A 72089-nucleotide genomic window follows, 5' to 3' on the forward strand; every position below is an offset into this window, starting at 1 on the left:
TTTGCAATAGCACCAATAAAATAAAAATAGACAACTAAGGACGTGAAAAATGTATACACCGAAAATTACATTGACTAAAGATATTAATGAAGACACAAAAGAAAGGGAGGAAATACCATGTTCTGGATTGAAAGACTTAATATTAGTAAAATGTCCCCACCACCCTAATCAATCTACAGAGCCAATGCAAAATTCTTTATTTAATTTTTTTTAATGTTTTTATTTATTTTTGAAGGAGAGAGAGAGAGAGACAGAACCTGAGTGGGGGAGGAGCAGAGATAGAGGGAGACACAGAATTTGAAGCAGCCTCCAGGCTCTAAGCTGTCAGCACAGAGCCTGATGCAGGGCTCAAACCCACAAACTGTGAGATCATGACCTGAGCCGAAGCCGGACGCTCAACCGACTGAGCCACCCAGGTGCCCCGCCAATGCAAAATTCTAAAGGCCATTTCCACAAAAATGGAAGAGAAATAATTCTACAACTCCTATGGAGACATGAAGACTATTAATAGTCAACTCAATAGTGAAAATAACAGTTATATGCATTGCATGCCCTGATTTCAAAATATCACAAACCTACACTAATCAAAGCAGTATAGTCCTGGCACAGAGACAGACTTATAGACCAATGGAACAGAATGCAGAATCTAGAACTAAATCCACATATTTATCATCTACTGACTGTTGATAAGGGTGCCAAGAATGCACAATCAGAAAAGGACAGTCTCTTTAACATCTGATGTTTGAAAAAGTAGATATCCATGTAAAAAAGAATGAAATTGGGCCTTTACCTTACTCCATACACAAAAACCAACTCAAACTGAACTAAAGATGTAGATATAAGACCCAAAACTGTAAAAGTCCTAGAATAAAACATAGGGGAAAATATCTTTGATTGGTCTTGGCAACAATTTCATGATTATGTCACCAAAAGCAGAGCCAAGATGTAGAAAAACCGAAATATCCATGGACACATAAGTGGATAAAGAAAATACGGTATATATGTGCAATGGAATACTAGTCAGCCATAAAAAAGAATGGAATTATGAAATATATCACAACATGGATGCAATTTGAGGAAATAATGTTAAGTGAAATAAGTTAATCACAGAGGGACAAACACTGCATAATTCTACTTACATGAGGTATCTAAAATAATCAAATTAATAGAAGTAAAGAGGGCAATGGTGGCTTCCAAAGGCTGAGCAGAGGAAGAGTTACTAATCAACATGCATCCAGTTTCAGTTAAGTAAAATGAATAAGGTCTAGATATCTGTTGTTCTACATGGTACTTAAACTTAATAATGATATATTATACTAAAAAGTTGTTTAGAGGGTATATTTCATGCTAACTGTTCTTACAACAATAAAATACAGTAAGAAAAGAAAGAAAAGAAAAGAAAGAAAAGAAAAGAAAAGAAAAGAAAAGAAAAGAAAAGAAAAGAAAAGAAAAGAAAAGAAAAGAAAACCCTAATGGATAATGCTGTCAAACTCTGACCACCTGACATATATAGTTTTCTGGAGTAGCAGATGCTACAACCAAATGAAGCTGCCAATTCCATTTGAATAATGTTGAAGACAAGTTGAAGAAACTAAAGGTTTCCATTTGTCTTCTCCTATTGATATTTTGATCACATAACTATTGATTAGATTATAACTTTATTCAGGTAAATGCCATTCTACACAGGAATACATGAACCAGGCATGTCATAGGGTTACTTTGGAAAATTAAGTTTTTGAGTCTTACAATGAGAAAATGGCTTTTGCCTTACAAATCACCAAATATACTGATTTATTATTGCAGCTGTGTATAAAATGCCAGTTGGAGACAGGAATTTGAGTTAAGTATCTAGCAATATTAATGTAGTATCCATAATAATATCAATGGGATTCATCAATAGGGCTTGCTTAGGGACTTTATTTATCTCTCTTGGACCTCAGTAAAATACAGAGGAATTTTGTTGAGAGACTCTGGTACATTTCATTTTATTGGATTCCTCATGATATGTAGCATAAATTCTTTAAAAACAGAAAAAGTTTACATCCCATTATTTTCCCCTCTCCTGATGCTCTAGATTTTAATTTTTCTTTTATTTCTTGAAAATCATCTTTGTTTTAATTAAGAATTCTGCAATTCCTTAAGATTTGCAGAAGGCAATTATAATAACTTCTAATTATACACAAAATAAGTTAAGATATGTACTACACAAGTATTCTTAAGACTTTTAATTGCTAAGAGTTGGGGCTCAGGATTATGGTAAATTAAAATCCCTAGAAACAGAAGTATTTGAAATACTGTTATCATGTTATTATTATTATACCTGAATGATTTTAAATCTTCCAGACACAATAATATAATAATTAATTATTATATTATTATAATAATATTCATTAATGAATTTTTGCAGGAAGTTTTGCTTTATCATTTGAAGACTGGTCCTTAATTCTCCCATCACTCTACATGAGACATGAGGGAATTATATTTCAGGAAAAGGGATTTTTTTTTTTAATTTAAAGGTGATTTACATCACTGTATGACAGGTAAACTTTTGGCCCTCAGAGATTATCAGAATTCCAAACATCAGTTCTGTCCCTTTCAATCTGTTGACCTAGAAAAAGTTATATTCTTTCTCTTAAACATCAGCAACTTCATTTTCAGAACAAGGTGGAATATAATACTTCTCAGAAGCATTTCCAGGTTTAGGTAAGTCAATGTATGTAGAAGCACCCACCACAGAGATGTACACATGAAGTAGAATAAGAGAAGGTATTTAAATAAATTGTAGTTTCATACATTTATCCAACACTATTTGTTGAACATCCAAATAGGTCAAAATATTCAATAAATATAAACTGATTTCAGATTAAGGAATGTATCTGATAGCTCCTCACTGTTTTTTCAAGGACTAAGAATAATGTGTTTATAGAAGTGTCTTACTTCAGTATATTCTTCAGAGAAAATGAAGAGTTGAGCTGTCACATTCAGACTTCAAACCCATTCCAAATGCTAGGAGTCTGGATTTTCCATATTAGTTTTTGGAATTATAGAATGGTCATGCAAAGTGGTTAAGAGCATGGGCTCTGAAATCACCCCTTATGGAATCAAGTCCAAAAGTGGACTTGATAAAACTTGTCCCTTTCTGACTCTTTCACCTTGGGCAATTTACCATACTTCGGATTTCTTGTCTGTAGGGTAGAAGTAATCCCAGGGCTATCTCAGTGGGTTGCTATGAGGATTAAATACATCAACTGATGTCAAAACTGTCACATTGTAAGCATCTAATAATTGTTAATTGTTATTTTTTAATTGCATAAACTTACTTAGGTTCCTCTTCACTTAGTTATGCAGACACAGAGTAACACACCAAGAAGCATGATTTTAACTTTTAAAAAGATAACTTTAGCTTGACTCTTGAAATTTTTGCCTTGCAACTCCTTTGTGAAGGCTTTAAACATTATTCCTAGTGTAGGGACACTTTTTTTTTTCCTGTTTGAAAGTGATCATAATTCTCCATCTGTTGTTGTTATTATTGTTGTTGTTACTGGTAATTCATGAAGATTTCCAAAACTCTTGAGGAAATTCCTCCCATCTTTAATCAGAAACAAGGGGAAAAAAGAATAAATCTTGAACAGGTTGAGAGACAACTATGTAAAGAACAGATTCGCTGACAATGGGAACAAAACACCATAATAGACAACCAGAGTGTCTTCTTTCATTTTTTGACCTTTAATTGAAAGATTGAAGATAAGTAGTTCCTGCGAGATAGCAAAAGGCTGATTCACTTGCCCTGTAGCTTAAAGTAAAAAAGCTTCCTGGAAGCCTACTGTATATTATGAATCACTCTCTTGTCACTCTAAGAAGTTCATAGCTAAGTAAAATGCTGGAAATGGATTGATGGTGCTATGACAGGCACCGGGGCTGAAGGAAGAGGTGAAAGGCCTCTAGGTAATACATCTGGGCCTCCCTCAAGGCATTTTCTTATAAAGCTGGTGTTTCTGAACTAAGGCTTTCCTGCCTCACTGTATTAGAAAGAAATTGCTTAAAAAATCCCCACTATTTTAAAACATCCCAATCTATAGAGCAAGGTTATGAAAAGCAAAGTGCATTTTATTGTCCTTTAAATTTACATATTCCCTGCGTCTTCAGAATTATCTCAAGGGAGTATCCGAACATAAATCTTAAAGTACTTGTAGCCTTTATTAAGGAAGCCATTGAAAATCCCATAATAATAGGACCCTGGACAAGAAGCTACTGAAAAAAAGGAACAAGCTGGATTCAAGCCAATATCTGACATGTCATTTTAACAACCATAAAATCACTTATATTTTTATCACTCTTACTCTACGTCAATCAAACTCATTTTTTTCACATTTACCACTAAAATTTAGCCATATTTGTTATTAATTCTTTATAGATTTTAAAGCTTTCACCAACTAGGTAGGCCCACCTATTTATGAAGTGATTGGCAGCCACTTCCTTGTGCAAATTAGGGGATCATTTGTTTCTTCCCCCCAATTTTCATTTAATATATTGGACTCATACACTATGCAAAGCATTATGACAAACATTTTATCATACATAGTAACATAGAGATTAAAGAATGAATCTAGTTGATTAAACACAAAGATTCATTCAAATTCTATAATAAAAAGGAGTTTAAAGTTAGTATATGGAAGCACAAAAGATTCAATGGTGTCTATGTTAGGGACAGTTCAATTATGGTGAAAGGATCTAGAAAGCTTCTTGGATCTTGGATACTAGCAGCGAAAGGTAGGGGAGAGGGAGAGAGGGAGAGAGGGAGAGTGTTAGCTGTGGAAAACTCAAAATGACATTGTATAGAGGGGAGAAAGTAGAATGTAGTTTCTGGAAGAATAAGTGACCCTATATGGTTTGAAGGCAGAATATAAGAACTGAAGAAGTAGGCAATAAAGTTAGAAAAAAGAGTTGAATGGGGGTCAACAAACAAACTAGCTTTTTATTAAAAGAGAAGCCACATGTTATAATAAAAATTGCTTGGTTTTGTTATCAGATAGAGTTACATAATGGATCTGATTCCCACTAATTTCATGATGCTAACGAAGTTACTTAATCTATTTGAACCTCACTTACTTCATTTGCAAAATGCAAATCATTCCTAATTTTCAAAGTTGCCTATAATTTACAGGTAATATATGTGAAATATCTGTCATTATGGTTGGAAATGCTTAGACATATAACCAAAATTATTAATAATAAGAAGGCACTGGAATTTACTATTTTATAAACTATATTATGTTATTTTTAAATTATTAGTTATAGTACTAGTATGTTGAATAGAATCTGGGCTTTCTGAGGGCAGAGACCTATCTATATTATTTACATCTAGATTCCTAGTGATTAGAACATTGCTTGGATTATAACATTTTATCATCACTATTTGTTAAGTAAATGAATAATAATCATACTCAATTTGTTATAAACATTCATCACTGTCAAAATAAAACTTAAAAAGATTAATCTGGAAGTTCTATGTAGGAAGGATTAGAGTGAAGACAAGTAGGAGCCTCCTTTGTGAGGATGCCATCACAATAACCTAGATGAGAAGTCAGGCATGACTATGATAGATGGAACAAAAGGGAAATGTTCAAAAGATATTATAATGGAGTAAAGAAATACCATAATTCAGAAATTGATAATATGGGCTAAAAAGAGATAGGCTGTCTCAATACAAATTAATAAATTGATGATGATTAAGGTTTTGAGTTTTAGTACTTAGAATGATATTGATCTTAAGTCACCAAAATGAGGATATCAGGAGAAATAGCTGATTTGCAAAGAAACTGAACAACTCTAGATATTATATGTGTGTGTGTGTATACACACACACACACACACACACACACACACACATATATATATAGTATATATACATACTGACTGTTCTCTATGTCAGGAACTGTGAAAAGAGCTTCATATTCATGACCACATTAAATCTTTCTCACTAGTTATAGGAGACAGATGTAATAATTTCTCCCTCTGTACACAAACAAGGAAACTGAGGCATACAATCATTGGATAACATGCCCAGGGTAAAACAGATAGAATGTGGCCAAAGAGAGACTATCTGGATTGTCATGACTCCAGAGATTCTAACCATGAGGCTCCAATGCACAGTTCAAGTATGAGATATTATCAGAGCATATGAGAGGGGAAGGAATATAAGTTGTCTAATAATTCAAGTGAAATGTTTGCCATTTCACCATTATAATAGTATCATAATGCATTGTGAATATTTTATTTTTTAAAACATCCCTTTCATATTGTTTCCAGATGTGGTTGCACAATAGAATTCTTTGCCAGATAATCCCATATTTATTTGTTCAATCACAAATATTTAATTCTAAGCAGAGGTAGGCAAAAAATGATTCAGTTAACTTTTGGGGTGGTGTGATAAGGACCCCATTGGAGAAAGGGGCAGCTATGTGACATGGACCTTTCTTCTGGCTAAATCTAACAACACTCACCTGATGTTTTACCTGATGTTTTACCATCAGCTCTGTAGGTTATTTTCCACATGAATTTCCTCAGAAACTATTAGAAATACATTAATTTCAATTCTCAGGTGCCAATTTTCAATTTTAAAATACGAATGGTGACAGCAATCTTTAGGCTGTATATGTACTTAGTTGATCCATGGAATGAGTTTTAACAAATGTCCTTGAGAATTCTTCCAGTCTCCCATTTATCCAAAAAAAGAACACAGTCATTCCAGTGAAGTGTATAACTTTAGCAACATTTCTAATTCATCAAGACCATTCTCTTTGCTTACATTTTAGCCACAATGTTATACCTCAACAAGTGCTTAACTGCAAATCAAAGTTGTTTCTAAGAAATGAAGTTTTAGGCACCTAATTTATCATGCTATTGAGGCCAGTATATCATGTAACAAATTTAAGGAAAGTAGCCTGATGAACCAAGTAGTAGTTTACAGTTGACTTTACTAGATGTGAAGTAGCTCTGAGTGTCATAATGTATAGTGATACCAAAGTGGTCTTCAGTTAACTCAAGGCCTTGTAGTCAGTCCTTTCACGAGTAGACAATGTTAAGTATAACACAGACTACCTGCAAATATAAAGTATTTGCCAAATATTTGCAAATATATAATAAGGAAGGAAGTGCTCATCATTAGATATTTATTAAAGTTTGGTTTTGGGACTAGCTGACAATAGAAAAGTTTGTTCGTAGTGACATGGACTTTTGTACTTCTCTATTGATTGCTCATAATCTGTTGAGTTTGTAGAAGGGAAATCAAAAGCTTGCCTTTTTCAACTTTGTATATTTCAGAATCCTCAGCACAGATCTCTGTTCTTGATGTGTCCTCAATTAATTATTAAGTTGAATAGAAGTTGAGATTCCAAAATAATTTGAATTAGAGAGCAGAGAAGCTCAAAGGGTACAAAGTTTCAGTTGCAAGATGGATAAGTCCTAGAGATCTATGTACAGCATGGTGTCTATAGTTAATAACACTTCATGGTATACTTAAAACTCTGCTAAATGCTCTTATCATAAAAAATAATTAATAAAGAGAGTGGGAAGAGACCTTCAGAGGTGATGCTATGTTTGCAGCACAGATTGTGGTGATGGTTTCATGTATGTATGCTTATTTCCAAGCTGATCAAGTCACAAAATTCAATATGCTTTTTGTGTGTCACTAATGCCTCAATAAAGTGGGTTTTTTTAAGTCCTATATTCTGAACTCACATTAAGTATACCTTGCCACTTAAAAATTCTTGGCTCTGGTGCAAATCAATTTGGAGGTAATTTAGAGGGCATACAGTACTCCCATATTCCCTAACTCAGGAGGACCTGAAAGTTGCCAGCACAGAGACAGGTATCAACATGGCACAGGGTTGTAGAGCCAGAAGCACACTTGTAGTGAGAAGCTGTGGTGAGGGTAAGGCAGGACTCACTTCTCAGAGGTCTTGGTTCCCATTTGTTTACCCACTACTCATCAGATCTTGCACCTCAGCCTCCTGTGGAAACTCTGAAATGTAGCAACAGAGACTGTGAACTAGATCTGCTAAACATATTTTTGTCTAGGAACTTTCAATTACTTTTTTAAGGACAGCAACACTTTCTCTGAGTAGAGTCAAGCAAAGGGGATGCATAGGAAAACCCTTTACAGCAACAGATTTCTTGATTCCAAGAAGTAACAGATAACCGTATTCGTCCGAGGCTCTTTCTCAACTGCTACGCTGAAGAGGTTTCTCCTGACCCTTTGCCAAGCTTATTTCTTCTCTAGGTGTAGAAAGCATATCATACAGCTTGAAAATGGAATCAATACTCAATGGAGACATGTGGGTGCTCAAGGACTAGATTGTTATCACTCCGGTAGCTTCAGTTATTGGAGAGGTACTCTTTTCCTTGGGATTAATTTGGTTTATATCACAAAGGATGCAGTGGATGAGTGAGACTCTTTCAAGCTTTTTCTAGCCTAGTAAAAGCTTGGGTTGTCCTGGAAAATGGAAATGAAAATAAAAACGCTTTCTAGGTCTCATCTTTGAAAAGCATTTTTTTTTTTTTTTTTTTTTGCTATCAAAAAGCAGAACTGCTAAGCAGAACTGACATTCCAAATAGGTGGCGGCAAGAATAGCCCATGAAATAGAATAAGGTAAAAATCCCTATGTGGACTATATTAGCTTGAAATTTATCATAATATCAAGCATACTTAACATAAGTCTACTTTTAAAAGGGGTTTACTACCAAAAACTGCAATAAAACAGGACAAATGTTATCATAGATGGCTCCTATCAATTTAGGTTCTTTCTCAACCAGCTGATACAAGAATATTTGCAAACAATTAGTAAAAACATGAAGTAAATAAAAAATAACTGGCATTCATTTATTCACTAAAATGTCAGGATATTCTCTGGTAAGAGATTGAGTTTTTCATTTTTGTTAATCCATATAGGTATCAATTCTTTTAAAGACAGCATTACAGAGAAGGTATTTGTATCAGTGACTTGGAGACAATGTGCTTGGTACCTAACTATATAAGAATGGCTGACGTTTACTGAGTGTTTAACATGTGCTAGCACTGTACCTGCATTATGAAATTTAATTATAATAACAAATGTAGCAGTTGGGTACTTCCTTATTATGTTTTATAGACTAAAATATTATAGCTTAAGCAGTTAAAAGCCACTTACCCAAGGCCAAATGGCTAATATATGGTCCAGATGAGGCTCAGAGACAGGTCTGTCTGACACTGAGTCAGGTGCTTTTAACTCTTCTGATGTATTGTTTTCTACTCCTGCTTACAACACGATTTTCATGTATAATCTCTAGCAGAACAGCATTAAGAAATTACAAATTCTATTATAGAAAGAAATCCTGTATGACGTACTTACTTATATGTAGCCTGGAAATTACTGGTCAGCCTTTTAAAAAACATGTTGTTTTGTTAATTATCAGGGATTTGTTCCTGTGTGTGGTAGAGTGCAAAGTACTAAAGTCAGGAAGGACACTGGTTTAATAAGTGAAGGGTGACAATATAAAAGTAGGCAGTATGGAGGGAAGGATCACTTACAGAGTTGTTAAAATAAGAAGCAAAAGTTCAATTACAAAACCATTACCCTCCTAAGAACCTATCACCACTTTGGGCCATTCCTTACTCTATGTACTGAAGATACTGATGATTTCATTATTACAGAAGTTACATCAAAATCCTAACAGCTGGCTATTATTTCAAAATCAAAGTAGAAAACCCTATTTTGGTGAAAAGAGAAATAAAAAAAAAGCATATTTCTTTTAAAAAGTATTAATTCAAATATCACTATATAATAAGACTATCATTCTCTCAATAATTGTGACCTACATAAACTTTTATCTTGCTCCTAAGTAAAGTCCAACTCTAAACTTCTTTGGCATAGCAAAGCACTGCTGAACCACACATTTAAAAAACTCACTTACGCTTTTACTAAATAGACTCAGCCTCAAAGGACCCACTACTGGCTCTGCTGTCAATAATTCACGGATTGGAGTCTACCCATAGGCTTTTTTTTTTTTTTTTTAATTTTTTTTCAACGTATTTATTTATTTTTGGGACAGAGAGAGACAGAGCATGAGTGGGGGAGGGGCAGAGAGAGAGGGAGACACAGAATCGGAAACAGGCTCCAGGCTCCGAGCCATCAGCCCAGAGCCTGACGCGGGGCTCGAACTCACGGACCGCGAGATCGTGACCTGGCTGAAGTCGGACGCTTAACCGACTGCGCCACCCAGGCGCCCCAACCATAGGCTTTGATTTGATATACTACAAGAAAAAAATGATCTAAAAGGTGTGTATTAATGTATTAAAAGAAAATTCAAGTTTGGTGTAGGATCAATTTACACTATTTTAAAATTTAAGACCACATTCACAGTTAAGGAGAAACATGGCTCCTTCCTCTTCTTCACAATCTTTTCATACCCCTTTAACAAATAAATACAGACTAAAGTAGGGGAGGGGAGATTTATTATAAAGAATTGGCTCATGCAATTATGGAGGCTGAGAAGTCCCAAGGTCTGCAATCTGAAGGTCTGAGAACAAGAAAAGCTAATGGTCTAAATTCCAGTATGAGCCTCAATGTAGAAGACTGATGTTCCACCTCGAAAACCATCAGACAGAGATAGTGGATTCTCTCTTGCTTAGCATTTTGTTCTATTCAAGCTTTCAATCAACTGGATGAGGCCTGCCCACCCTGAGGAAGGCAATTTGCTTTACTCAGTCTACCAATTCAAAGGCTAATATAACCAGAAATACCCTCACAGACACAGAATAATATTTAACCAAATAGCTGGGCATTCAATAGCCTAGTCAATTTGACACATAAAATTAATTACCACAAGTACCTTAAAGTAAAACATACCCAAATTTAAATCATCTCCTTTCCTATCTCCACTATCCCATTCCTATCTCTGTCTGCCCCTCCCCGACTCATGCACTAGCTCTCTCTCTCTCTCTCTAAAATAAATACACACAAAAATTATATTTCAACAAAATGCAATTCTTTTTTTAAAATTTTTTAATGTTTATTTATTTTTGAGAGACAGACAGAAAGCAAGTGGGGGAGGGGCAGAACAAGAGGGAGACAGAATCTAAAGCAGACTTCAGGCTCTGAACTGTCAGCATGGAGCCGGACCCAAAGCTCTAACCCACGAACCATGAGATCATGACCTGAGCCAAAGTCAGATACTTAACTGACTGAGCCACCCAGGTACCCCAATAAAAAACAATTCTGATCATAATACTGTCCACTTAAAATTAGTCTTTGATTCTAAATTATTTGCAAGTAAGTCCAAACTCCTTAGTATGACATTATTCAAATAGGGTTTTGACTACTTTTACAGTCATATATCTCACCAGCGCCTCTGGTGCATCATCTTACCTTGTAGTTGAATCAACTTATTCTGAATCTATGGATACATATGTTATGAGCTGAATGTGTCGCACCAAAATTCATATGTTTAACATCCTAATCCCCAGTACCTCAGAATGTGACTGTATTTGAAAATAGGAACTTTACAAGAACATTAAGTCAAAATGAGGTAATTAAGATGGGCTCTATGTCAATATTAATGGTGTCCTTATTAGAAGAGGAAATTAGGATACAGGTTAATACCTGGTTAAGACCATGTGAAGACACAGTGAGAAGAATGGAGTATACAAGCCAAGAAGATCATCTTTGAAGGAAACTAACTCTGCCAACATTTGATCTCCAGAATTGTGAGAATATTAATTCTCTAAGTCTAAGTCACCCAGTCTGTGGTACTTTAGCAGGGCAGCTTTAGCAAACTAATACAACAAAATAACATTCATTTAAGTGCTCAACACAATATGTACTAAGTGTTTTCTTCCCCCTAGCTTGAGATGCCTTTCCTTGCTTTGTCTCCCTGGTAAGATTCCACACTTCCTTCATGAGTCAGCTCAAATGCATCTGAGAAATGACCTCTTAGCCCCTTCTAAGTACTTTATACACCCTGTTCTTTGGGAATGCTTCAATTATCTTGTTAGGATGACTTTAATTTAATTAGGAGACTATTCTGGACTCAACAGTTTACTATGGAAGTCTGGAGTCACAGCAATCCCAGGAGTAGGCAAGATACTTGCATGGACTTTTGTTTCTATTAACTAGAACCACCTGTAACACTCTTTGCTCCTTTGCCTCAGATTGCTTTTACCCTTTCTTATAATTGATACTCAAGGTTAATGATTCTGGGTTTTCCTCTGTTGATCTATTAATGCTTGTTAAGAGTTAGAAATCAAACTGCCAAGGTGTTTTTACAAAACTTACATGATGCAATGCTCCTGGCTGAAGTGCAACAAGGAGATGGAAGATAAACATCCAGGACAAGGAAAAGCATTTTATGCTGATTTTGATTCAGTTTCTACTTATAATACATCCTCTACCCAACTTAATTCCATAACATAAAACAATGATGATTGATTTAGGGCAGGCATTGGCAAATATTTTCTATAGCACCAGATAGTATGTATTTTCAGTACTCCAACTACTCAAATCTGCCAATGTAGCAGAAAAGCCACAATGGGCAATATGTAAATAAGTGTTCCAATATAGCTTTATTTATAAAACAAGGTGATGGGCTGGATTTGGTCTGCAAGCCTAGTTTTGCTGACTTCTTATTTAGAAAATGGGGGAAAGGGTGAAAAAATATTCCCTTAACTTGGCAAAAGACTTTGAAAAGCAGCCCAAAGAATTCAGACAACTGTGGCCAAGCTAACTACTTGCAATACATTAAACATTAACCTGTAAGTATTTGAAATGATCAACAGAAGAGTTTTATAGACAACTTCTATGAAGACCAGAAAGAGAAATCCTGAACTTAAATTTTGGAATATTTCTATGATGAAGGACCTAGAAGAATAAATGGAAGGAATAAAATAAAGGTCAAAAAGATAAGAGGAATATATTGATGAAGAAATCTTTTTTTAATGTTTATTTTTGAGAGAGTATGAATGGGAGAGGGGCAAAGGGAGAAGGAGACAGAGGATCCGAAGCTAACTCTGCATTAATAGCAGAGAGCCTAATACAGGGCCCAAACTGATGAACCATGACATCATCACCTGAGCTGAAGTCAGATGCTTAACCAAATGAGCCACTCAGGTGCTCCAAATAAATCTTCTTCTTAATCATAGATCCCTTTCCCAAGTAATTCTCCTCTACATTTTAATTCCCATCACTCATGTCTCCAAATCATGATCTAACTCCTTATACAGTTTGCTCACCATTACTTTTTCACAGTACAGAAATGCCCTTTGGATTCCAGCAGTAGCTCAGCACTTCCTAAAATATGTATCCATGATCTAAGAAACAAACAAACAAAACCAAAACAGGCTCATGGACACAGAAAACAGACTGTTGGTCGCCAGATGGGGAGAGGTGTGGGGAGACAGGCTAACTAGGTTGAAGGAGTTAAGAGGACAAACTTCCAGTTACTGTAATGGGCAGTCTAGGGAATATAGTCAATAATACTGTAATGACTTTGTGCAGTGACAGATGACAACTAGACTTATCATTTTGTAATGTATATAAATATCTAACCACTATGATGTACACCTGAAAGAAATAGGATATTCTATGACAATTACAGTCCAATAAAAATTAATCAATTATTTTTTTAAATTTTTTTATGTTTATTTCTGAGACAGAGAGACAGAGCATGAGAGGGGGAGGGGCAGAGAGAGAGGGAGACCCAGAATCGGAAGCAGGCTCTAGGCTCCGAGCTGTCAGCACAGAGCCCGACACAGGGCTCGAACTCACAAACCTTGAGATCATGACCTGAGCCGAAGTCAGTCACTCAACCGACTGAGCCACCCAGGCGCCCCTAATCAATTATTTTTAATGTGTATCCATGGAAGTAAAAGACAATTATAAGTTCTAACCCACTTCCCCTATTCCTTCCTAACAGAATCCCAAATTCATTCAGGGTAGTAATGGACCTAACTAAGAATTTCAAATTCTAAGTTGCCTTGCTACTAGGGTGGCCGTATGAACTGGTCTAGGCAATGCCATTAAATCTGAAGAGGCTGAGTAGGCCTTCTGGAAAAACTTTGTAAAGATGCCATTTTGCTATCTGCTCACTTATCTTTTTCTCTTCTTCCTATTTGAAATAAGGATGAGATATCTAGAGAAGTAGCAGCCACCTTGCAACAATAAGAATGAAAAACCCCTGCTAAGAATGACAGAAGAGGAGGCTAAAATGAGTCTGAGTCTGGATGACATCCTCAAGCAGCAGTACCTGCCTTGGGCTGACTAACTGTAGATTTCTTATTACAAGCAAAAAAAAAAAAAAAAAATCAACTTTAAGTCAATGATAATTGGACCCAGTGTTTTTTTCTGTCCATACTTCAAACTCATAAGATGATAATGCATGGTTACAGTAAACATGAGAGGATAATTATATTAGTTTTCTTTGGCTGCCATGGCCACCAACTTAGAGGTTCAAAATAATACAAACATTATTTTACAGTTCTTTAGGTCAGAAATATGACACAGGTCTCACTGAGTTAATATAAAGATATTGGCAGTGCTGTGCTCCATTCTGGAAACTCTAGAAGAGAATCACTTCCCTTACCAATTCCAGCTTCTAGAGGCCACACATATTCTTTGGTTCATGCCCCCTTCCAAAATCTTCAAAACTTTTCTTTGATAATTACATGTCTGGCTTCAGCCTAGAAAGGTTCTCTGCTTTTAAGGACTCACATGATGAGATTGGGCCTGGATAATCCCAAATAATCTCTCTATATCCAAGTCCTTAACCTAATCACATATGCTGAGTCCCTTTTGCCATGTAAAGTAAATATTCACAGGTTCTGGGGATTAAGATGTGGACATATTTGGGTAGCTACTATTCTGCCTACTACAACAACATAAAGAAAACCACATTAATTGTGAATTGTATGACCTTGTCTCCTGGAATAACTCAAGTTTCTTGTATAGAGTTAGGCAAGTTAATAGAAGGATAATAAAAAAATAACTATCTTACCAGACATGGGAAATATCATACCATTTTTTAAATACCATACTAAAGTAATACTATCATATTAGCAATAATCTACCTTCCCAGGATGGATAATGAGCCCGAACTTTCCTAAAATTGGAAAAGCTTAAAATTGAATTAGGCAAAAATAATGAAAAATTTCTATTATTCACACATGGGTTGCCGCAATTTTTCAGCAGGACAGATTATAGAGGTAGAAAATTTTACAGAACAAATGACTTCTCAGGAAAAGAAGTAGTTTTAAAAATCATAAAGTGAAAATTTACACAAAAACTTATGTAACAATATTTTTTAAATTTTTATAATTTATAATGTGAGTCTTCACATATATCATCCTACTTAATCCTACATTTTTCCTAGTATTGAGGCATATTAAAAAGGCATTTTTGATTACTCTTTTCTACTTCATCTTCTATATCTGGTAAGCCACCAAATCATTTACTTCTTTTTCAGAGAATCCTTTTGGTTTCCAAATCTTTGCCATACCCACTATCAACAGTCATGTCCAGATTAAGACATAATTTAGTGGCTTTTTTTTTTTTTTTAATTTTTTTTTCAACGTTTTATTTATTTTTGGGACAGAGAGAGACAGAGCATGAACGGGGGAGGGGCAGAGAGAGAGGGAGACACAGAATCGGAAACAGGCTCCAGGCTCTGAGCCATCAGCCCAGAGCCCGACGCGGGGCTCGAACTCACGGACCGCGAGATCGTGACCTGGCTGAAGTCGGACGCTTAACCGACTGCGCCACCCAGGCGCCCCTAGTGGCTTTTTTTTAATGTTTATTTAACTTTGAGAGAGAGTGTGCATGCATGAGGCTGGTGAGGGGGGTGAGAGGTGGTGGTGGGAGTCCCAAAGAAAGAGAATCCCAAGCAGGCTCTGCCCTGTCAGCACATGTCCTTCCCACCAAGAACAACTAGAACAATCAGAAATATAACAGTTAGGCATATCTAGATAGGTAGATACATAGATAGATAGATACAAAAACATAAATACCCTTCAAAACTAATAAGTTGAAGAGTATTTGTTTTACTGATACTGTATCTAACAGAAGATAGAAACCCAAAGAAGTAAACCAGCACATGGGGCAGCCTTTCAGCTGGTAGTAGTTGGCATGCTGAGAATCCAAGAAGCAATTCTGATAATATCTCAGAGCAGGGAAAAAAATAAAGGTCTTTGGAGTCCAAGGTTCTAACAACATGGAAGTGCTGGTATTTCTAATATTATGGATTAGGACCTTACAGGGCTACAAACTAGGAAAACAGTGAACTCAGAATAGAAATAGATTGTCTCACAGAAACTTAAACAAACAAACAAAAACCCTTCAAATATCCTCAAATCCTGGGAATTGGTTAGAGCAATTTCAGATTGCTGGTGTCCTCAGAGACTCAGAAACAGCTATAAATCCTCATGCAGGATTATAACATCACTTTAATTCTCCAATTGTTTCTACAAATAAATTTTCAAATTATAATGTCAGTTATACAATCAAAATGATCAAGGCTACAGGAGAGAAAACTACATGAATGAAAACTAAAAAAAGCAATAGACAAAATAAGCAGAATAACAGGGGCCCTATATATTGGAATTGTAACTCACATATTTTTTTTTATTTTTTTATTAAATTTTTTTTCAACGTTTTTATTTATTTATGGGACAGACAGAGACAGAGCATGAACGGGGGAGGGGCAGAGAGAGAGGGAGACACAGCATCGGAAACAGGCTCCAGGCTCCGAGCCATCAGCCCAGAGCCTGACGCGGGGCTCGAACTCACGGACCGTGAGATCGTGACCTGGCTGAAGTCGGACGCTTAACCGACTGCGCCACCCAGGCGCCCCTATAACTCACATATTTTAATGAGAGAAGTAAATTGAAAATTTTGAAAGAGAATTATTAACAAAATGAAGGGAGTTAGATTTGAAATAAAACAGAACTTCTTGAAATGAAAAAATACCAGATATAAGATTAAGAATCCAATGAATACATTTAAGAAGATAGCCTCTCTCATAACCATAAAAAACAGTCCTTAATATTAGAGTATCAAATCCAATACTATATAAAAGGATAACACATCATGACAAATTGCGCCTTATTCCAAAAGACAAGTTTAAGATTTGAAAATCAATGTAATTCACCTCCTTAGAAAAATAAAGGACGGGGCACCTGGGTGGCTCAGTCGGTTGAGTGACTTCCACTCAGGTCATGATCTCGCACTCTGTGAGTGTGGGGCCCCGCATCAGGCTCTGTGCTGACAGCTCAGAGCCTGGAGCCTGCTTTGAATTCTGGGTCTCCCTCTCTCTCTGCTCCTCCTCCACTCGTGCTCTGTGTCTCTGTGCCAAGAGAAAAACTGCAACACCTCCTATAAAGTTGCCACAGGGTTGAACAGGGAGCTGATGTTCCATCCAACCCCAGCCCTGCCTTGCAGAAGCAGGCAGCTGCTTTCCAATTCTCCTTCCCAGTGGTATGAGTAGGAGCTAATCTTCCATCCCGTACCTGGCCAAAGCTGTCAGCACTTCAATATCCTCATTAAGTGGTGTCAGAAAACTGAGTGGAGACCTAATCTCCTATCCCCCAGATGCCAGAAGCAGATGGTGATGCTCTGATTCCTCAATGTCCCACCTAGTAGAAAGCAGTGCCGCAATTACTCCACCAGGCTAGTGTTAAAGGGGTCCGGCTACAAGTTGAGCCTCACTGCTCCCCAGCAGCAGTAAAACTATACAAGGTGCTATGAGTCAGGACTACTCAATACTCTTAAGTTTCCTCTACTCTCAGTGTTACCAGGACTCCACTGGCAGCTGAACCGGCATACCAATCCAGCAGCAAGGAAACTCAGTGAGACAGTGCAAAGTGAAGCTAACTGACACTAAATATAGATCCCTATCTTACATGCCCATACAATATGCAAAAGTTTACTCAAGATGGATCATAGGCCTACATGTGATAGGTAAACAATAAAGCTTCTAGGGGCGCCTGGGTGGCGCAGTCGGTTAAGCGTCCGACTTCACCCAGGTCACGATCTCGCGGTCCGTGAGTTCGAGCCCCGCGTCGGGCTCTGGGCTGATGGCTCAGAGCCTGGAGCCTGTTTCCGATTCTGTGTCTCCCTCTGTCTCTGCCCCTCCCCCGTTCATGCTCTGTCTCTCTCTGTCCCCAAAATAAATAAACGTTGAAAAAAAAATTAAAAAACAAAACAAAACAAAACAAAAAAAACAATAAAGCTTCTAAAAGAAAACAGGATGATATTATCATAACTTTGGGGTAGGCAAATATTTCTTACACAGTAGCCAAAATAATCATAAAAGAAAGTAAATAATCCTTTGCATGAAAATTAAAGTTTTTTTTATCAATAAAAAGACACCATGAACTAAGAGGACAGTTCACAGAATGGTAGATCCTGCAATTCACATATCTAACAAAAGACTCATAATCAGAATATATAAAGCGTTGTGTAAATGGATTTAGAAAGAAAACATGAAAATGGGAAAGAGTCTTAAAAAGGGACCTCATCATAGGAAATCTAAATGGACAATAAGAATAGGAAAATGTGCTTAACATCTTTACTCACAAAAGGAAAGTAGATTAAGACCATAATCTGATACCATTGCATAATTTCCCTGAAGACTCAGATTCCAAAGAGTGACAATACCAATGTCGCAAGAATGTGGAGTAACTAGATCTCTCAAAACTCATGGTTGGAACTGCAAACATTTACCACCAATTTGGAAAATATCTTGGCAATATTTGCTAAAGGTATCCCATTCCTAATCATATATACAAGACAAATAAGTACGTAAGTTCCTCCAAGTATGTTTAAGAATATTTCTTAATGGTCCCAAACTTGAAACAATCTTAATTTCCATCAATAGTAGATTGGATTAATAAACTATGGAGTATTCATATAATGGGATACTACAAAGCAATAAAAAGAAGCTATACATACGAACAATAATATGGATGAATCTTGTGGTTATTATCTCGAGTAAAAGGAGTTGGGCATTAAACATACAAATGACTCCATGGGGAACCTGACTGGCTCAGCAGTTGAGCATCTGACTTCAGCTTAGGTCATGATCTCAGAGCTCATGAGTTTGATCCCCACGTCTGGCTGCTGACTGCTCAGAGCCTGAAGCCTGCTTTAGATTCTGTGTCTCCCTCTCTCTCTGCCCCTCCCTTGCTATCTATCTCTCAAAAATAATAAACATTTAAAAAATTTTTAAAACATACAAATGACTCCATTTATATTAATTTCACACAAGCAATACTAACTGATGGTGATAAATGTCAAAATTAATAGTAATAGTGTACTTATTCTATGGAGGCATGGCTTCAGGCTTTCTTAGGGCTGTGCTTCAGATTTTCCCTTATTCTCAAAACATAATACTTACAACTTTGGTGGGATCCTTACTCTTAAGATGTGGCTTTTCTAGAGTCCCACCTGAATGTCCAGGGTGTTTATAGAACTCCAGTACCTTTGAAATCCTTCAATTCTAACCTCTGTCTCCTTAGCATAAGTACTATAATATTTGCTCTACTGTTCAACCTCCCAGATGCCGTATTTTATTGGATTTTATGTGACTTGCTGTGAACTACACAGCCTAAGCTACTGGCCAAAGACTCATGGGAGTATGTAGGCACATTCTAGAGCTCCTTCACTAGATTGTCCTGCTCAGGATTTAGCCTATAAAGTACCGGTAGACTGTGTTCTCAGCCAGTTTTTTCTACCAATCTCTGCCTTCCAACAAAACAGTCTGAAAGAGTGGGAATAAATATAAAGCTCACTACTCCACTTCTCTAAGTATCATAGACCATGAATCCCTGCCTGCATTGGTTGCTCTCCATTGCCTTCCAATAGTTTTGTTTGTTTTCTAACCTATTTTTTTCCATTTTTTGTACTCTCTACTACTATTCTATACCTACTACTATACCTCCTATTCCCTCAGTGGGAAAGTTAATTTGATACAAACTTTTCTGTTATAGCTAGGACCTGAAGTCCATTTGTCTTCTTCACATATGAAGTATAATAACTTTAGGGGTGAAGAAACCTATCACATACTTCTACAATTCTTAGGCTACCTAATTCATTTCTCATGTCACAGTTTCTGCTCAGAGGTTTCTTGACTGCTTCATTTGAACTTGAATAAAGGAAAGAAAAACTGCAGACAACAATTGTGGGCAAAGCACTGTGTGATAGAGAACCTCAATTAAATCCAGGGTTTCCTTCAGGTAGATGGATCTGTGGGAATCATCTTTCAGTGAATCAAGATTTTCTGATGCCTAGGAGTGCCTGGGTTAAGGCACTCTTGGTTTCAGCTCAGGTCATTATCTCACAGTTCATGAGTTCTAGCTGCACATTGGGATACATGCTGACAATGTGGGGCTGCTTGGGATTCTCTCTCCCTCCCTCTCTGCCCCTACCCACCCCTCTCAAAACAAATAAATAAATATTTTTTAAAAAAAAGATTTTTTAATGCCTCTCTGTATACCTTTCATTAGGCAATATGGGGCAGGAATGACAATTCCATTCAACATTGCATTTGTGATTCATAAACAGAAATGTGATCTACTTTCCTGAGAGGTTTCCAGAAACTTTATTCATAACAGAAGAGGCAACTAGGAATCAGAAAAGATAGAAACGTGGAATATGCAGCTGTCATTGAGTCCACACTGAGAATCATTACCCAGGTTTCTTACACAAAGTGTATTTTTTAATTCTCACAGTAATTTTCAGATAAATTAATTTTTTTATTTCAGTTACTCAGGTAATAATAAAATTGTGCTGGAACTTGAATGTATCTTCTGGTTCATGCTCCAGTGCAGGTTCAGATATAATACTAATAGTACATATTAACCATAGAACAAGGTACTCAAAAACTTCCTGTACATTAAATTTGAAAGTACTAGAAGCAAAATATACAAGAACCACAAAACTGCTGATTGAAAACAAATTTAAGAAGCTCTCTGTGACGCAAGATAATTGAATATCAATGTGTGCTTTGGAACAACTCTCTTCTTTTCTAAAGGTGTAAGCATTTTCAAATGCGTCACCTAAGTACTGCATGTAGAGCTTGAAGATTTGCTGGAAAGTGCTACCATAAAACTAGAAAATATAAATCTAATATCACATGCTACCCAATATTTTTCTCTGAGGTTTTATGCTATTTAAAGGTAAACTGCTCCCATTTGACCTACATCAGCACAGTGAACTGCAGCAGATACTTTAATTAAAACGGATATAAAAATGTATTTAAAAATTATAGGCAGTCTAAAAATACATTCACTGAAGTCAGATGGTCGAATGATTTATTGCATAATATCCTTTAGAATTTGGCCTTAAATAAAATCATAACCAACATGAAAATGGGAAAAATTTTTATAGTGCATAAAAATAGTTTTGCTAATCTCAAGTAATGAAATCAGTAGAGACTGTATCCTTTGATTATGAAATAGCATAAGAACTTCTGAATTTCCCACATGTGCTTCAACTGCACAATTAGATCCTGATTAGGTGTGCATGTGAGGGAACATGGGGAGAGCTAGAAAGAAGGATGGAAAAGTTTGTCACATTCTAGCCTTCAAGGCTGAGCCGCTCCTCCCTGTACTGAGTAAATACTGTCATGGGAGAAACACGTTCTCCAGGAAAACTCCAACACAATCAAGTCTGTAATTTCTTCAGGTCAAGCAAGGAACCTTGATGTTTAGTAGAGAAGGCTTGCCCTCGCAACCATCATTTTCTTCTAAGGTTTTAACTTTTTCCTGCTAAGATATAGTGTTCCAAATCATAAAATCATTGACACTGAACTCCTTCCTGAAGCTGACTAAACTTGTGAAGGTCTAAGGTGATCACAGCTGTTCCAGATGAATGCCACGTAGGCCTCATTTAGCAAACAAAACCTAAGATTTATACAGGGCCTTATTTAGGGAGGTCCAAGTCAACTAACATATTACCTCATTTATCGAAACACATAACCAAAAAAAGTATTCTAAGAAGGCAAACAAATATAAAAACATTCCATTCTTGCAAACACATTAAGTATTTATAGAAGTTCTAACATACCACATTTTCCTTATTTCTCTCTTAAATATCAACAATCATCAGTGAAATATAAAGAAATAACTGGTAACATTATTCTAGCATCATCTTTACTATTTTCAGGTAACTGTTTTCTGGCTGTTCTATTTTATATTTTACCATAACATTTCTTTTAAGGAATTAATTTCATTTTAAAATTCTCATGAGTTCTAGACATATCATACATTTAGCTTCTCTTACTGGTACTTGTTTTGTTAAAGATTAACTCTGAAATTTCAACCTTTGTGTCTCTGGGACACACAAATTTTCCTCGAGATGATCCTCCAAATCCTTGACATTTGAAATGTTCATATGTCGGTGTGTTAGTATATTTTCCTTTTTCCATATGGACCTCTCTTCACTCAAACACCATGCTACCTACCCATTAAATCTATATCCTATTTCTTCTCTTTATTTTCTTCTTTATGACTCATCTTACCGAAAGTGTGGTTTGGGGCACCTGGGTGGCTCAGTCGGCTAAGCCTCTGGCTTTGGCTCAGGTCGTGATCTCATGGTTCCTGAGTTTGAGCCGCATGTCATGCTCTGTACTGACAGCTCAGAGCCCGGAGCCTGCTTGGGATTCTGTGTCTCCCACTCTCTCTGTCCTTCCCGCCCTTGTGTGCTCACTCGCTTGTGCTCTCTCTCAAAAATAAACATTACAAATTTTTAAAAATAAAAAACTGAAGTGGGGTTTATGTTTTTCCAATTATGTTTTTTTTTTTCAATCTGACTCACTCCCAGGATAATTTTGTTTATATTTAGTTTGTTTTATATTGAGATCAGCAATGACCTCTTAATTGCAAAAAACCGTCCTGTTTTAGGCCTGTCCTATTGACCATCCTCTTATCAGGTAAAAGCTCTGTTTCCTTAGCTTTTACTACACTGTCTTCTCCTGGCTCTTCTCCTCATTTTTATAACTATTCTTTCTTCATCTTGTTAAAGGACTCTTTATCCTACTACCTTTTAAGATTTATGTTCTAGTGGGCACTGCCTTTGAAACTCTCTTTACACAAGTGCCTTTTTCAAACTCTTTTTTTGTAGTAGACACCTTGCAAATACCTATTTTCCAAACTAACTTCTCTCTTGAGCTCTAATTATCCACTGAATATCTCCACCAAGATAGTCTTCAGACACCTCCAACGTGCTGATTTCCCCAAAAGGCATCTGATTCCACAGTCTTTGTATGTGTCCTGCACTTTTCAAACATGTCCTATATTACACAAATCAGTACATTCCATTTGAATAATATACATTCCACTTCACCAGTGGAGGAAGTTTTGAGAACTGCACACTCTCCTAATTCCAGGGACTATCCCTGCTGTATCTACCACCAGTGACGTAACATTCAGCTGCGTTGCTAGACATTCAGCTTCAAATCCCACTTCAAAGTCTGCTTTTTCAAACTACCAACTATTACAGATCCAGTTTCCTAAGAACAGACCCTGAGATGAAATCTGTATAAAATAACTTAAATGAAAAAGCTCTCTGAGTCAGCACTTGTCAGAGAGAGTTAAGTAAGCAGAATTGGGCACAGAGAGAAGCTGAACTGTGATGCATTTCCTTTAGGGGCTCCAGCCCATTTTATATGATACTCTAGAGCTGGGAAGCACCTTCAAAATTTTCCCGATATTAAACAAATGGTATGAAGTCTATTACTCTTTCATTGACTGGTCATTAGATATGTGCTGCTCCCAAGAAAGTGGCGTGACCTTTAGCAAGTCCCAGGGAGGGATTCAGCTGAGGTCTGTCACATGGCAATATTCTGAGAAGCTAAGGAATGAGTGCTTCTGTCCCAGGCAGCATTCCCGTATCCCCTACCAGTTTCCTGTTTCTCTCAAATGACTTACACCATATCCTTGTCTCAAGATCTGCTTCTGGAAGAGCTCTACCTAACATAATTCTATTATAAAATAGGAAGCACCCTCAAAATATCTACCATTAATCTAACAAGCATTAAAAGAGTGCAGAGTAATGTAGTGGAAAGTGCAAGTGCCTAGAGTTAAAAGAGCTGGGTTAAAGCTGTCTCCATGGCTTACATAAAGTGCTTGAACTTGAGTAGAGCTCCTAATCTATCTGAGTATCAATTTTCTTCCCTATCCAACTAAGAATAATCATAATTCATTTCAATGTATCTCATAGAAGTACTAAGCAATCAAATGAGATGAAATTTTGCAGAGCTTTTTACATTACAGTTCTTACCCATATAATCTAAACATAAAAAGCCATTATAGAAAATTCTACGAAACAAACTAAGTAGTTTTAAAAATAGTTTTGTTAGATTAGTACCTGCTAGAATTTCTATTGTCAGTCTGCAAAATATGAAGATATAAGGAGAGGCCTGACATCTTTGTAGAAAATTTAGAAATAGAAGGTTCTGTAGGAACTAAAATCAGAGAAATTATGTTTCACTCTTAGTCACCACTTTAAAATGGACTTTTAGATAAATCACTTAATCTCTCAATATCTAAATTTCCTGGGGCGCCTGGGTGGCTCAGTCGGTTAAGCGGCTGACTTCGGCTCAGGTCATGATCTCACGGTTCGTGAGTTCGAGCCCCGCGTCGGGCTCTGTGCTGACAGCTAAGAGCCTGGAGCCTGTTTCAGATTCTGTGTCTCCCTCTCTCTCTCTGACCCTCCCCCATTCATGCGCTGTCTCTCTCTGTCTCAAAAAGTAAATAAACGTTAAAAAAAAAAAATTTTTTTTTAATTAAAAAATAAAAAAATCTAAATTTCCTTACCAGTGGGGCACCTGGGTGGCGCAGTCGGTTGAACGTCCGACTTCAGCCAGGTCACGATCTCGCGGTCCGGGAGTTCGAGCCCCGCGTCAGGCTCTGGGCTGATGGCTCAGAGCCTGGAGCCTGTTTCCGATTCTGTGTCTCCCTCTCTCTCTGCCCCTCCCCCGTTCATGCTCTGTCTCTCTCTGTCCAAAAAATAAATAAACGTTGAAAAAAAAAATTAAAAAAAAAATTTCCTTACCAGTAAAATAATAAAAATAATATTAAATTGTTTATGTAAGATCTGCTTTCTCTGGCATGTAATACCAAATTATTAGCCATTACACTCAATCTTTATTGAGCACCTACTATGTGTTGATCATTGTTTTCAGTGTTAATAGCTATTTTTGTTCTTACAATCATTATTTTTACTATGAATCCTTATTATTTTGCCATATGAATCCAGAAAAGCAAAAGGGAAATGTCATATCTACTTATTTGCTTCCTGGTCTGCTTTAAACTTTTGGGTCTTTAGCAGGGTATTTTCTACAAGAAGTTATTTAATTTTATACCACCTGAACCATAATATTCCATGAAATTGGGCAAGATTTCCTGATTGTACAATTAACACATAACCAGTTATTAAAAGTTGGAAATGCTGTTTATTGTCGATTTGTTTTTGGCCTGTCTGATTTCCTTAAATACCTGGCAGTCAGAGGTGTAATGAGCAGGCGTGGAGCCTCGAGCACAGTGACTTATTTTTAAATTCTCTGCTGGGTGACCTTGAAAAAGTTATCTGATCTCTTGTGCTTCAGTTTATTTATCTACAAAATGAGAAAGAATACTAGTAACTACTTTTTAAAGCTGTTGTAGAAATGAATTAGTATGTTCAAGGTGCTTAGAATGGAGCATGGCCCATAATCAGCACTCAACAAATGTTTCCTGTTCTTATCATGGTAGTAGAATGTAACAAACGATGGTCTCTAGTATACAACACTTGTGAATATTCTTATTTTAAGTTTATTCAATGGGACAGTATTCCATGGAGCCCCTCAAAGATTACTGCAATCCCCAGATACTCCATCATGGATTTCTCCAGTTATCAATTAGATGAGAGTTCAGACTTCCTTTCCCACTGGCAATGCCAACAACATAAAATTATGTGTCTTCACATCTTAGAGATTGAAGGCTAAGCAGACAATAAGCAGCAAGAACATTTATTCAATATTGTTCACTGTTTTTCCTTTTAATCAGAACAAGATATTCTATAAGACATAGATTGCACAGTGACATAATTTTGTTTGTAGATCTCTTTTCAGAGAGATATTTTCCATAATGATGATAAAAGTATATAAAAGGTAAACTGAAAACCATCTGATAAAACATCCCAGTTAAACATTATACATATTTCAACAGTATTAGATCTTATGATCTCTTAGTCTTGTTTTTATTCTTTTTCATTGCTAACACTATTTCTATATTAATAGATTAATAAAATATTTTTATACTTGGTTATTTGTTCTTTTGCTCTGTCTTTACTTAACCATTCTGCATATGCTTTTATTGACCTCAGAACTAATTGCTGCTGTGCTCTCTCCAGTATACAGTACTGTAGTAAGTGTTGAAAGCTACAATTTAATACAATATCTCGATCTCTCTTATTATTATTTGCATACTCCCTTATTCTCATTTATCAAAGAGTTGTCAAAGTTAATGATAGCTAAGTTTTATTGAATCCATATTATGTGCCAAGCATTGTACAATGCACCTTACATGTTATTTGTTATTCACAAAGTCTTTGAGGTCATTACTACCTCTCCCACTTGCAGTTAATGAAACTGATGTTCAGAGGATTTAAAATCATTTCCCTCATGTACATACAGTTGGTATCAAAAATACTATTCAAATAAAATTATATTTTTCACCAAAGCTCAGTATTGTATGGTCTTCCTCTGAGATTTCAATATTTTATGGAAAATACCCCTTGGATTAAATCATCTCCTCCCGTTACTCTTTCGTAGTATTTCCCTGTAACAATAAAAATGTATTGGGTGAAAGGATTTATTCAGTTTTCCTCATCCTTGTTTTCCAGCACTAGCACAGTGCCTGGCACATAAGAGACACTCAATAAATATGTACTGAATGAATACATTTTTTATTTTTATTAAGTTATTTATTTTGAGAGACAGAGAGAGCAGAGGAGGGGCAGAGAGAGAGAGGGAGAGGGAGAATCCCAGGCAGGCACCAAGCTGTCAGAGTGGAGCCCTATGTGGGGCTTTAACTCAAACCATGAGATCACGACCTGAGCCAAAACAAAGAGTCAGACACTTAACCGACTGAGCCACCCAGGTGCCCCTATTTTTTAAAGATATATTTTTGCCCGAAAATTGAGGTCTGAATAGGAAGACATGCTTTACTTCTGCCATTCTAAAGGAATGGTCATACCTTCTACTGTAAGCATATCTTAACAACACAGGAATCAATTACAGCTGAGAATTAGTGTAACATTGACTTTAAAATAAGGCAAAATTTTCTATTCTGAAATAATTATAGACTCCCAGGAAATTGCAAAAATAGTACATAAAGTCCCATGAAATTATTTTTAATAACATATACTGTATTGTCATTGTAGAGGATTTAAGGGAAAGTGAAGTTACAAAACCAAAATAACGATTTTTCTCCACAATGACAACAAGCAGTATCCATTGTTATTTCAGTGCATTACCTTCCACAATTGTCTATGTGTAACCATTTCTACAAAATTGGGATCAAATTGCATATAATTAGTATCCTGGTATTTTCACTCCAATTATGACATGAGCTTTTTCTTATTATATAATGTAGCTCTGAAAAAAGCCACTATAATGCCTAACCAAATAAATTTATCACAAATAATTTAATCATTCTATTATTTGGGTTATTTGGTTTATTCTTAATTTTATTATTATAAATAATGCTAACAATTACAGTTTGAAAACTCATCTATGACAAGAGTTTCTATTTCCCTAGGAGAGATTCCTTGATAGTGAAATATTTGATAAACAACATGATTATTACAAAAATTCTTGATTCATACTAGCAAATTTATTTCCATTAAACTTTAGTCTATTTATTTTTATGTAAGAAGTTTATGAGAATGATTATGCTAAATGACTCATAAAAAGTAGCTATTATACCTTTAAAATTTTTTTTTGCTAATTTGATAAACAAAAACTAGGGCTTTAATCATGTTAACAAAACCACAGTATCAATGATGGACCTTGTCTTGTCCTAGAGCCAGCAGAATAGTTAGTGCATCGGGGGTGTAGAAGGAACCAGAAACTAGTACGATGTGGGGAGGCCAGAGACCCCAGGATTCCCTTCAGAGACTACTTCATCATATTTCTCTACCTATGCAGATCTTTGAAGGACAGCACTAAAGAACATCCCCAAAAAATCAGACACCAGAGAGTCATCTGATGGCATCACGTAGGGTCTGGTCACTGAGGAAAACAAAGATAGAAACTCTACCTTGTATAAATATAACCAGGTCTTTGTGAAGAGTAGCTCTTCACAATGATGGACACAGCTGCATTGTAGAAACAAAAAATCCAGGAAAAAGTACCCCAAGTCAACAGCTCTCCAAGAGAATCCATATACCTCTAGCTGCTCTAAGCTCTTGGGTTGGGGCTCTTCCTTTCACAGGAACCCACCTATAACCAACTCAGCCTGTTGACATACTGTGGAAATGGTCTGTCATCCCTCCACAGACAGCATCCATAATTCAAGTAGCCCTAGCTCCTTAGGTTTTCATGTGGGGCTATTTTGGGGGTTAACTTTAGTTGGAACCTCCACTGCAGCCACTTTTAATCTCCTTTAATCTCATGTAGAGACACCTTCTGTCATTGTGCTAGGGCAAGATATCAGTCTCCTACCAAATGAACCTCTGGGGCTTTAACTAGGAATTACCTTAGAGTAGTTTCACATAAGAGGAACAAAGTTTCTCTATCAAAATTGGCCTATCAGTTCATAATTTGCATACTCAGACTTTTCTCCAATACAAAACTATGCCCATCACCTAAACTGGCCACTTTCCTTTAGCCCATCACCAACTCCCCAGTTACTCCCACCTACGGTGAAGTCTGCTGCCACAGTTTTGGACACTGATTAGTCCCCCTTAGAAACCACTCCATATAGTCTAGTCAGCATTTATTGAGTTCTGCCTAGACACATCCATGTTGTAAATTTAACTTTGTTTATGTACCTCAGATATATTTATTGACTTCAGTAATACATACTTCTTAATTCATGGATGCTTATGATTAATTCAGGCAAGGCCACTCCTTTACTTTTTAACTCATTAACCTCAAAACATAACACTACTAGTCACCTACCAAATTACATTTTATAGAGATCTGTGACAACATACATATATAGGAGAACTACTATTCCTACTGTAAGGACTTAACTGCCTTGGACTTCACACCACAAACAACTATAAAAAGATGTAAATACCTACTAAATAGCTCTTTTGTTATACATTTGACTAATATAGAATGGGAATTGCCGAGATAAAGAAAACAAAGGGAGCCCTGCAATCAGGCTTGTTTTTCTACACCATTTCAGCCTGTGAAAAAAAAGACAGGGAACCAAAGCAGAAAATGTCAATCACAATGAGTTGAGAAGACAGAGATTAGAGATGGGGAGAAAAAAATAAGGTATCTGGAATTTATCGGGGAAGGTACAAAACCGAAGGGAGATCAGCAGAGATAGATCCAGAAATTGGTAAAGTTATCACTTTGAGTCTGTCCCAAACAATAAATTGCAATGTATATAGTGAGATTCCAAGCAGCTAGGCAGAGGCAAGGAATTATCCTAGAGCTCACCCTACACTAAGAGTCAAATTCTGAAAAACGAGAGTGGAGAGACCTGTGGAATATACAGGAAATTCACTAGAAACCCCCACAAGAGTTATGCTTTAAGAGTAAGATTAGATTACTCTTAGTGTAAAGGCTACTCTAGATTTAACATAACAGTTCTTAAACCCAAGTCTCAAAATGATCAACTTATCCACAAGTTATACATCTGCAAACTGCAACAAAACTCAATTCTCTTTTAAAAAGACAACAAAATACAGACACTCAAAAATGTAATATTTATAACAATAAGGATCCAATATTATTAGATACATGAAGAAGCAGCAGGAAAATCCATAACATGGAGAAAATTTGGTCAGTAGAAACATTAAAAAATGACAGAATGGTTGGATTAGCTGAGAAGAATTTTTAAATAATTACTACAAGTATATTCAGGAACTTATTAACATAGTGAGTGAAGGAAAAAAAAAAAGATAGGGTATAGAACCAGATGAAATTTTTGGAGCCAAAAAATAACATACTTGAAAAACTCACTGAAAACATTGTTTGGGCTAAAGAGAAGATAAGACAGTACAAAGGAAATTACCACTAAACCTGAAAACAAAAGTAAAAGCTATTCATAGTGAATCACACAAGTAAAGCACTAAAAAAAACCGAACAGTCACAGTGATTTCCGTGATAATACAAAGCAATTTGACAAAAAAATATAATGAGAATGACAGAAGAGAAAAAGGGGAGAAAAGTATCTTAAAAATCGACAAAACATTTCAAAATTTGATGAAAACTGTAACTCGCCAGATTAAAGAAGGTAAATGAAATGAAAGCAGGATAATCACAAAGAAAAACACACTAAGGCACAACATGATCTCAAACAGTGCAGGCTAGAAGACAAAGCAATGAGACCACTAAAATGCTGAAAGTAAAACAGAGAACCTGTCAGCCTAAAATTCGATATATAGTGAAAATATATTTCAAATACAAGTGGCAGAAAAATAAGCACTAAGAGAATTGGTTGCCTTCATACATGCACCACAAAAAGATTTAAAGAAGCTTCTTCAGAACAAAGGAAAATTACATCAAAGGAAAGCTTATGCAAAGAAATGTAGATTACTGGAAATGATAACTATCTGGATAAATAAAAAAGACTTTCTCATTTTTATTATTTCTTTAAAAGATCACTGATTAAAGTCAAAATGATATAATAATACATATAAAATGATAAGTCTATAAAATGTATAAGATAAAACTATGTTGTGGGTTTAGGTTTCAAAATATATAGAGAAGCAAAATATAATAAATGGAGATACATTGTAGTAAGGACACTGAATTGTATGTGAATTATTATGTTGTTATTATGAAATAGATTGATGTGCTAAATACGTATGTTGTATACTCTCAAGTAACCACTAAAAAAGCAAAACCAATAGGTTATAGCTAATAAGCTATAGCAGCTGGATCATTCTTAAAATTAAAGTCATTAGCTCATCTTGTTTTGAACGTTAGATCTGTCTTTGTTGAGTTCTTGATTTTAGTCATTATGTTCTCTGTAAGATCTAAGCTGGTGTTCTTCAACTTTTCATAGCTTTACTATTGGCTCTTTATTTCTGATGACTATTTATTTGGACTGTTCTTGTCTAACAATGACTCAAGTGTTTTCATACCAGTTTTGAAGAGAGAGAGCTAAGCTTGTCAAAGACTTTAATTTCCCTTGAATTAACTCATAAAAGTTTTGGGCAAACTGTTTTTTCTTTTATATAAAATAATCTTTCAACTGACTGAAAAAGTCTGAAAAAAAATTTGTAAAAGCCATACAAATGCCAGGTCCTGCTGCACTTCACACTGCCTCCCACAGGAACCTAAGTCTGAGACTGACTTGCAGCACCATGGTGTATGGCTTTCCAAGAATCAGATGGAAGCCAAGCTCTGCTGTGTTTCAGAGTCTCTCCTTAGTGCCGCAGCTTACCACAAAGCCCCATCTAGCCACTCTGGTTCCATAAATCACAACAAATTAGAGAATACCTTAGATTTTTCCTGGAACCCAACCTGCATAGAACCATAACAGATCATTTATGGAGGTGGACAAGTTGAATACACCAGTAAAAAAATGTGCATATTCCCATTAATATTCATATTATTTTCCTCTTCTTTGTCTTAAAAATTTTTAATTAAAAGACATTTTTATTTAAAAATATAAACATAGGGGCACCTGGGTAGCTCAGTCCATTAAGTGTCTGACTCTTGACCTCAGCTGAGGTTATGACCTTACAGTTTGAGTGTGAGCCCCGCGTCAGGCTCCATGCTAACATCACGGAGACTGGTTGGGATTCTCTCTCTCCCTCTCTCTGCCCCTCCCCCACTCCACTCTCTCTCAAGATATATACACTTTAAGATATACACAAATATATGTTTATAATATAATTATAAAATATACAATTTTATATACTATAAATATTATGAAATTAGAAACATTATAAAATATAAGCCTGAATTACAATATATTTCCTTCTTAGGACTGACTTTGCTGCATCCCAAAGGTTTTAGACTGTCATGTTTTCATTTTCATTTGCTTCTAGGTATTTATTAATTTCTTCTTTAATTTCCGGGTTAACTCATTCAATCTTTAGTAGGTTGTTCTTTAACCTCCATGTATTTGAGAGCTTTACAATTTTTTTCTTATGGTTGATTTCAAGTTTCATAGCATTGTGATCTGAAAATACACATGGTATGATCTTGATCGTTTTATACTTGTTAAGGGCTGATTTGTGACTCAGTATGCAATCTATTTTGGAGAATGTTCCATGTGCACTAGAAAAAAATGTGTATTTGGAGCCTTAAGATGCAATATCCTGAATATACATGTTAAGATCATCCAGTCCAGTGTGTCATTCAAAGCCATTATTTCCTTGTTGATTTTCTGCTTAGATGAGTTGTCCATTGTTGTAAGTGGGGTGCTGAAGTCTCCTACTATTATTGTATTGTCATCAATGAGTTTATGTTTGTTATTAATGGATTTATATATATATATGTACATATATATGTGTGTGTATATATATATACATATATATATATATATACACGTATATGTATATACATGGGTGCTTTCAAGTTGAGGGCATAAACATTTAAAATTGTTAAATCTTGATGGATAGATCCCTTCTTCATCTCGTTACAGCCTTTGTTTTAAATCTGGTTTGTCTGATATAAGTATGGCTATTCTAGCTTTCTTAAAATATATTATACTAAATTTTTTTATTAAAAAAATTTAAACATAAGGAAGAATGGGGGTCATATATTATCTGACTCTTCTCTTTCTCATTATAGTATGTGGATACAGATAAATATATAGATATAAATATAAATATTTACATTTCCTAAGCCTTTTAAAATAAATTACAGATACTTGACACGTCAATATGCACCTATATCTTCCTGCATTATAAATACCCATATTATACATAAAAAAATATTTTCCTAATAGTATCTAACATTCAATCTATAGTCAAATTTTCACAATATAATCTCACTTTTTAAAATGAAATCTAACCAAGGATGGGCATTACATTTGGATGTTACATCTCTTAACTCTTTCTTTGTACAATTTTATTGATGCATACATACTTACATTCATACATATGTTTTGAGTCTCTTACTTTAAATAGAACCCTTCTCTTTATTTTTTAAAATTTTTATTGCTGTTGAGATAAAACATATCTACAGCAAGATGTATATGTGACTATAAATGTTCCTCTAATAACTGATCTAACTGTATCCAACAAATTTAATATATTTCTTCTCATTATCATTATCATTGAAATACTTTAAATATTTTCTGGTCATGTATTTCTTTAAATCATGAGGTATTTATAAGTGTATTGTTTAATTTCATCTGCTTCATTTTACTTTTTAAATCTATCATAAATGTTTTAATTACATATGACATTTAAGGGTGCCTGGTGGCTCAGTCAGTTAAGCATCTGACTCTTGATTTTGGCTCAGGTCATGATCTCATGGTCCTGAGATTGAGCTCTGTGTTGGACGCCATACTGGGCATGGAACCTGTTCAAGATTCTCTTTCCTTCTCTCTCTGTCCCTCCCCCACTCAATAGCACTCTCTCAAAGCAAACAAACAAAAACAAAAACAAATGTATATGTATTTAAATTGATTTAGACTAAACATGAGCTTTACCTTATGTTTTTATTATACAGTACTGTTCCACAGTCTTACTTTTAGACTGATTTATCAGTTGTAAGATTTACATTTAGCTTGTATCAGATTAAAGATTATTGCCTATATTATTGCTAAATGTTTTCATACCACAAATATTGTTGAACCTTATCAAATTATTTCCCTGAATCTATTAACATAATCGGATTTTTCCCCTAGTAGTCTAAAGAGTAATAGTCTAAAAGAGTGGTAAATCATATAGGAAAAAAGTAATATCTCATTGTTGATTTATATTGGGTTTTTAATCAACAGTGAAACTGGAAGTTAAAGACAGAGAATAAGAACTCAGAGTGAGAAAAACTTGAACATTGTGTGGAGTCAATGAAACCAATGTTAAAGGTGTTTCTACTTCATTGATAAAGGATGAACAGTGAACTAAAAAGAGTGCTAATAAAGTGTCCAGTAAATTATGCAACCCAAAAGGCAAATCTAGAAATATTAATTTTGCTGTGCTTTTGTGTAGTACTCTTAAAAAAAAAGTAGTCTAAAGATATAATAGGAGGTGTCAAAATAAGAACTAAGCTTAATTATCCTCAATTATATACCTCTAACCCATAGGTTTTTGGTGTTTTTTTTTTCATAAGAGAGAAGAAAACCTACACCATGGCAATTGTACCTTTCTCATCCTAAGTGCCATCCATCCACTGTCACACACACACCACACACAAACCAAGTTTTTTTTTCCTTCAAGTCTCAAAAATGTACTAAAGAATTAACTGGTGCAAACATAACTGAGTATGATCCTAATGTGGCATTCTTACTTATCAGATATTGTCTTTGATTTCAAAAAGCTATTACCATAAATATAAAGCAGAAAATTCTGAAGAAAAAAAAAGTTTGTTGTTTTTATATCTTAATATTATTTAATAAAGTAAAGCCACATGTGACCTTCAGGCAGAGGAAAAAAATTGCATCTAGTAATTTGAAGCCATTTTTCCATTTCTCATAAATAGTCCTATAACAACCTAATTCTCGTTGATATTTTACTAAGCTCCCTCCAAAACTGAGATGTTAATCAAGACATGGATGGGAAAATGATGTAAATCCTTATGTTCAACACAATGAATATCTGGTTTATTCTTGCATAGTGACTTAAAAGATCTTATCCACAGGCTTTAGACAAGAATTAGTGCAATCACCCATTTTCGGGTCTAATGGATAGCAACCCAGCCTCCATTCAGCATTAATGGTAGTGGTACAAAACATTTAAAACTATTAATGGGATTTATAACTTAATGAACAAATTCTCTATTCATTTGCACTTCCATAGTTATGGTAGAGTTCTTTTACATTTTTCTAAATCTAATAATTAATTTGAATTTTGAAATATTAGATGGTGATTCACAAGTAGTTTTCCAATGTATAATATTCTGTCTTTTTAAATTCCTGGCAGACTTCCCTGCTTAACCAATTTTAAGATTGCTGCCTCATGTGTGTGAAACTTCAAACAAGTAAGAAAACACAAAACCAGAAATACTATACATAAAATACAACTATCAATTTCTTGAGAGAACCAAATGATAATTCTCACATCAAAAAAAAAAAAAAGATTCAAACTGTCATGGCTTTCCTTATTTCTAATTTTTGTTTTGGGAAATGGAAAGAATTGATTTTTTTTTCAATCACTATTTACAGTAGAATATAATTGTGCTTGTAGAATATAATAGACCTAGAAATATGACATTTTGTATTTGACTACTTCCAAAGTTACATGCAAATAAAAAGTTCTTTCCTTGATATACATTTGTAGTGTCTTTATAAATTTTGGAGCTATTATGTAATAGATGAAGTTAGAAATTATGTTATGTGACCTATATTGCATTACTGAAATGACAAGTGCTTAAAATTATATAGTCACAGAAATGTCAATTTCTCACAGAAATTCCTTTTTAAACCAAAATTATATATAGTCAGTAAATCAGACTAAACTGACATCATCTACCTATAAAAAAATATACAGGAATTTCAAAGAAAATATGAAAAAATATTTATATTCCAGAGCTAAGCTTGAAACCAAGAAGAAAAATATCTAGGTACTTAAAGTGGCTTACCTATAATTTAGAAAAGAATTGTAGGACCTGGAATCACACCCTCCATGCTCTTTACATTAAGAATGTTTCAAATGTTCAAAGGTAATTTTAAAAATGAAATGGAAACCATAAGGCAAGAGCAGGACAGTATGAGATAATTTCCTTTGTACTGTAAGTTAAGAAACAAGGGCTTTAAGCAGAACACTCAAAAAGATTAACATGTGTCCCTAAAGTCTGGGATAAGTCTCTGAATCTAGTCTAGAAAATTATAAAGGAATAGGGATTAGTGGATGGACCTGCTAATCTAAAGGTGGAACTGAAGGGTGAAGTGCTATTCCATTTTTACATGCATTATCAGCATCTTTCACACACAAGAATGCATGAGTAATTCCCTTGGATTAGATGTGGGCCATATGGGAGACAAAACATCCCTGGAAGAATAAACATAATCAGAATTGGAAAGCTGACATATTGCTAAATAGCTAGGCAATTAAGAGACAGCGACAACCTGTCATCAGGATACATTCTTTCTAATCTGAGAAATGCAGATGGAAGTTCCCTACAAATTAAGCAGAGGTGAAGGAAATTAAAGAAAAAAAATATCTGAAGCCCCATTAAAGCATCCATGAGAGAAAGATTTAGCCCTATAGAGCTGATCCTGCCCTATATTCTTGAAGGCTGATCCATGTGGAGTGCACCAAACCTCTTTCCAGAGGCTGGTTGGTTTCAGTGAGTAGAAATTATACACAGGATACTGGGGAAGAGGAGAATGAAAGAGAATTCGGTTTATTTATTCCCTTGGTTCCCTGCCAGCCCAGCTGTAAGCTGGCAGTGTTTGTATTTCTCCACCTAAGGCCAAAACTGTTGATGACTGACCTCAGGTATTGTGGTATCTTTTCACTCTTATTAGCTATGGGGGGTTTTACCTTTTCTTTGAAAACACGTTCTTGATTAAACTCTTGGTAATCATTCCTTTTGGATGTATCATCTATTTCCTGTCATGATGACTGATACAGACCTTTATCTGCTAAATCATATTTTTCTTCATCCCCTTATATCTCCTTCCCACCCAACCTCCTTTAACTCTGAAGACCTTATAAACCAAGAGAAGCCCTATAGACATTCAAGGCAGAGAGAAAAGAAACAGGCTATATCTGTTCCATCTTAACCTCACATTTTTATTCATGCACCTGGCTCAAGTCAAGGTGGGGAAGAGTTTCAACATTAAATGAAGTTTAGAGATTTAACTATTACACAAGACTAATGATCTCATAGAACTTGAAAATTATATTACCAAATCGAGACAGTATTTGGTGTCTCTAATAATCATATAATTCTTTATTAGCCAAGGGCAGCCAGAAATGTCATCAACTACCAAGAATATTTGCCTGTTTCTTGGGAAGACTAAACACCCAGAGCATCAGCACAAAGAACAGGGGAGTTACAGAAGTTGCTTCATGATTAAATCCCATATATTCATGTTTGTACAATTTACCAGTTATATAAAGAGGTAAAATGGAGGTTGGAAGGATATGCTCCAAAATCCTGATGGCCCCTGGCGGGGGGGGGGGGGGGGGGGTCAGAGTTAGTTTACCATTCATTACACAATCACCTACTTTAAATCTTTTATCAGAAGCTATCTAAAGCAGCAATGTTAATCCTTGTTTAAAAACTGTGGATGTGTGGGCATATGAATGTTTATTACATTATTCCTGATATTTTTCCCTCTGTCTTTTAAAACTGGCCTCTTATTATTAAAGTAATATATTCTTAGTCTTCACTAATCTTACTTTGTTTAATTTACAAAGACATGTTAACTTATATTGCTAGCCTGAAAAATGGCCCTACTTTTGGTCCTATCTTAGTTTACAATCTGTTTTCCAATTTCAAGAGTCCTCACAAAGACAGGAATTCAAAACTCCACTGCAATGATATAAATGCTAATGGGGAGCTAAATGACATTGTTAGATATAGCTCATTTTGCAGTTTTAATTAGGGGCAGTCAGACATGGGGCTGTAACTCAAGAACTTATTAATGGGAATCCCTGAAGCAGAACTATTGAACTGACAAGTATGTCTGTAAGACTAGACCTAACACACCCTAACAAGAATCTTTCACTGAAATGACTTCCTAAATTTAGAAATTGACACTTGTCTGTTTGGTAGCTCCTATTTAGAAAGAGATTTTTCCTTCACAAACCACTCCAAACCGTTCAGTCAATATTAAATTGTTGTTTTCCAACTTTATTAAAAGCAAAATGGAAGCATTTTTGGTCTTTGACAAGATAGTCCCCATGCTCTGAGAATGATCAATGTGCATTGTACTTTGGTGCTACCTAAATTAAACTGAGCCATTAGTTGCCCAATTCCAGCTAGATGTCAAAACTTAAAAAAAAAAACAAAAAACAAAAAACAAACACATGTTACCTGTACACCAAAAAATACATACATAGATACATTCACATAAAAAACTAGTAATATATTTCCTGAAGCCTATGGATGAGACACCAAAAGAGAAATTAAGCTGTATAACAAAGAGGAAAACTTTCTAAAAATTTTCTTTACACAATTCTCTTCTAAACCTCCTCATAATTTGGCACTACTCCCCAAACTCCTCTCTATCTCTGCCAAAGCTTCAACCCATCATTACATTCTATCTCTACCCCACTCCTCTTATTCTTATTCCAATCCTCACTTATCAGATCTACTTTCTTCTTCAGAAAGGATACTCCTATTTTTCTACTCAAAATAAATGTATCTTCTTTTACTAATTATTTAGTCTCTTCTTATCCAATACCCTGGTCAGAACAATAAAATCCCAATGGTTTTCCTAGGAGAACCTGGAAGAAGGGACATAGAGTTGCCAGGTTTTACAAATAAAGAAACAGTTAAATATGAATTTCAAATTTAAAAAATTTTAGTATAAAAATATCCCAAAGAAACATTTTGGATATACTAATACTAAAAATATATTTGTTCTTTACCTGGAATTAAAATTTAACTGCTGTCCTGTATTTTATCTGCAACCCTTGAAGGGAAGATTTGTAAATATTTTCTGTTACTATTTTTTTCCTGTGACACCTGTAAAACACAAGATCTCAGTAACACCCATGGTTCTTCACCTCAGCCTACTGTTAAATACTTGTGACAGAACAACTTCAATTCATATAGCATGCTACCTTTCTATGGGTTGGTTTCCTAAATTTTTCACTGGCATTTTTCATGTTTGATGCCTACAGTGAAGTCCTGCAAATCACTTAAGAAAATATTCTCACTTTTGAATGACTGTTATCAACTAAGGGACATTTATAGAAAACTGTAAGGACTGTCATTCAGGTCATCCCACTATTAAAAGCAAGGACTCTCATTGTTGTTGAAGTCAAAACCTACATTAAAAACACTAAGACCTCTTTGTACTCTAAGAGAAAATAAAGGAAGATGGAAGAACTCAATTTCTAAAATGCCTTTAAACTGAGCACAAGGTAATTGATGTGGTCTAGAACATTCAGATTCAATTCCTGTGCTGAATTAGATGAATGATCTAATTTTCCTCCTCAATCTTTCCTAGAAGAAGAAGGAGAGTGGGGGGGAGAAGAGGAGGAGAAGGAGGAGGAGGAGGAGGAGGAGGGGGAGGAAGGGGAGGGGGAGGAGGGGGAGGGGGAGGAGGAGGAGGGGGAGGGGAGGAAGGGGAGGGGGAGGAGGGGGAAAGGGAGGAGGAGGAGGGGGAGGGGGAGGAGGAGGGGGAGGGGGAGGAGGAGGAGAAGGAGGAGGAGGAGGAGGGGGAGGAGGGGGAGGAAGGGGAGGGGGAGGAGGGGGAGGAGGGGGAGGGGGAGGAGGAGGAGAGGGAGGGGAGGAGGGGGAGGGGGAGGAGGAGGGGGAGGAGGAGGAGGGGGAGGAGGGGGAGGGGGAGGAGGAGGGGGAGGAGGAGGGGGAGGAGGGGGAGGGGGAGGAGGAGGGGGAGGGGGAGGAGGAGGGGGAGGAGGAGGAGGGGAGGAGGGGGAGGAAGGGGAGGGGGAGGGGGAGGAGGGGGAGGGGGAGGAGGGGGAGGGGGAGGAGGAGGGGGAGGGGGAGGGGAGGAGGAGGAGGAGGAGGGGGGGAGGAGGGGGAGGGGGAGGAGGGGGAAGAGGAGGAGGAGGAGGAGGAGGGGGAGGAGGGGGCGGAAGGGGAGGGGGAGGAAGGGGAGGGGAGTAGGGGGAGGGGAGGAGGGGGAGGGGAGGAGGAGGAGAAGGAGGAGGAGGAGGAGGGGGAGGAGGGGAGGAAGGGGAGGGGAGGAGGAGGAGGAGGAGGAGGGGGGGAGGAGGGGGAGGGGGAGGGGGAGGAGGAGGAGGAGGAGGGGGAGGGGGAGGAGGGGAGGAAGGGGAGGGGAGGAGGAGGAGGAGGAGGAGGAGGGGGGGAGGAGGGGGAGGGGGAGGGGGAGGAGGAGGAGGAGGAGGGGAGGGGGAGGAAGGGGAGGGGGAGGAGGGGGGAGGGGGAGGGGGAGGAGGAGGAGGGGGAGGGGAGGAGGGGGAGGGGAGGAGGAGGAGAAGGAGGAGGAGGAGGAGGGGGAGGAGGGGAGGAAGGGGAGGGGAGGAGGGGAGGAAGGGGAGGGGAGGAGGAGGAGGAGGAGGAGGGGGGGAGGAGGGGGAGGGGGAGGGGGAGGAGGAGGAGGAGGAGGGGGAGGGGGAGGAGGGGGAGGAAGGGGAGGGGGAGGAGGGGGAGGAGGAGGAGGGGGAGGAGGAGGAGGGGGAGGAGGAGGAGGAGGAGGAGAGGAGGGGGAGGAAGGGGAGTGGGAGGAGGGGGGAGGGGGAGGGGGAGGAGGAGGAGGGGGAGGGGAGGAGGGGGAGGGGAGGAGGAGGAGAAGGAGGAGGAGGAGGAGGGGGAGGAGGGGAGGAAGGGGAGGGGGAGGAGGGGGAGGAGGGGGAGGGCGAGGGGAGGAGGGGGAGGGGAGTAGGGGGAGGGGAGGAGGAGGAGAAGGAGGAGGAGGAGGAGGAGGGGGAGGAGGGGGCGGAAGGGGAGGGGGAGGAAGGGGAGGGGAGTAGGGGGAGGGGAGGAGGGGGAGGGGGAGGAGGAGGAGGGGGAGGGGAGGAAGGGGAGGAGGAGGAGGAGGAGGAGGGGGAGGAGGGGGAGGGGTAGGAGGGGGAGGGGAGGAGGGGGAGGGGAGGAGGAGGGGGAGGAAGGGGAGGGGGAGGGGGAGGAGGAGGAGGAGGGGGAGGAAGGGGAAGGGGAGAGGGAGGGGGAGGGGGAGGGGGGGAAGGGGGAGGGGTGGGGGGGAGGGGGAGGAGGAGGAGGGGAGGGGGAGGGGAGGAGGAGGAGGAGGGGGAGGGGGAGAAGGAGGGGGAGGGGGAGAAGGGGGAGAAGGAGGGGGAGGAGGAGGGGGAGGAGGAGAAGGAGGAGGAGGAGGGGGAGGAGGAGGAAGGGGAGGAGGAGGAAGGGGAGGAGGAGAAGGAGGAGGAGGAGAAGGAGGAGGAGGAGGAAGGGAGGGAGGAAGGAAACAAGGAAAGAAAGAAGAAAGAAGGCAGGGAGGGAGGGAGGATGGAAAGGAAGGAGAGAGGGAGAGAGAAATTAAAAAAAAAATGAATGAACTCCCTTAGATACTTAATAACTAAGGACTTTTAAAGCAATTGACCTAAAGTTCTCTGCTTTTGTGGCTTTCCTTTTAATGTACTTGGGCCAAGTTACTTAAGTTATAAAGCAATAGATTTAGGACAAATTTGATATTGTTGGATTTTATTTCTGATTACACAGGCCATGCATACTATTAATTAAACTGGTTAAAAACACATTTTTGGGCAAGTGGCACATTTAATGCCAGAAGTTTCATATAAAAAAATTAAGTGAAACTGGGTATGCCTTGACTTTATAGCTAATGCTCTATTAGCTGAAGAATGAATATTAAGAAAAAGGAAGATGAGGGTGTCTGAGTGGCTCAGTGGGTTAAGAGACTGGCTTCAGCTTAGGTCAGGATCTTGCGGTTGGTGAGTTCGAGCCCCGTGTCAGGCTCTGTGCTGACAGCTCAGAGCCTGGAGCCTGGTTCGGATTCTGTGTCTCCCTCTCTCTCTGCCCCCTCCCCTGCTTGCACTCTGTCTGTATCTTGCAAAAATAAATAAACATTTTAGAAAAATTATTAAAAGAAAAAAGTAAGATACAATGTGTTCATGTTTACAGAATTCACTGTTCTCAAATTACATCCCATTGCCCCTTTAGTGAGAAGAAGGAAATGCACTGCTAAAAGTTAACCTATGGCAACAACATATAGACAACCCTATGGGTTTAGTGTGCTATTTTATAGGATACAGCATACCTTTTAAGACAGGAGTCAAAATATGGTTCTTTCTCCATATAAGCCTAAGTTTCAAAAAAAAAAAAAAAAAAGGTAGGACTGACTTTTCTCCCTATCACTCCAACTAAACTAGTTGAAGAATCTGATTCCTGTCACTCTGATGTTGAGACCACGGATTTACAGATCCTAAAGCCAAGGGAAAGAGTATTCTTATTACCAAACACCATCATAATTCAAGTGATTTGGATTCTGCTACTATTACTGGCCATCTTAGATTCCATATAATACTAGACCAACATTCAGAAAAGGAGGTCATTTTACTGGTTAGGGTGATTTATCATGATTATCAGGGCAAACTGTATTGGTGCTATGGAATAGACACAAAGAATACTATTTGGATCCCAGGAAATTCGTAATATTACTTTGCCCAAAAGTTATAATAAATGGGAAACTGCAGCAACCGAATAATGACTACGGAGTTAGATCCTAAAGGAATGAGGTGCTATGTCACCCAAAAGGTATAGGTAAGAATCACCATTAAGTGGATATGCCGGCAGATGGTATGGACAATGCGGAATGAGTATTGTAAGAGTATAGGTATGACTGCTGAGGAGGAGTAACCCATAACCAGCTACAGAAATGGTAGCAATGGTTTATATAGCAGCATGTGTGATTTATATTAATTCATTACTTCATGTGCCTTCATTTTTCCCCATTATATAGCAGCTAACATTTTCAGTTTTAGATGAAAGTATGACTAAATTGACATCATTCCATGGTGATGTGATAATTAATGTGACTTTGCATCCCCCCACATTGGACATGTAAACTTCTACCAGATTAAATCAAGGGTGAGTAGATACTAAAGAGAACAGGGGTGAGAGACGCACAACCTAATTTACATTTGTCCTCCATATCCAGTGTCCACTTTTCTTTTTTTATTTAAATTCAATATTGGTAATTGGTGTAATATTGGTTTTAGGAGTAGAACCCAGCGATTCATCACTTTCATATAACACCCAGTGCTCATCCCAACAAGTGCCCTCTTATGCCCCACCCATCCCCTCTCCAGCAACCCTCAGTTTGTTCTCTGTATTTAAGTCTCCTGTAGTTTGCCTCCCTCTGTTTTTATCTTATTTTTCCTTCCCTTCCCCTATGTTCATATGTTTTCTTAAATTCCACATATGAGTGAAATCATAGGATATTTGTCTTTCTCTGACTGACTTATTTCACTTAGCATGATACACTCTAGTTCCATCCACAGTGTTGCAAATGGCAAGATTTCATTATTTCAGATTGCTGAGTAATATTCCATTCTATATATATACCACATCTTCTTTATCCACTCATCAGTAGATGGATATTTGGGCTCTTCCCATAACTTGGTTATTGTTGATAGCACTGCTATAAATCCATTTTCTACTTGTCTTCATCTTGCTAGGGCTATGTACTAGCTTGGAAATCTTGGAAAGGATACTCAACTTTTTAAATATTAAGTTCTATATGTTATTTTATAAAGAAGACATATAATGTTAACAAAAGTTTTAAGAAATATAAAAAGACACTTAATATTAATATAGATTTTAAAGGATTTTTTTTTAACGTTTATTTATTTTTGAGACAGAGAGAGACAGAGCATGAACAGGGGAGGGGCAGAGAGAGTGGGAGACACAGAATCTGAAACAGGCTGCAGGCTCTGAGCGGTCAGCACAGAGCCCGACGCGGGGCTCGAACTCACAGGCCGTGAGATCATGACCTGAGCCGAAGTCGGACGCTTAACCGACCAAGCCACCCAGGTGCCCCTTAAAGGATATTTTTAATGAGCATCTCTAAGACCTCTACCCAAATAAAGAACGAGAATATTACCAACAGTTTTAATGCTGTACTTTTCATTCCTTTACTTCTGGTTATTTAACTTTTATAAACATTTGTTTTCTTATATATAAACTTATATAACCTATACATCCTCAACTCTCATTTGTTCAATCTTCAAAATAAATCCAAAATCTAATCATACGTTCTTACCTCTACCACTGAAACCTTAGACTCCCTAGACCAAGTCACTATGATTTCTTGTTTGAACTAGTGTTATAACTTCCTAACTTGTCTCCTAGATTTGTCTTTTGTCTCTTTGACCTCTTTGCTTCCTATACAAGCCAAAATTATTCTTTTAAAATACAAGTCAAAGCATGTGATTCCTTGGCTGAATCATATCCTACTTCACTTAAAATAAAAACCCTAATATCTCATAATGGATTAACAAGTGCCACATGATCTTGTCACTGCCTCCATCTCTAACCCCACCTTTTCCCACTCTTACCTCATCCATTCCACTTCAGCCACCTTGGCCTTCTCTCCATTTCTCAAATGTCTCTTTTGACAGTCTAACTTTTGTACTTACTGTTCCCTCTGACTGGAATGTCCTTCACTCACATTTCCTCAAAGCCCATTCCCTCACTTAGTTTACTTCTTGGTCTTTTTAAAAGCCATCTTCACAGAGAATCTTTTAGATAATACTACTTAAAATAGCACTTGCTTATTATACCATCATTTTTTATCTCTTTTTCCTATAGCTATTCTATAGACATATTATGTATTATTCACAGTAAATTATCCACCCATATAATGTAAACAAAACAAAGATAGGAACTTTGCCTGTTATTCACTGCTATGTTGTCAGCATGAAGAATAATGCTCAGATACTGATCCTTGATACCCCAGTTTCTGGATGGCTGAAGCCCCAGACTGTTTGCTGGAAGCAAACAGCATGTTTACTCCTGGTGTATTAACATAATAATTGCTTAAATGTACTGTCTTATGATAATGCAAAATATTGGAAGGACTTGATTACAGAGAATAAAATAAATATGATATACAAATTCAACCTTTTACAAAAACTACTATGACAGTAATGCAAAACCTATAAAAACATGAAGATAAGTAAATACAAAACATAAAACACTGTGTCAGCAAATGTTTAATTCATAAATTAGTATCTCTGAAAAACGAATGCTGTTATAGGCATTCAATGTGATGATAACGTACCATGGGATGATATCACAAAGTTTTTTGAATGAAAGAAAACAGACACACAAATATCAATAGCAAGATTAAAATAATCCATGATATAAAGAACCACTATGTGATCACAAAAATATCAGTGAAAGGGATTTGAAAATAATGGAAGAGGTTACTGAGGATCTTTTCTTCACGTGCTATTGACCACAAAATACTGGACCTTTAAAGAAGGCAATGAAGACAAACTGGGCAGAAACATGCTACTTTGTTTTATTTGAAGGTATAGCTTTACAATCAGTGGAAACTCTTTGTAAAAGAAAGCTCAGCCAGATAAAACATGTCTAAAATAATTGAAGGTACTGTAAGGACACATTCCATATAAGAATTCTTTAGGACATCTTCATGTATAAAAAGTTCATCAGAGAATCAATTCTGTATAGTTATAGGTAATTAAAGGTCTGTGTCCTTTTTATAAAAACCTTCTGATAGTATTTAAGTGCTATAATAAAACGATCCTTTTATATCAATGTAACATATCTCCTATTTTTGAAGTCTCCACAGAGAAAAAGAAGAGTGGTAATGTCAGTTACCACCAACAGAATTTATTTTCAGTTCTGTTAAATCTAATAGGAAAAACAAAATATAATAAGAATTAAAATTTAAAAAGCATGTGGATCCTGATAAACTTAACAGAAACCCATGGGGGAGGGGAAGGAAAAAAAAAGAGGTTAGAGTGGAAGAGAGCCAAAGCATAAGAGACTCTTAAAAACTGAGAACAAACTGAGGGTTGATGGGGGGTGGGAGGGAGGGGAGGGTGGGTGATGGGTATTGAGGAGGGCACCTTTTGGGATGAGCACTGGGGGTTGTATGGAAACCAATTTGACAATAAACTTCATATATTGAAAAAAAAATAAAAAAGCATAATGAACACAGACAGAAGCAGGTTATGACTTCAGAAGCAGCAGTAAAATGTATGTAAATTTCTCCAAGAGGAGAATTCTGAACAAGACAGAGCTCAGTCACTTAAAAAAATTATGACCAAGGAGCAACACATTTGCATATCAGGTGTACAACATCATCAATTTCTTAAACCATTCAAAAAGTTGCACAAATGCAATTATAACATTTTTTTAATGTAAAGACTGTACATTTTTCACTTCCCTCATAATATTTTTAATAATGTCCTATCAGATTTAGCATCTTTGTCAGAGCTTCTTCATGAATTTTCAGCATAAAATGGGGCATAGATGTTACACAGGAGTCATTAATCTATCAAGTAAATAGTAAACAGTGTTAATTTTGTCCACATACACTGCCACATCACAGTTCATTAAAAACAAGAAATCCTAGACATTGTGTCAAGTAAATTTGGACAAAATCTGTACCATGTCACAATGAAAAGAATATGTGTGTGTATACATGTACGTATACACACACACACACACACACACACACACACACACACACACACACACATAGAAGTCTTTCCCAAGAGACCTTTGTTGATATATTTATGGTGAATATTATATAGTAAAAACAACTATAAAATTATTTGTATTCAAAATTCATGTGGCAGCCACTTAATAATAGATTTTTTTTATTACATATTGTTTACACTTCAAAGAGATGGGAGAATTTGAGTTGAATTATTCATTTTGTTTAGGAATTGTGTTTTGCTTTCAAGATACATTTAATATTTAACACAATTTTTCTTCTTATAATTTCTAACATGTTAATAATTTTCATCAGAAAAATATAGCCAGAGTCATAAAGTTCAATACATTAAAACAAGGGAGAAGATACTTACATTTTGAGGAGAAAATAAGCAGAATTAGGTATGTTCAGTTACTTCCTCCCTTTCTTTCTGATATTCAGAACATTTATTTCTATGTACTAATCTCTTTGCTGTAGAGGGTTAAGCATCATGATTATTTTACTTTTAGAATCTCAAGACTTAAGCATATAGAATCATTTCTTTGTATTTGGTTTCTTTCAACGTTTAAAGGCTTCATTCATGTTGTTGCATGTATTGATGTCTAGTCCTTTTTATTATAAAATGGTACTTTATCACATGGATAGGCCATGATTTGCTTGTACATTTTCCTGTTACTGGATATTTTACTGTTTATAGTTCTTGGCTATTATGAATAACACTTATGTAAAATTCTTGCACAGCTATTTTTGTGGACAGATACTTTCATTTTACTTGGATATATAGCTGGGAGTGGATTTCCTAGAACTTAGGGATTTTTTAACATGGCAGAAGGGCCCTGCATCTTGGTTGGGTGTTAAAGGAGTGTGTACATTTGTCAACATTCATTGAACTGTACACTTAAGATCTACACATTTTACTGTATATAATTTTATCTTTAAAAAAATACTTGGGATGTATTTCTCATGATTTTACTCATTCATCAATAGTTTATTTATAATGCCCAAATTCAAGCACAGCAAATTATCATCCCCATTTATAGAGTAATTTATGTTACTTAAAGAGCTTTTATGTATATCATTATAATCTTGAATTTTTGTAGCAACTCTGTTTTCTTGCTGAAGAAAATACTATCACTTATTTGTACACAAGGAAAGTAAGGCATCCAGATATTAAATGGCCTGACCAAGTCACATAACAACAGATATTAGGAGAGCTCAGTGTCCTTGGTCCAGGGGAACAAACAACAATCAATACCATGGAGGTGTTTTTATGTAAATCCTTCTGCACCATGTTTATAAAATTTCTCAAATGAGTAAGTTTCAAAAAAATAAAGCCTCCAATTATAACCCAATGCACTGCTATTTCAAACTAAGTGCAATGGTTAAGAGTCACTGACCTTTAGAGACTTTCTAAATGTACTTCAAGCCAAATACTCTCTCATTCTCTCTTACTTGTTCACTGGTGTAATGCTGAAACAGAAGAGGTTTTGCAATTGCACACCCACTGTTGGTTCCATTCCATGAAACTTTTAGAAGGCTGAGGTAGAACTGGTAGAGATTGTTGGATTTACTATACCAATGAGAATATGCTATATGCTAACAAATTGGACAACTTACAAGAAATGGATAATTTCTGAGAAATGGATAAATTACCAAAACAGAAATGGGGAGAAATAGAAAATTTTAACAGACCAGTAACCAGCAATGAGATTGAATGAGTAATCAAAATACTCCCAACAAACAAAATTCTAGGACCAGATGGCTTCAACAGGTGCATTCTCCCAAACACTTAAAGAAAAGTTAGTCTTCTAACTTCTAACTTCTAACCTGGTCTTCTGAAATTATTCCAAAAAAACAGAAAGAGAAGGAAAATTTCCAAATTCATTCTATGAGACCAACATTACCCTGATACCAAAACCAGATAAAGACACCACCAAAAAAGAGAACTCACCCAATATGTCTCTGATGAACACAGATGCAAAAATTCTCAACAAAATACTAGCAAATCTAATCCAACAATACATTAAAAAAATAATTCAGCATGATCAAGTAGAATTTATTCCTGGATTGCAATGGTGGTTCAATATTTGTAAATAAGTGAGATATATCACATTAATAAAAGAAAGGGTACGAATCGTAAGATCATTTCAATAGATGCAAAACAAAAACAAAAACAAAAAAGCATTTGACAAAGTACAACATCCATCCATGATAAAAACCCTCATTTTTTGAGGGTTTTGAATGAAAACATTCAAAGGGAACATACCTCAACATAATAAACACCAGATACGAAAAACCCACAGCTGATAGTATCATAAATGGGTAAAAACTGAAACCTTTTCCTCTCCAGTCAGGAACAAGACAAGGATGTGCACTCTCACCAATTTTTGAACATAGTATTGGAAGTCCTAGCCACAGAGGTAAGACAACAAAAAGATATAAAGAATATCCAAATCAGCAAAGAAGTAAAATTTCACTATTTGCAGGTAACATGACACTATACATAGAAAACACAGAAGACTCCACCAAAAAAAATTGCTAGAACTGATAAACGATTTCAGTAAAGTCACAGGCTACAAAATCAATACACAGAAATATGTTGCACTTAAATACACAAATAATTAAGCAGCAGAAATAGAAATTAAGGAATCAATCCCAATAACAATTGCACCCAAAATAATAAGATACCTAGGAGTAAACGTAACCAAAAAGGTAAAGACCTGTACTCGGAAAACTATAAAACACTCATGAAAAAATTAAAAAACACAAATAAGTGGAAAGATATCCCATACTCATGGTTGGAAGAGCAAATATTGTTAAAATGTGTATACTTCCCAAAGCAATGTACACATTTAATGCAATCACCATAAAAATGCCAACAGCATTTTCACAGAGCTAGAACAAATGATCCTAAAATTTGTATAGAATCACAAAACGCCCAACTAGTCAAAGTAATCTTCAAAAGGAAATGCAAAGCTAGATGCATTACAATTCCAGACTTCAAGTTATATTACAAAGCTAAAGTAATCAAAACAATGTGGTACTGGTACAAAAATACACACATAGATCAATGGAACAGAATAGAAAACCCATAATTATATGGTTAATTAACCTTCAACAAAACAGTAAAGATTATCCACTGGAAAAAAGACCATCTCTTCAACAAATGGTGCTGGGAAACTCGACAGCAACATGCAAAAGAATGAAAGTGGACCACTAGCTCATACCACATTCAAAACAGATTAAAGACATGTGAGACCTGAAATCATAAAATTTCTAGAAGAAAACACTGTCAGCAAGTCCTGTGATTGGCCATTGCAACTTCTTTCTAGATATGTCTCCTGAGGCAAGGGAAACAACAGTAAAAATAAACTATTGGGACCACATCAAAATAAAAAGCTTTTGCACAAGGAAGGAAACAACAACAACAAAAAACTAAAATGCAACCTATAGAATGGGAGAAGATATTTGCAAATGGCATACCCAATAAAGTGTTAATATTCAAAATATGAAAAGAACTTATACAACTAACTCAATAACAAAACAAACAAACAAAAAAAACCAATACAACTAAAAAGGGGCAGAAGACATGGATAAACATTCTTCCAAAGAAGACAACCAGTTGGCCAATAGACACTTGAAAAGATGCTCTACATCACTCATCAAGAAGGAAATGCAAATCAAAACTACAATGAGAAAACCTCTCACACCTGTCATAATGGGTAAACTTCAACAACACAAGAAACAATCAAGTGTTGGCAAGGTGGAAAAAACAAGTGTTGCACTGTTGGTGGAAATGCAAACTGGTACAGCCACTCAAAAACAGCATGAAGTTTCCTCATAAGGATTAAAATAAAACTACCACTATGATCCAGCAATAACCACTACTGTGTATTTACCCAAAGAATACAAAAATACTAATTTGAAGGGATACATGCACCCCAATATTTTAGCACCATTATCTGCAGTAGCCAAATTATGGAAACAGCCCAAGTATCCACTGACAGATGACAGATAAAGAAGATATGGTATGTATGTATGTATGTATGTGTGTGTGTATATGTATGTATATTCATATAATATAAATATATGTATAAATATAAATATATATAAAATATATATATCACATACAATGTATATATATTCAATACAATATAAATATTTTAATATATAATACATTATTCAGTCATATTGAAGAATTAAATCTTGCCATTTGCAAGGACATGGATGGAGCTACACAGTATTATGCTAAGTGAATAAGTCAATCAGAGAAAGACAAGTACCATATAATTTCACTCACTCATATGTGGAATTTAAGCAACAAAACAAATGAGCAAAGGGGAAAAAAGAGAGAAGCAAACCAAGAAACTTTTAACTGTAGAGGACCAACTTATGGTTAACAGAGTGGGGGGTAGTTTGGGGATGGGTTAAATAGGTGATGGGGATTAAGGAGTGCACCTGTGATGAGCAGCAGGTGATATAAGGAACTGCTGTATCTCTATATCTTACACCTGAAATTAATATTACACCTTATGTTAACCAACTAGAATTCAATAAAGACTAAAAAAAAGAAATACAAATTCAATACCCCCAAAATGAATAATATAATCAAATGCAGAAAACATGAACATGTATTTCCCCAAAGAAGACATACAGATGTGGCCAAAGGACACAAGGAAAGATTCCTAACATCACTCATCATCAGGCAAAGGCAAATCAAAACTACAATGAGATACCACCTCACACCTATCAGAATGGCTACAGTCAAAAACACAAGAAACAACAAGTGTTGGTAAGGATGTGGAGAAAAAGGAACCCTTGGGCATTGTTGGTGGGAATTCAAACTGGTAACAGTGTGGACGTTCCTCAAAAAATAAAAAATAGAACTAGCCTATGATCCAATAATCACATTACTATTTACCCCCCAAATATGAAAACACTAATTTAAAGGGATACATGTACCCCTATGTTTATTGCAGCATTATTGATAATAGCTAAATTATATAAACACCCCAACTATCCACCAATAGATGAATGGTAAAGAACATGTGGTATACATCTACAATGGAAAGTTATTAAGCCATAAAAAGAATGATATCTTGCCCTTGGCTACAACGTGGATAGAGGTAGAGAATATAATGAAATAAGTCAGTCAGAGAAAGACAAATACCATATGATTTCACTTACATGTAGAATTTGCAAAACAAAAGAAATAAGCAAAGGAAAAAAAAAAGAAAAAGACAAACCAAGAAACATATTCAATTACAGAGAACAGATTGATGGTTACCAGAGGAGAGGTGGGTGGAGGGATGGGTGAAATAAGGTAATGGGGATTAAAGAGTACACTTACCATGATGAAAATAAAATAAAATAAAAATAAAAATAAAAAATAAAAATAAAATTAAATTAAATTAAATTAAAATAAAATAAAAATAAAATAAGGTGTAAAAAAAAGCACTAAGAATAACACAAATATTTAAAGAACTGCCACCTTACAGAGGCATTTCAAAAAGTTCTATACTTGCTTCAGAATCTTCAGAATCAACAAAGATTTTTATTTATTTCTAAATTGTGACTTTGGATGCCACATTTATGTTCTAATTCTGGTTTTACCAGCTATAAGAACTTGGGAAGTTTTATACACTTTTTTGTTGAATCTGTTTCTACTTATATAAAAGGTAAGGGAAATGGAGTTGCATCCAGACCACGGGAAACGCCCAATAAATGGTTACATGTATGCACATATATAAAAATAAGTCACTTTATGTCAGATTACTTTCCAACTGAGGCCTCAATTTTCTCTTCCAACTTATTTTAAAAGGTAGGCCATATATACCTACACTCTTCACTTAATTCATACTCCATTTAGCCTTTCTTTGCTACTACTCCACTGGAATAATTCTCATCACATTCACAATGACTCCATCTTACCATATCAGTGGTCAACTTTTAGGCTTCAACCTATTTATTCTATCAAAACCATTTGACATATTTAATCAATCCTCCCCCTTGAAATAATGTCTTTACTTGGCTTTAAGGACTCAGTATTTGGGGGTGCCTGGGTGGCTCAGTTGGTTAAGTGGCTGACTTTGGTTCAGGTGTTGATCTCATGGTTAATAACTTCGAGCCCGTCATCAGGCTCCACATTTTCAGTTCAGAGCCTGCTTGGGTTTCTCTTTGTATCTCTGCCCCTCCCCCACTTGCACCTGCTCCCTCTGTCTTGAAATAAATGAATAAATGTAAAAGAAAAAAGTGGGGGGAGCTCAATACTCTGGTTTTCCCATACTTCATTGTCTGTTTTTTTATTCCTCTTGTCCCTGAACTCTAAATACTGAGTATTGGCAATAAATAAATAAATTTGGGTATGAATATAGACTGGCCAAGTTGTGTAACACAAGGAATTCTGCTAATTAATTCTGTAATATAATTTTATATAACCTCTTTAGAAAATTATTTGGAATTACCTTACAAATATGAAGATAAGCCTATTTTATTTAATAATTTCAAACCTATGTAAATTCCTTGGACAAATATAGTTTATGCTACAGTAGACACATTCATATCTGCACTATTCAGGATAGTTAAAATTGGACACAATCCAATGCCTATCAAGAACAGAATAGTACGTTATTGTGCATTCAAACAAAGAAATACAATGCAGCAATAAAAAAGAATGGTCTACAGATGCACATGTCATTATGGCTCAAATGGTATAACAAGGCATTAAAAATATAAGTTACAAGAGAGTATGTTCTATATAATCACTTATACAAAGTAGAAAGAAAAACAGGCAAAATATCAAGATGTTGTCTTAGAACATAACATATATGGTAAATCTATTTAAAAAAAGCAGTGAAGAAGATGGAAAGTGATCTATTCATGGAGAAAACACATTAAAAATTATGTACTAGTCACTTTCTTATCTTTCTCATGTCATATGTGATAGTGTCAATTTTATTATAATTTTAAATTATTCATCTGCTTTATACTTAATGTCCACTTTTTATATCTTTGGTATGTCACTAAACAAAAACAAATATAAAAACATGACAACCTTAAAAGTATCTATGGAGACTCCCATTTGAAGATAATGATAATAATTAAACAACTTCTACTTCTCTTTTTGAAATTATCTAAAGGCAGGGAGAATTTTTAAGATTACTCCATTAGTTATGTAACAAAGACACAGGTAAAAACCTCACAACCTCATAAAAGAGGAAATGGAAATATGCAGTGAAAACAGGCTGGCATGTTTTTGAGAGGATGAGAGAGCAAACACTGAGGCTGCTAACGTCAGACAAACTAGCAACCTACAGTCTTCACAGGTAAAAGGCACATCCTAAGGGATAAACCCTAAAATCTTTTTTTGTAAAAGTAGAAATAGGGTACATATGTTGTGATCTGAAATTTTCCCAAATGGGTTTAGAGTCTAAGAAGCACAGGAAATAGGGCTAACTAAAAGTCAGACAGACTAGCCATGTTTTCTAAGTAGTCTGCCTCAGTGGCTTTAAGGGAAAAGGAAGCCACTGCATTGAGAAAAATCCCAGAACCATATACCTATCACATTAAATGGCAAAATGTAAAGACTCCATGATCTCACATACAAAACCCTTGGAAACAAAGAAGATTCCAGCAAGTCACTCTTCTTTGTAATAAGCATTTAGGAAAACCTTTCGACTAGAGTGGGGGATGGGCAGGGGAGAGAATACTAACTTTATGATTTAAATGATTAATCAAAAAGAGAAACAGAGAACAGCAGAAAGTCTGCATTGTACTACAAGAAAAGAAAATCTAGAAGATGGAAATTGTGGCCAAATTTTACCATGAGTTAAAAAAAAAAAAAATTCAACCAAGCCAATGTTTCTCTGAAACAAAGCACAAGAACACAGCATGCAGAAGTCCAGGCAAGTGACTGCCAACAGCAAAAGAGCTTAACAGTGAGTAGACAGTGTTCAGGAATGGAAGTGTAAGACAAATACGAAACAAGACCATTACAGAAATTAAGGTAAATTTGAATGGAATGCAAGAAGAAACTGACAAAAACACGGAAATGATCGTGAATTATAACAATAAAAAAATAAAGAAAAATAATAATATCAAAAAAAGAAATGTTTAAAAGATTTAAGGAGAAAATACTGGAGGGTAGAGAAAAGGATATCATGCACTTATAAAACTGAGTACTCAAATTTTTTAAAATTTGATACAATAATTTAATTGCCGTGTAACAAACTACCCTAAAATTTGGTGACTTGAAATAAGAACCATTTTACTTGCTTGGATTCTGAGGGTGAGGGAGAGCTGTGCTGGACAGCTCTTTTGCTCTCTGTCCCTTCAACTGCAGTCAGCTAGTGTCTAAGCTGGATTACAAATACCAAATATAGTTAGTTTCTATCTTTCTACATGGCTAACTGTGGCTTCACCCGAGGGTAGGCTGACTTATTTACGGTGGCTGGCTTCCAAGAGGGGTGAAAGCAGAAGTTTCCAATTGTACAGTTTTACTCCTATCACATTCTGTTAGACAAAGACAGACACAGAGCCAGACCAGATTCAAAGGGTGGGAGAATATTCTCACCACTGAGTTTTGGTGGGAGGTGGCAAAGAGTTTACAGCTATCTTTAATCTACTCAGTATGTACAAAATTAAAAAATAATAATACTGGAAACAAAAGAAAGTGTAAATAACATGCTGAAAGTACATGCTGTGTTCCAAGAACAACTGAACCTAAATAATTGTCATTAAAACACAGGCTTACCATTTTCACAGACTCCAAATTATATAGTTAACACTAAGGGTGTTACTCAGGAGCTATAATCTGACAACATAATGTTGTCAGATTGAGTAATAAAAATGTCTCATGCAGTGTTTGGGACATACTTATACTAAAAACAACTCATTGTTTACCTGAAGTTCAAAATTGAATTAGATGCCTTTTATTTTATCTGGCAACCCTTCTAAGCAGTAATTTAAGACATATATTAGAAGTGGATCTCCAGTCAACTAAAAGATAATTATAAAACTAGAATAAAACAGCTGGCAGTAAGCATTAAATTTACTTAATAGCAATATAATACAACATGGTGATTAGTTTATTAAAACAGTATATAGACATATGCCCTGACCACAAAGAAAACATAAACATTTGGGGAGAGAGAGAGAGAGAGAAGGGGGGGGGCTGTGTGTGTGCGTGTGCGTGTGTGTGTGTGTGTGGTGGGCAGGGGTTGGGGGATGCAATGTAAGTGGTAGCATAAATGTGTAGAGTTCTTAATTTTTAATGCCATGGAACCAGAGTTTACAAGTTGGAGGTGGGTATTATTCAAGTAATAGAGTTTTAAGTATAGGTAATAGCACAATGATAGCTATTAAGAAAAATGATAATTAGATAAAATCCAGCAGTGGGAGAAATGGAGGGAGAGAAAAGAGAAGGAATTATGTTTATTTTAATCATTGCTTATAATAGACACAGCAGTCAAGGGTCCAGTAGGAAAGAGATGACATGCTAAAAATAGGAAAATTTGAGGTAGGTTTGTTTTCAAAGGAATAATGTATAATGTGTGAGTTTAGAGAAATAACAAGGAATAGAGGAAGAACCAGAATTACTACCAGTATCCCAGAAAGAACAAGGGAAGCAGTATAGAGGGTTATGTAGAATCAGTCACCATAAGAGGGTCAGTGATGGTAGGTCAGCAAAACAGACTTTCTCTCCTTCCTCCATACTATTTCTTACCAGAGCTCATCATTGGCTGAGCCGAACCAGAAGCCAGAGGTTATGGAATTTTATTGATATGGTCTGTAACAGTCACACTTCTGGACCAAAGAGAGATAAGAATATGGAAAGTACACTGAGGGGCACAAATCAGATATGTGGTGTGACAGATAATTAATAAATAATCCTGAAGAAATAGACCATGCAGTGGATAATATGACATAATTATAAAAATAACCACTATGGCAAAAATGTATTATGAGAAATATGTTAGTACACAAAACAAATAGCCAGATAAAACATCAAACATTTTGGGGCGCCTGGGTGGCGCAGTCGGTTAAGCGGCCGACTTCAACCAGGTCACGATCTCACGGTCTGTGAGTTCGAGCCCCGCGTCGGGCTCTGGGCTGATGGCTCAGAGCCTGGAGCCTGTTTCCGATTCTGTGTCTCCCTCTCTCTCTGCCCCTCCCCCGTTCATGCTCTGTCTCTCTCTGTCCCAAAAATAAATAAACGTTGAAAAAAAAAAATTAAAAAAAAAAAAAAAAAAAAAAAAAAAAACATCAAACATTTTTACAAACTATCAAAACACAAGAGATCATACAACAATTTGAGATAACTGTTAGACATATATATGTATATATATATATATATATATATGTGTATATATATATATACACACATACATACACACACACACCTGTATATATACCTGTGTGTGTGTGTGTATATATATATATATATATGTTATATATACAGGTATACATATATAGGTGTATATATATATGTATGTATATATATGTATAACATATCAATAAATGCAAATGGCTTATACTCTATAAAAAAATTCAGATTACCTTACAAATAAAAAAAGTTTTACATTATTTATAAGACACAATCTAAAACAAAGTGAGTTGGAAATTAAAAGGATTTGCAAAGAAATGTTTGTATAATGCAAATTAAACAAACAAAAAAGAACAGTGGGCATAATCTTTATATAAGATAAAGATAAATTCACTTAAAAAACATTAAGCAAATTATAGAAGAGTATTTCCAACAATTAAGGGTAAATTTATGATGATGACATAACAGAAATGATTACCAAATAACACGGCATCAACAATCATAAAGCAAAGATTATTGGAGTTAAAAACATGCTCACCAAAGAGAAATCATTTAGCAAATTACTTTAATTCACTAATTTCAGTCTATAACAGAGCAATGGATATTTTTTAAAAACCGAAAGATATAGATGCCCTAATTGACACAATTAATAAGTTATATCTCTATATAAAACTAATACCATCCCTATTTCCTGAGTTGGTATATTATTAATATTTTTAGCTTTAAATATTTGATAGAATTTATAGGAAAAGCCATATGATCCTAGAGAAATATGTATATTTACCAAAACTTACTGTGAAGAAATAGAAAATCAGAAAAGATAACTACAAAACAGAAAAAGGTGTCAAAGAGCTACTCCCCGAAAAGCACTAGGCTAAGAAAGTTTTCAGAAGAGAACTACAACATTTCCCAAGACCAGACAAGTTAATGCTATTTAAATTTTTCCAAAGCACAGAAAGAGAAAGCTTCTAAATTCTTTATGCGAAGCGAGGATAACAATTTAAAAACAATAGCAATAGCAACAAATATTGCAAGAAAAAATGATGTGGGCAAATTTCATCATGATGATTGATGATAAAATCTATGTAAAATATTAACAAACAAAGCAGCAGCATATTAAAAAGATTAATACAACAATATCAAGTGGGATTTTTTTCAAGAAATGCAACAATGTTTAAAAACAAAAGGAAATATACAATTAAACATATAGTTCAAAAAGGAAAAATAGGTTAATTCCTATAGGTCACAAACAGGAATTGGTACTGTTATTAATGGTATTAATTTGTATTCCAAAAATATTAATAAAATAGGATGATATAAATAAAATGGTTATACAAATAACCATGATGCATAATGAGGAAACACTAAATATATCCCCCAAAAATTTACAAGCAAGGTAAGATGTCGATTGTCACTATGATTATTTAGCAATGTTCTTAAGGTACTATCACTGCAGTTATAAAGCAGGGAAAGGAAAACAGGAGAATTATCTCTGTTTTCTGAACACTAAAATTCTACATCCAAAAAAGATAAAACTGAAAACCAGTAAGAAATAGAATTCTGCAATGTGAGTAGATACTAATGTGATGCAAAGAAATCTAGTACAGTCATTTATTAAAACAACAGTTTAAAAGATAAACATCCATTTTCAATAGAAAAAAATGTTGAAGTATATTAGGAATAAAGATACTAAGTATGTCAGACCTCTACAGATCCAATTTGAAAGTTCTCCTAAGAGACTCAAAGTAAGACTATTAGAAACATAAAACAGATTTCTTATGGGAAATATTTTTATTGTGAAAATAAAAGCTTTACATAAAATAACCTTTAAATTTAACATGATTGCAATGAAAATACCAGAAGTATATGCAAGGTGATGTCAAAGATAAGTCAGACATAAGGGAAGAGTATTGAGAAATAATCAGTTCAAGCATATATTAACACATATTATAAATATTAAGTAATTAAAACCATGACAATTTTGTTCAAAGTAAAGATATATCAAAGACGTGGAATGGAAAATGTATAAACAGATCCAAGTATAGATTAGAATATAGTATATGATAAAATAGAGATCTAAATTAAAAGAGGAAATTTGGAGGGGCACCTGGGTGGCTCAGTCAGTTAAGCATCTAACTTCCGCTCAGGTCATGATCTCAAGGTTCATGGGTTCGGTCTCTATGTAGGGCTCTGTGCTGACAGCTCAGAGCCTGGAGCCTACTTTGGATTCTGTGTCTCCATCTCTCTCTGCCCCTCCCCTGCTCATGCTCTGTCTCTCCCTCTCTCTCAAAAATAAACATTAAAAAAAATTTGTTTTAAAGGAGAAAGGATTATTTAATAAACTAAGTTGAAAATCTACATGGAAATAATAATTTTATCCAGATTAAGTTCCAATATAGCAAGAATTTATATGTAAATTAAGTAAATAAGTAAATAAAACCATAGTAGTATTTGAGGAAACCGGAAGAGGACTATAGAACAATGTATGTATGTATTTGATTGTGTATGCATAAAATATTTTTAGAAAAAGATTTAAGGGACAGAAAATATGATTTGTTATAGAGTAGAAAGAATTGTTTTACTGGGATCAGAGGTAGATTGAAGAGTGTTTGCTAAATAATTTCATATAATATGAATTCTCTGCCATGTTTATGAATTACTTATCAAAAATCAAATATAAAATTCACGGTGAGTAGGAACAATTCTTAATCAAAAAATAAATCCAAAGCATTGACATAGATATTTATTGCATATTATAGGAGGACTTCCAATTCCTAAAATTAGTTGCTTGATGCTACCTGCTTCCTGTGACTACAGATAAGAGTCTCAGAAGAGCCCTGACTTACAATGCCCTATTCAGCCACTACATCCGAAGGAACCTGGAAATTCATCTTGTGATTTTATTGAAAGATTTGTTTTTTAAGTTTCCAAGTGTTTTATTTTTTAAATTTTATCTGGATTACTGTAATTAAAAATGAAAAGACACAGATAAAAATTAATGTATTTCATGGGTTATATTAAACTTTCCAAGAGCACAGAGATTTTGGTGTTGATGGTTTTATTTCAGGAACCTGGGTCTCGATGGGTACCAAGTACCCACCAGCAGATGCATCTGCTGATCTCAGCTGAGGCCCTATTAGAATGATCTGAGACTCCTTTGTGGATATTTGCCTCTGATACAAAGCAGTCTTAAGTCAGGATAGATTTATGTGCATTGGCAGAGCCAAGTAACAAAGGGAACGTGTTCTCACAGTATGTCTGGCCTGAGCTTGTGTGATTAAATCCTCACTTTGATGAATCCCAGACCTTCAGGGAGGAGAAAATAAAGTCCAAAGACAGTTGGTTAATAAGAAATTACTGAATCAGCCTGGCTCTAAGATGTAGCAACAGGGCAACCTTTAGTAAGTACACAGAGACACAGTGAGGAAAAAATAGAAAATAAAGGTTATGTTTCTCAAAAAATGATAGTCCATCCTTCCCTCAATTTTGCTTTCACAACATTTTGGGTATTATAGATATGGAGGATATCTTATCATCCAAGCTAGATCTTTTATTAAATTCAGAGGATTTAATTGTATTAGGAAAACATACAATCCTAGGACTGCTCTGGGAAATCCAACTTACATGATTACTGAAAGTATGGCTCTTATTCCAAAACACTTCAAGATTTCTTTTAATGTTCACTTTTTTTTAATTTATATATGAAATTTATTGTCAAATTGGTTTCCATACAACACCCAGTGCTCATCCCAAAAGGTGCCCTCCTCAATACCCATCACCCACCCTCTCCTCCCTCCCACCCCCCATCAACCCTTAGTTTGTTCTCAGTTCTCAACAGTCTCTTATGCTCTGGCTCTCTCCCACTCTAACCTCTTTTTTTTTTTTTTTTTCCTTCCCCTCCCCCAAGGGTTCCTGTCAAGTTTCTCAGGATCCACATAAGAGTGAAACCATATGGTATCTGTCTTTCTCTGTATGGCTTATTTCACTTAGCATCACACTCTCCAGTTCCATCCACGTTGCTACAAAAGGCCATATTTCATTTTTTCTCATTGCCACGTAGTATTCCATTGTGTCTATAAACCACAATTTCTTTATCCATTCATCAGTTGATGGACATTTAGGCTCTTTCCATAATTTGGCTATTGTTGAGAGTGCTGCTATGAACATTGGGGTACAAGTGCCCCTATGCATCAGTACTCCTGTGTCTCTTGGATAAATTCCTAGCAGTGCTATTGCTGGGTCATAGGGTAGGTCTATTTTTAATTTTCTGAGGAACCTCCACACTGGTTTCCAGAGCGGCTGCACCAATTTGCATTCCCACCAACAGTGCAAGAGGGTTCCCGTTTCTCCACATCCTCTCCAGCATCTATAGTCTCCTGATTTGTTCATTTTGGCCACTCTGACTGGCGTGAGGTGATACCTGAGTGTGGTTTTGATTTGTATTTCCCTGATAAGGAGCGACGCTGAACATCTTTTCATGTGCCTGTTGGCCATCCGGATGTCTTCTTTAGAGAAGTGTCTATTCATGTTTTCTGCCCATTTCTTCACTGGGTTATTTGCTTTTCGGGTGTGGAGTTTGGTGAGCTCTTTATAGATTTTGGATACTAGCCCTTTGTCCGATATGTCATTTGCAAATATCTTTTCCCATTCCATTGGTTGCCTTTTAGTTTTGTTGGTTGTTTCCTTTGCTGTGCAGAAGCTTTTTATCTTCATAAGGTCCCAGGAATTCACTTTTGCTTTTAATTCCCTTGCCTTTGGGGATGTGTCGAGTAAGAGATTGCTACGGCTGAGGTCAGAGAGGTCTTTTCCTGCTTTCTCCTCTAAGGTTTTGATGGTTTCCTGTCTCACATTCAGGTCCTTTATCCATTTTGAGTTTCTTTTTGTGAATGGTGTGAGAAAGTGGTCTAGTTTCAACCTTCTGCATGTTGCTGTCCAGTTCTCCCAGCACCATTTGTTAAAGAGACTGTCTTTTTTCCATTGGATGTTCTTTCCTGCTTTGTCAAAGATTAGTTGGCCATACGTTTGTGGGTCTAGTTCCGGGGTTTCTATTCTATTCCATTGGTCTATGTGTCTGTTTTGGTGCCAATACCATGCTGTCTTGATGATGACAGCTTTTTAGTAGAGGCTAAAGTCTGGGATTGTGATGTCTCCTGCTTTGGTCTTCTTCTTCAAAATTACTTTGGCTATTCCGGGCCTTTTGTGGTTCCATATAAATTTTAGGATTGCTTGTTCTAGTTTCGAGAAGAATGCTGGTGCAATCTTGATTGGGATTGCATTGAATGTGTAGATAGCTTTGGGTAGTATTGACATTTTGACAATATTTATTCTTCCAATCCATGAGCAGGGAATGTCTTTCCATTTCTTTAAATCTTCTTCAATTACCTTCATAAGCTTTCTATAGTTTTCAGCATACAGATCCTTTACATCTTTGGTTAGATTTATTCCTAGGTATTTTATGCTTCTTGGTGCAATTGTGAATGGGATCAGTTTCTTTATTTGTCTTTCTGTTGCTTCACTGTTAGTGTATAAGAATGCAACTGATTTCTGTACATTGATTTTGTATCCTGCAACTTTGCTGAATTCATGTATCAGTTCCAGCAGACTTTTGGTGGAGTCTATCGGATTTTCCATGTATAATATCATGTCATCTGCAAAAAGCGAAAGCTTGACTTCATCTTTGCCAATTTGGATGCCTTTGATCTCCTTTTGTTGTCTGATTGCTGATGCTAGAACTTCCAGCACTATGTTAAACAACAGAGGTGAGAGTGGGCATCCCTGTCGTGTTCCTGATCTCAGGGAAAAAGCTCTCAGTTTTTCCCCGTTGAGGATGATGTTAGCTGTGGGCTTTTCATAAATGGCTTTTATGATCTTTAAGTATGTTCCTTCTATCCCGACTTTCTCAAGTGTTTTTATTAAGAAAGGGCGCTGGATTTTGTCAAAGGCCTTTTCTGCATCGATTGACAGGATCATATGGTTTTTCTCTTTTTTTTTGTTAATGTGATGTATCACGTTGATTGATTTGCGAATGTTGAACCAGCCCTGCATCCCAGGAATGAATCCCACTTGATCATGGTGAATAATTCTTTTTATATGCCGTTGAATTCGATTTGCTAGTATCTTATTGAGAATTTTTGCATCCATATTCATCAGGGATATTGGCCTGTAGTTCTCTTTTTTTACTGGGTCTCTGTCTGGTTTAGGAATCAAAGTAATACTGGCTTCATAGAATCAGTCTGGAAGTTTTCCTTCCCTTTCTATTTCTTGGAATAGCTTGAGAAGGATAGGTATTATCTCTGCTTTAAACGTCTGGTAGAACTCCCCTGGGAAGCCATCTGGTCCTGGACTCTTATTTGTTGGGAGATTTTTGATAACCGATTCAATTTCTTCGCTGGTTATGGGTCTGTTCAAGCTTTCTATTTCCTCCTGATTGAGTTTTGGAAGAGTGTGGGTGTTCAGGAATTTGTCCATTTCTTCCAGGTTGTCCAATTTGTTGGCATATAATTTTTCATAGTATTCCCTAATAATTGTTTGTATCTCTGAGGGATTGGTTGTAATAATTCCATTTTCATTCATGATTTTATCTATTTGGGTCATCTCCCTTTTCTTTTTGAGAAGCCTGGCTAGAGGTTTGTCAATTTTGTTTATTTTTTCAAAAAACCAACTCTTGGTTTCGTTGATCTGCTCTACAGTTTTTTTAGATTCTATATTGTTTATTTCTGCTCTGATCTTTATTATTTCTCTTCCTCTGCTCGGTTTAGGCTGCCTTTGCTGTTCTGCTTCTATTTCCTTTAGGTGTGCTGTTAGATTTTGTATTTGGGATTTTTCTTGTTTCTTGAGATAGGCCTGGATTGCAATGTATTTTCCTCTCAGGACTGCCTTCGCTGCGTCCCAAAGCATTTGGATTGTTGTATTTTCATTTTCGTTTGTTTCCATATAGTTTTTAATTTCTTCTCTAATTGCCTGGTTGACCCACTCATTCGTTAGTAGGGTGTTCTTTAACCTCCATGCTTTTGGAGGTTTTCCAGACTTTTTTCTGTGGTTGATTTCAAGCTTCATAGCATTGTGGTCTGAAAGTATGCATGGTATGATTTCAATTCTCGTAAGCTTATGAAGGGCTGTTTTGTGACCCAGTATGTGATCGATCTATCTTGGAGAATGTTCCATGTGCACTCGAGAAGAAAGTATATTCTGTTGCTTTGGGATGCAGAGTTCTAAATATATCTGTCAAGTCCATCTGATCCAATGTCTCATTCAGGGCCCTTGTTTCTTTATTGACCGTGTGTCTAGATGATCTATCTATTTCTGTAAGTGGGGTGTTAAAGTCCCCTGCAATGACCACATTCTTATCAATAAGGTTGCTTATGTTTATGAGTAATTGTTTTATATATTTGGGCGCTCCGGTATTCGGCGCATAGACATTTATAATTGTTAGCTCTTCCTGATGGATAGACCCTGTCACTATTATATAAGGTCCTTCTTCATCTCTTGTTACAGCCTTTAATTTAAAGTCTAGTTTGTCTGATATAAGTATGGCTACTCCAGCTTTCTTTTGGCTTCCAGTAGCATGATAAATAGTTCTCCATCCCCTCACTCTCAATCTAAAGGTGTCCTCAGGTCTAAAATGAGTCTCTTGTAGACCACAAATACATGGGTCTTGTTTTTTTATCCATTCTGATACCCTATGTCTTTTAGTTGGCGCATTTAATCCATTGACATTCAGTGTTATTATAGAAAGATATGGGTTTAGAGTCATTGTGATGTCTGTATGTTTTATGCTTGTAGTGATGTCTCTGGTACTTTGTCTCACAGGGTCCCCCTTAGGATCTCTTGTAGGGCTGGTTTAGTGGTGACAAATTCCTTCAGTTTTTGTTTGTTTGGGAAGACCTTTATCTCTCCTTCTATTCTAAATGACAGACTTGCTGGAGAAAGGATTCTCGGCTGCATATTTTTTCTGTCTAGCACACTGAAAATCTCGTGCCAATTCTTTCTGGCCTGCCAAGTTTCAAAAGAGAGATCAGTCACGAGTCTTATAGGTCTCCCTTTATATGTGAGGGCACGTTTACCCCTTGCTGCTTTCAGAATTTTCTCTTTATCCTTGTATTTTGCCAGTTTCACTATGATATGTCGTGCAGAAGATCGATTCAAGGTACGTCTGAAGGGAGTTCTCTGTGCCTCTTGGATTTCAATGCCTTTTTCCTTCCCCACTTCAGGGAAGTTCTCAGCTATTATTTCTTCAAGTACCCCTTCAGCACCTTTCCCTCTCTCTTCCTCCTCTGGGATACCAATGATGCGTATATTATTTCTTTTTAGTGTATCACTTAGTTCTCTAAATTTCCCCTCATACTCCTGGATTTTTTTATCTTTTTCTCAGCTTCCTCTTTTTCCATAACTTTATCTTCTAGTTCACCTATTCTCTCCTCTGCCTCTTCAATCCGAGCCGTGGTGGTTTCCATTTTGTTATGCATTTCGTTTAAAGCGTTTTTCAGCTCCTCGTGACTGTTCCTTAGTCCCTTGATCTCTGTAGCAAGAGATTCTCTGCTGTCAGCTATACTGTTTTCAAGCCCAGCGATTAATTTTATGACTATTATTCTAAATTCACTTTCTGTTATATTATTTAAATCCTTTTTGATCAGCTCATTAGCTGTTGTTATTTCCTGGAGATTCTTCTGAGGGGAATTCTTCTGCTTGGTCATTTTGGATAGTCCCTGGCATGGTGAGGACCTGCAGGGCACTTCCCCTGTGCTGTGGTGTATAACTGGAGTTGGTGGGCGGAGCCGCAGTCAGACCTGATGTCTGCCCCCAGCCCACCGCTGGGGCCACAGTCAGACTGGTGCGTGCCTTCCCTTCCCCTCTCCTAGGGGCGGGATTCACTGTGGGGTGGGGTGGCCCGTCTGGGCTACTTGCACACTGCCAGGCTTGTGATGCTGGGGATCTGGCGTCTTAGCTGGGGTGGGTAGGCAAGGTGCACAGGGGCAGGAGGGGCAGGCTTAGCTTGCTTCTCCTTAGGTGATCCACTTCAGGAGGGGCCCTGTGGCAGCAGGAGGGAGTCAGATCCGCTGCCGGAGGTTTGGCTCCGCAGAAGCGCAGAGTTGGGTGTTTGCGCGGAGCGAGCAAGTTCCCTGGCAGGAACTGGTTCTCTTTGGGATTTTGGCTGGGGGATGGGCGGGGAAGATGGCGCTGGCGAGCGCCTTTGTTCCCCACCAAACTGAGCTCTCTTGTCAGGGGGCTCAGCAGCTCTCCTTCCCTTTGTCCTCCAGCCTTCCCGCTTTCTGAGCAGAGCTGTTAGCTTATGACCTCCCAGACGCTAAGTCGCGCTTGCTGTCGGAACACAGTCCGTCAGGCCCCTCCACTTTTTGCAAGCCAGACTCGGGGGCTCTGCTTGGCCGGCGAGCCGCCCCTCCGCCCTGGCTCCCTCCCGCCAGTCCGTGGAGCGCGCACCGCCTCGCCGCCCTTCCTACCCTCTTCCGTGGGCCTCTCGTCTGCGCTTGGCTCCGGCGACTCCGTTCTGCTAATCCTCTGGCGGTTTTCTGGGTTATTTAGGCAGGTGTAGGTGGAATCTAAGTGATCAGCAGGACCCGCGGTGAGCCCAGCGTCCTCCTACGCCGCCATCTTCCCTCTCCAGTTAATGTTCACTTTTGAAAGAGACACTGACTGACCAACCAACCCAGGGAGGGGCAGAGAGAGAGAGAGGGAGACAGAGGCTCTGATGTGGTTCTGCACTAACAGCAGAGAGCCCAATGCAGGGCTCAAATCCACCAAGTGTGAGATCATGACCTGAGCAAAAGTCAGATGCTTAACCAACTGAACCACCCAAGCACCCCAGAAGATTTTGTTTTATGTACCTGCCTCTTCACTATTCAGTGGATTCCTTAAAGAGAAAGACAATATGTGTTATTCTTCCTTATAACACCACTGGCCCATTTAATATTTAGTATATGGCCAAAATTTAATATTTTAGGGGGATAAGGGGAAAATGAATGAATGGATTTCTAGATGGATAGATATATACTCGGGACACCCAATCTTTCTTATACTTTTAAATAATTATATTTTCAAATGATATGATAAAAAAATATTAGGTCAAACTAATTTTATTATACACATTATCAAGGCACATATGTATCAGAAAGATGATGCTGTAGTGATTCAAAGGGGTATAGCTGGTATTTTGAATGCTCAGATCTAAAAAACACATTCAACATGAAGTACTGCCCAGGATTTTTAAGTATTCTTAGTGGCCTGGCCATGGGTACTAGTGAGATTTATGCAGACAGCTACAATAATCATCATGGAGCCCCGTAAAATGTTAATTAAGTGAAATGCTTGAGATCAAATCAGCTGAAAAATATTTATGTCAATATCTAATAAAAATTATTCTAAAATTGAGCATCTCCTTCTTCATAGTATCCTTAATAAGGGTACTTATAAAGATTTAGTTGTTATAGAACTAAAGGTCATTGTTTAAAACATCCATTTTAATGGCACAAACTGTAGACAGGCTATTAGGCTGTATGTGTATCAACACGAGGACAGTGGCTAAATTTAAAGTGTTATTTGGTACTATTTCCAATTAAAATTAGGAAGCCATGATACCAATATCTGATAAGGACAGCATAAGAACACTATCAAAAAATTCTAAATGAAATATTTCAAAGCTTAAATGCAACAATGCATAGAGTACACATCTGTATGTGCTCAGGTCATGATCTCATGGTTCATGAGTTCCAGCCTTGCATTTGGCTTCTTGCTGACAGCACAGAGCCTGCTTGGGATTCTCTCTTTCTTCCTCTCTGTGTCCCTTCCATACTGTCTCCCTCTCCCTCTCACTCTCTAAATAAAAAAATAAACTTTAAAGTAAACAAATAAAAAATATAAGACTACTCATTAAAAAAAATCTATTAGGAGTGACAGTTAATATGGTGGAGCAAGGACCTCAAAAATTCTCTTCTCCACAAGCAGTGAGAACACTGGCAAAAATTATCAGGATAAAATTTTTGAGAATTCAAGGAATTAATGAAAGGTTTTTAGAAAACTAGGGAGAGACGACCCCCCACCTTGCTCAGGACCCTGGCGTCCTCATAGCCAGCAGACTCTTAGAATACACAAACTGTTTTACGTGCCCCACCACAACTATCTCCTCCCCAACCCCAGCGGGCCTTACCTGGTCAGAGGCCTCTGAGCACTGTCGACATCATGCAGGATTGGATCAACTTCAACCCAGGCATCTAAGGCCCAGCAGCAAGTGAGAATGATATTGATATAAAGATCACCTTGAGAGACAGGAGGAAGATGGTGCTGTAGGAGAACGCTGGGCTCACCTGTCTTGCTGATCACTTAGATTCCACCCACATCTGCCTAAAAAGACCCAGAAAACCACCAGAAGACTAGCAGAATGGACTCTCTGGAGCCAAGCATAGACAAGAGGCCCACGGAAGAGGGTAGGAAGGGCGGAGAGGTGGTACATGCTACACAGACTGGCAGGAAGGAGCCAGGGTGGTGGAGGGGCAGCCCGCCCAGCAAGGCAGAGCCCCTGAGTCTGGCTTGCAAAAGCAGAGGGGCTAGACGGAGTGTGTTCTGACAGCCAGTGGGACTTAACATCTGGAATGTTATAAGTCAACAGCTCTGCTCCTAGAGTGGGAGAGCTAGAGGACAATGGGAGGGAGAGATGTTGAGCCCCAGAGGACAGAGCTCAGCTTGGTGGGGAACAAAGGCACTCACCAGTACCATCTCCCTTGCCCATCCCCCAGCCAAAATCCCAAAGGGAACCAGTTCCCATCATGGAACTCGCTTGCACCACACAAACACCCAAGGCTGTGCTTCCGCGGATCCATCCCTCCAACGGGACCGCCTCCCTCCTGGTGCCGCAGGGCACCTCCTGAAGAGGACCACCAAAGGCAAAGCAAACTGAACCTACCCCTCCCACCCCTGTGCACCTTGCGGATCCACTTCGGCTAATACGCCAGATGCCATAAAAGCAGCACAAGCTTGGCAGTGTGCAAGTAGCCCAGACAGAGGCCACACCACTTCACAGTGAGTCCTGCCCCTAGGAGAGGGGGAGATAAGGTACACACTAGTCTGTGACCCCAGAGGTGGGCTGGGGGCAGACATCAGGTCTCACTGTGGCCCCGCCCACCAACGCAAGTTACTCCAGACAGCACAGGGGAAGAGCCCTGCAGTTCCGCACCACTCCAAGGACTATCCAAAGTGATGAAACAGAAGAATTCTCCTAAAAAGAAACTCCAGGAAGTAGCGACAGCTAACAAACTGATCAAAAACGATTTAAGCAATATAGCAGAAAATAAATTTAAAATGATAGTCATAAAATTAATCGCTGGGCTTGAAAAAAGTATAGAGGACAGCAGAGAATCTATTGCTACAGAGATCAAGAAACAGGGGGAGCTAAAAACTGCTATAAATGAGGTGCAGAATAAAATGGAGGCGACCACAGCATGGATTGAAGAGGCAGAGGAGAAAATAGGTGAACTAGAAGATAAAATGATGGAAAAAGAGGAAGCTGAGAAAAAGGGAGATAAAAAATCCAGAAGTATGAGGGGAGAATTAGAGAACTAAGTGACACAATTAAACACTATAACATATGCATAATTGGGATTCCAGAGTAGGAAGAGAGAAGAAAAGGTGCTGAAGGTGTACTTGAAGAAATCATAACTGAGAACTTCCCTGATCTGGGGAAGAAAAAAGGCATTGAAATCCAAGAGCCACAGAGAACTCCCTTCAAATGTAACTTGAATCGATCTTCTGCACAACATGTCATAGTGAAACTGGCAAAATACAAGGATAAAGAGAAAATTCTGAAAGCAGCTAGGGATAAACATGCTCTAACATATAAAGGGAGAACGATAAGACTCGTGACAGATCTATCTACTGAAACTTGGCAGGCCAGAAAGCATTGGCAGGAAATCTTCAATGTGATGAACAGAAAACAATGCAGCCAAGAACTCTTTATCCAGCAAGTCTGTCATTTAGAATAGAAGGAGAGATAAAGGTCTTCCCAAACAAACAAAAACTGAAGCAATTCGTCACCACTAAACCAGCCCTACAAGAGATCCTAAGGGGGAGCCTGTGACACAAGTTACCAGAGACATCACTACAAGCATGAAACCTACAGACATCACAATGACTCTAAACCCGTATCTTTCTATAATAACATTGAATGTAAATGGACTAAATGCTCCAACCAAAGGACATAGGGTATCAGAATGGATAAAAAAAAAAAAAAAAAAAAAACAAGACCCATGTATTTGTGGTCTACAAGAGACTCATTTTAGACCTGAGGACACCTTCAGATTGAAAGTGAGGGGATGGAGAACTATCTATCATGCTACTGGAAGTCAAAAGAAAGCTGGAGTAGCCATACTTATATCACACAAACTAGATTTTAAATTAAAGGCTATCAGAAGAGATGAAGAAGGGCATTATATAGTAATTACAGGGTCTATCCATCAAGAAGAGCTAACAATTATAAACGTCTATGCGCCAAACATGGGAACCCCCAAATATATAAAACAATTAATCACAAACATAAGCAACCTTATTGATAAGAATGTGGTAATTGCAGGGGACTTTAAAACTCCACTAACAACAATGGATTGATCATCTAGACACAGGATCAATAAAGAAACAAGGGCCCTGAATGATACATTTGATCAGATGGACTTGACAGATATATTTAGAACTCTGCATCCCAAAGCCACAGAATATACTTTCTTCTTGAGTGCATGTGGAACATTCTCCAAGATAGATCACTTGCTGGGTCACAAAACAGCCCTTCATAAGTATACAAGATTTGAGATCATATCATGCACACTTTCAGACCACAATGCCCTGAAACTTGAAATCAACCAGAGGAAAAAGTCTGGAAAACCTCCAAAAGCATGGAGGTTAAACAACACCCTACTAAAGAATGAATGGGTCAACCAGGCAATTAGAGAAGAAATTAAGAAATATATGAAAACAAATGAAAATGAAAATACAACAATCCAATGCTTTGGATGCAGAGAAGGCAGTCCTGAGAGGAAAATACATTGCAATCCAGGCCTATCTCAAGAAACAAGAAAAATCCCAAATACAAAATCCAACAGCACACCTAAAGGAACTAGAAGCAGAACAGCAAAGACACCCCAAACCCAGCAGAAGAAGAGAAATAATAAAGATCAGAGCAGAAATAAACAATATAGAATCTAAAAAAACTGTAGACCAGATCAATGAAACCAAGAGTTGGTTTTTTGAAAAAATAAACAAAATTGATAAACCTTCAGCCAGGCCTCTCCAAAAGAAAATGGAGATGACCCAAATAGAAAAAATTATGAGTGAAAATGTAATTATTACAACCAATCCCTCAGAAATACAAGCAATTATCAGGGAATACTATGAAAAATTATATGCCAACAAACTGGACAGCCTGGAAGAAATGGACAAATTCCTAAACACCCACACACTTCCAAACTCAAACAGGAAGAAATAGAAAGCTTGAATAGACCCATAACCAGAGAAGAAATTGAATCTCCCAATAAGAGTCCAGGACCAGATGGCTTCCCTGGGGAGTTCTACCAGACATTTAAAGCAGAAATAATACCTATTCTTCTCAAGCTATTCCAAGAAATAGAAAGGGAAGGAAAACTTCCAGACTGATTCTATGAAGCCAGCATTACTTTGATTCCTAAACCAGACAGAGACCCAGTAAAAAAAGAGAACTACAGGCCAATATCCCTGATGAATATGGATGCAAAAATTCTCAATAAGATACTAGCAAATCGAATTCAACAGCATATAAAAAGAATCATTCACCATGATCAAGTGGGATTCATTCCTGGGCAGCAGGGCTGGTTCAAATTTCACAAATCGATCAATGTGATACATCACATTAATAAAAGAAAAGATAAGAACCATATGATCCTGTCAATCAATGCAGAAAAAGCATTTGACAAAATTCAGCATCCTTTCTTAATAAAAATCCTCGAGAAAGTCGGGATAGAAGGAACATACTTAAACATCATAAAAGCCATTTATGAAAAGCTCACAGCTAATATCATCCTCAATGGGGAAAAACTGAGAGCTTTCTCCCTGAGATCAGGAAGACGACAGGGATGTCCACTCTCACCGCTATTGTTT

The sequence above is a fragment of the Puma concolor genome, chromosome B3 (assembly GCF_028749965.1).
Source record: "Puma concolor isolate L17-30 chromosome B3, mPumCon1.1.hap2, whole genome shotgun sequence".
Taxonomy (NCBI): Eukaryota; Metazoa; Chordata; class Mammalia; order Carnivora; family Felidae; genus Puma; species Puma concolor.